The 72089-nt window shown below is 45.3% G+C and overlaps 1 protein-coding gene across 3 annotated transcripts; it reads right to left on the bottom strand.

The window, feature by feature from the left end:
• Positions 1–5203: 5203 nt before the first annotated feature.
• Positions 5204–29063, bottom strand: Slc25a30 (solute carrier family 25 member 30). 3 transcript variants are annotated; one of them, XM_041673684.1, is made up of 10 exons: positions 28940–29063; positions 21037–21167; positions 19437–19584; positions 18568–18662; positions 16693–16778; positions 13218–13313; positions 12516–12640; positions 10294–10432; positions 8676–8756; positions 5204–7903 (listed from the first exon to the last, which is right to left on the bottom strand). In XM_041673684.1, exons 2-10 carry the CDS (start codon positions 21098–21100, stop codon positions 7862–7864), a joined length of 876 nt encoding a protein of 291 aa, XP_041529618.1. In that variant the 5' UTR covers positions 21101–21167; positions 28940–29063; the 3' UTR covers positions 5204–7861. The 3 variants fall into 3 exon arrangements, with proteins under 3 accessions (XP_041529618.1, XP_041529627.1, XP_041529637.1); XM_041673693.1 differs by having other exon boundaries at positions 28866–29000; XM_041673703.1 differs by lacking the exons at positions 21037–21167; positions 28940–29063 and having other exon boundaries at positions 18568–18697; positions 19437–19524.
• Positions 29064–72089: the final 43026 nt, after the last annotated feature.

The raw sequence follows: 72089 nt of genomic DNA on the forward strand, positions 1-72089 counted from the left end.
AAATTCGTTCTTTAGGTCTTTACTATTGACATGATGCTTCTTATGAAATTCTGAGGCCTGCAACACACTTCCAATCAATAATTAATCAATCTCAGCATTCCCTTGGGCTAGAGGACCAGGCAGACCTGTATGGGACCGGATGTGTGTTATGTACATCGGACAAAGCCTATTCCTGATTATGTCTTGTACCTGGATAAACAATGAAGTCAACTCTGTGTCATCTAGTATAAATTCAGCGGTTTCAATATACAAGATAACTCTTTCTGCATATTGTGAATCTGTAACTATATTAAGAGGTTCTTTAAAATCCCTTAGCACCATAAGAATGGCATATAATTCTGCCTTCTGGACAGAATTATAAGGGCTTTGTTCCACCTTACTCAATTCATCTGACTTGTAACCTGCTTTCCCTGATTTATTTGCATCAGTATAGAACGTACGGCCTCCAGTTATTGGAGCATCACGTACAATTCTAGGAAGAATCCAAGAAGTTCTTTCTATAAGGTTAAGTCTACCACTTTTGGGATAGTTGCTATTAATTTCTCCCAAAAAATTAGCACAAGCTCTTTGCCACAGTTCATTGTCTTCCCATAACTTTTTTATTTCTTCAGTAGTAAAAGGCACCATAATTTCTGCTGGGTCTATACCTGCTAGTTGATGAAGTCTCAGCTTACCTTTTATAATGAATTCAGAGACTTTTTCCACATACGTTTTTAATTTTTTACTTGGTTTATTAGGTATAAATATCCACTCTAAAATAATATCTTCCCTCTGCATTAGAACTCCGGTAGGAGAAATTCTGGAAGGCAATATGACTAGGATGCAGCTAAGATTTGGGTTCACCCTATCCACATGTGCCTCCTGTAATTTTTCCTCAATCATTGTCAGTTCCTTTTCTGCTTCAGCTGTCAGTTTTCTTGGACTATTCAAATCTTTATCACCATCTAAGGTTTTGTTTAAATGAACTATTAGATCAGGTGTTATCCCAACAGCTGGTCGTAGACTGGAAATGTCTCCTAACAATCTTTGGAAGTCATTAAGAGTCTTTAACCGGTCTCTCCTAATTTGTGCCTTTTGCATTTTAATTTTCTCTAACCCTATTCTGTAATCTAGGTAATTAATAGAATTTCCTCTTTGAATCTTTTCAGGGGCAATTTGTAATCCCCACCTAGGAAAGACTTCACTTCTTCAAACATCCTTTCTAAAGTATCTTTATTTGAATCAGATAACAAGATGTCATCCATGTAATGATAAATTATGGACTTGGGGAATTGTTTACTAATTATTTCCAATGACTTACTTACAAAATATGGCACAATGTAGGACTATTGAGCATACCCTGTGGGAGGAAAGTCCATTGATATCTCCTATTAGGCTGAGAATTATTATAAGTAGGCACTGTGAAGGCAAATTTTTCTCTATTCTTTTCTTGTAATGGTATAGTGAAAAAACAATCTTTCAAATCAATAACTATACGAGGCCATCCTTTTGGTAACAGAGAAGGCAAAGGAATTCCAGATTGTAGTGGACCCATAGGTTGAATTACTTTGTTGACAGCTCTTAGATCTGTCACCATTCTCCATTTACCAGATTTCTTTTTTACAACAAACACAGGAGAATTCCAAGGGCTGGTTGATTCTTCAATATGGTGAGCATCTAGTTGCTCTTGCACCAGCTGTTCCAATGCCTGTAGTTTATCTTCAGCTAGAGGCCACTGTTTGATCCATATTTGCTTCTCAGTTAGCCATTTTAAAGGTAGGGCTGTTGGTACCTCTAAAGGTTTGGTATTTGCTGTATGTTCTTGTACAGCCTGAATGGCTGGTGACCTTTTTCCATAATACCTCATCATATCCTTCCCAGAATTATGAGTTCCTTGAAGTACAGGAATGTTAATCTGGGTATTCCATTGCTGTAGCAGGTCACGGCCCCATAAATTTATGGCAATATTGGCTATATATGGCCTTAGTCTTCTTATTTGCCCTTCGGGCCCTATGCATTCAACCCACCTTGCGCTTTGTTTTACATGAGATAGGGTTCCAATTCCCAGGAACTGAACATCTACCTCTTGAAGAGGCCAATTCGGATGCCAAGATTCTGGGGTAATGATACTTACATCCGCACCTGTGTCTAATAAGCCTTCAATAAAAGTGCCATTTATACAGTAGCTTTGGTCTTTGATCATTAATAGAAGTCTGCCAAAATATACGTTTACTCTGTCCTACTGGGTTTTTTGACTCATCCTCCACACGTATTTCATCATTTAGACCAGTATTACTTTTTACAGCAGAAATTGGAGCTTTTAATTTTCTTGGTGAGGCACGTTCTCCACTGTGACTGGGAATGACTGGGCCACTGTTGGCTTGGGGGCCTGCGAGAGGCCCCTCAAGGAGTTTCCCAACAGTATCGGGTTGCTTTGTTTGTCTGTTGTTGACCAGCATTCGTTGGACCAATGTCGGCCTTTACCGCATCTCCTACATATACCTGAAGGCCTAGGTCTCCTATTTTTGTCATTCCCAGAGGAGATAATATTCCTAGAAATTCTGTGCCTGTAATCCCTTTTCAGATGTCCTAATTTATCACAATTAAAACACCTGGCAGTTTGATGTCTCCTCATTGCTGTGGAAATCGCTCCTCCTACCCAAGGTTCATCGTTATAGCTAAATGTCTCAACATTCATCGTATGCTGAATCCATTCATCCATAGGTGCTGATCTAGACTTTAAAGGCCCAATTAACTTTTTGCATTCTATGTTTGCATTCTCAAAAGCTAGAGATTCAAGAAGTATTCGTCTAGCTTCTGGGTCTGTTACCCCTATGTCCAGAGCCTTAATTAATCTTTGCAAAAAGTCAATAAAGGGTTCTCTCGGTCCCTGCCTAATTCTAGTATATGATTCAACCCTTTTTGCTGGATCTTGTATCCTATTCCAAGCATTTAAAGCTGCTTGGTGACATAGACACAGTACTTCATCATCATAAAGAGCTTGGACCTGTGGATCAGCATATTCTCCTGCACCAAGAATTTGATCTTGGGAAACCTTGACACCTTTTGCTCTTCCTTGCTGTTCCATATGTTTGGATTCTTCTCTGAAATAAATTCCAAACATCAAGGAAGGTCCATTATCTAAAACTGCAGACACTAACTGATGGAAATCATGGGGGGTAGCTCTAGCATTAGAAGCCCAAGTCCTTATCATTTCCTTTACGTATGCAGAGTGCAAGCCAAAATTAACAATAGCTTGCTTAATTTCTTTCAGATCATTCATTGTTATTGGCGTCCATTTAGCTTCTCTGACTCCCTTTGAGCCTTTAGAAGTTGACGCTTTGTCAGAATTAAGTATAGGGTATGCCGCTAAAACCTTGGGTAAGCCAGTTCTAATAGCTGGTGTTGGCATTGTATCCTGTCCTTGTGCCTTATTATTCTGTTCACCAGCTCCAATCATTTCTTCAATCATTTCAAGTCTTTTTATTATTGTCTTTATTATTGTCTCTTTTGAATCCTGAATCTCCTGACCTGCATGAGTTTCTAGTAAAGATTGTATGGTTCTTAGGAGTGCCATGATCTTCCTAAATGATAGAATATTCAAAAGAATACTGAAACCTAGTAACCAGTAAATTAAGTTATCCCCATAGTCATATAAACCTTGCATGATATAACCCATTGTATTGGTAACCAGAACAGTAAAATTCGCGTTGGAAACGAAAACTGCCATATTACCTATTATCCAGCAGGTGGCGCTGTTGCCAAGTCACGACGAAAACAGAGTCCTGTTTCAGAGTCCACCTAGTGTTTGTTAAAAACTGGAAAATGCAAGTTGCTCAACAAAGTAAATGTAATTAAATCAATTCCAGAGACGGAACCAGAAACCCAGAATCCAGGGGTAGAGAAGAGCAACCTGGAAGCCGCTTATGCCTCCACGTGACAGAGTCACCCTGAGGGGTTGCAGCTTTCAGCAAGCACGTGCTCTGGTTCGTGCCGCTTAAGAGCTGTGCTTGCAAGGGAGATTTAAAAAAGACTCAGAAAAGAACAAACCACGCGGCAGAAACTACGCGGGCCTGTGGAGTTTAAATCCACGTGGGGAGGCCAAGGCCGCAGCTGCAAGGCACAGGCGGCGGCTGAGGAAGGGAGGGCTCCCGCCAAGCCGAACTCACGGCCGGCAGCCGAGTGGGGAAAGGAGAGGTCCTAAAACCAAACGTTGGGTGCCAACTGAAGGCGTAAGTCATAAACAATGCCACACCAGTTTGGAATTATGATTAATAGGGTGGTATTTATTTAAAGGGGAAAAAACTTACAGATCACCGTCAGCCCTCTGCGCAACCAGGAAGGGAGTCTAGTCGCCTGCAGAGCAGGAAGTGAAGAGAGAGAGGAGAGGGAAGTGGCCGCTTTTTTAAAGGGAGAGAGACCACGCCCCAATGGGCTGGTATCTCAGCGGCTATAGGCTGGAGGAGCGGGAGGACCTCCCGCAACGTGTGTGTGTGTGTGTGTGTGTGTGATGTATACTGTACAACACCAAGAGTGAACCCTAAGATGATGATAAGCTATGGGCACGGGTAACACAGGGTACCAGTGCAGGTTCATCAGCTGTAATAAGTGCACCGCTCTGGTGCAGGATGCAGATGATGCATGGTGGAGGGGAAGTACAGGAACATGAGTACTAGCTTTCCTGTCAAACCAAATGTTCTAAGAAATATATCCATTGACTAGCAAAGCTCCCCTCTCTCACCCAGTTCTTAATGAACCATTGTATGTAGCTCAAATGTTAAGAAAATGGACATCTGCAAAATCCTTTCAAGCAACCAAAAAGCTGACCAACCAAATCTATACTTAGTTTTGTTGTTTGCTGTGAAACAAGTGTCCCTGTCTGGTCCAGCCAACCAAGCTCCTGCTTCTAGCAGCACCTAGCACTGGATGCAGGACCAGCGGGTTGTGACTGGCGTTGCGAATGTTGAGCCCACCTTACCAAGCCAGCCTCGCGACCAAGTTCACTCCCCTCAGCTAACCTAGAGTACTTCACAAAATGATGGGGGGGGGGTTGCCATCTCACAAATACAAGTAAGTTGATCTGATAACTTTTCCATGCAGAGAGAAGTACCCATGGCTGCTTTCACAAACACAGTTCCTCCCCCAGCCTTCTGGACCCTCTGCAGCTTGTCTTTGTCTAAAGGTGTCTATGTTTCTGAAATAACCATGAGCCATCGTATTGTTATATATTATTTCAGTTTATTAAATAATAAAACAAGGTTTATGCCACACAATCCAACCATGTATAAAGAGCTTGAAATAGAAAAGCTTGTGGAAAATGTATATTCTTTACATAACACATACTATTTACAGCAGATGAATAAATACAGAGAACGGGAACCATGTTTACATTCCAGATCACAGCATCAATAACAACACAATTTCCTTCAACTTAGTTACAAAAACTCGAAATAGTTTTCATCATACTTAAGCAAACTGCCAAGCGGAAGTGTTACGGCCACATCCATATCACCAAGTGCTTTAAGTTGTCTCTGGGTGAGGGGCATCAACAACTGTGTTAACTCCAGGGGGATAGGAAAAGCAGGTGACAACCCTGTCATATAAGGCACTTAATTTAGTAAGTTGACACCACCCTTGTCTTAAAATACTGCAATTCTGCCTAAAAACACGCTGAAGTTTACAGTGTAGCTTAAGTTTCTTTTCATCTGCCGGGCGGTGGTGGCACACGCCTTTAATCCCAGCACTCGGGAGGCCGAGGCAGGCGGATCTCTGTGAGTTCGAGGCCAGCCTGGTCTACAAGAGCTAGTTCCAGGACAGGAACCAAAAGCTACAGAGAAACCCTGTCTCGAGAAATCCAAAAAAAAAAAAAAAAGTTTCTTTTCATCTAGGTACAGACACATACATAATTTGAATAAACTGATAATGCTATCTGACATTTACTCTTTACATGATCTTCAAAATGGACCTGTTACTACTTTTTTTTTTTTTTTTGCTTTTTCCGCCAGTCGGTGGGGGTACACGCCTTTAATTCCAGCCCTTGAGAGGCAGAGGCAGACGAATCTCTATGAGTGAACAGTTCGGTCTTAAAAAAAAAAAAAAAAAAAAAGAGTTTTCCAGGACAGCTAGGGCTGTTTCGAAAAAACAAAAATAAACAAAAAGTGGTTTGAGAAAAATGCAGTCCTTCCAACTCAAAGCCTCTGTGGAGTCTATCACTGAAGGGAAGGTTCAGGTCAGAAGGGAAACAGCTCTAATACAGAGTGGGAGCCTGGCCAGCAGCAGCGTGGGTCCTCCACTGCCATCTAGTGGCGTGCTAGGGAGTTGTGACCTTTCTTCATCTTTAAGCCATCTGCTCTCTGTGACCATTTCGTCTTAGCTTTTACTTTTAGAAATCAAACCCAGCTTCGCTGTTTTCAAATGAAAACATTAATAAAGAAGCCAAGGTGAAAATGTATGAGAGAAAAAAGCACTCAACCCTCAGGGGAAGGAAACCCTCACGCTTCTGCCTCGAGAAGAGATGAGGAATACACCTGGCATCGGCCCGGCTTAGAGTCCCAGTTAGCACTGGGACTTCCACAGGGTACACCTAAAGGGACTGGGCTCCCTTCTAGAAACAGAAAGCTCTTGGCTCTTAGAGACATCTTCTGCTTTAAAAGTATAAGAGGTTTTTATCAGTCTCAGAAGAAATAAAAATAGGTACCCGGGCGTTATGTACCTGTTACCGGAAAGGAGATAAAGTCATCAGTTTGGGTTGGGGCGGGGCTCGTGTGCGGCAGATACCCAGAATGCACTAGGTTTGAACCCCAACGTCACAAAAATTAAAGGGGATGAAAGAAAATAAATCATTTGTTTTTAATTTCAAGGAAGTTAACTAGGAAATCTCAGAGAAAGGTTTTGAAACAAACCCGCCCTGAGCTAAAGGAAAGGCTAGAAGTCTGGAGGCATCCCTCTTCCGGTCACTAGCAACTAAAATCCTCACCTGCAATGCTACTCAACAAGGCCTTCCGTCAGGAGAACCCCATGGTACCTCAACTGTTTACGTAAACACACTCCCGTTTCACGTGGCAGTCTCGGTACTTTTCCCTTTATCTGACACCGACTTCACAAAGCATGATTAGCTCCATGTGATCAACATGGAAAAAACAAACTTTGCTAAAAATCATAGGGCAAATGGCTAACATTACCTGACAAAGGTCGAGCCTTCGGAGGCTTAACTTCACTTACTGCGAGTGAAGGAGTCTGCCCGATCACAAACTATAAAGCAGTGAATGTTTTAAAAATCTACTTCCTGCACTGACAAGCTCAGTGCACCGCACAGGTTGAGACCTTAAAAGTCCAAATGTAAAATCTCTTCAGCTCACTAAACTAAAGCTCTCAACGGTCGAGGAATAATACTAGCCAAGGTGTGAGGGGGGAGGGGGAACGGGGGACAACGACAACACTCAATCACTCCGGAGCCTTCTCAGAACAAGAACAGGACCCCACCCTCCTGGGCCTCCATCACTCCGGAGCGTTCCCACAGCTGAAGTCCAGAAGCAGCAAGGCGGCTCTCCCAGAGGAAAACTGCACACGGTCCTGATTTTCCCTGCAAGTTTTCTACAGAAAGAAACGTGTATTCTGTACATTATCTCTGGTGTCAAAGGGCACTTCCACAGTAAAAACCATTACACACGACAACGTGTTACGGTTTAGTCTCTGAACACGGATGAAAAAGCGCCTGGTGCCAACGCATGACAATCTGAGGAACCCGGTCTTCACCATCCTAGTGCTCTCTCATCCTAGAAGCTGTGATGAGCTGTGCGGGGAGAAGCAGCCAAAAGCACAGGAGGTTCTACCATCGCCGAAGCTGGCTTTTCAGGAGAATGTCTCGCGTAGCACAGACTGGTCACATGTCCAGTTTCTTCAGCTGCTCGTATGTCAAAAAGAACTATGGTTATGGGTTAAGGATGCCAAGAAAATGTCATGTTACCAAGTCCGACACATAGAGCAGACAGACAACTTGGCTTCTCTGCTGGTAAGCATCTGCAGACAGCTTGCCCAAGGACGCCATCCCACTTGAGTTCCATGCCCAGTCTCAGGCTGCCTCCCCAGGTGTTGCCCAAGGGCAACTCAGGACAGAGAGCAGAGCTGAGACCTACAAACCCCTCAGCCTCAGGCTCCTCAGGAATGATACCCACTCTCATCAGCAAAGACCTCACTGGGCAGAGTACAACAGAGCCCCAGGAAGCTCTTCTCTGGCATTTCTCCATCAACAAAGAAAGGGGATGCCAACCCCAGCACCCCTACGTCGAACTCTTTCCATGTCTGCTGACCTGCCCCTCCTGACCTGACACCTGGCTGTCACTTCCAGAGCTAAGTCCCGCCCATGTTCGGTCAGTGACCTACAGTAAACACGCTTACACGCTGATGGCACCCACATCCTTCCCCAGGAGAGCAGGAGACATAGCAATCACATCACTCTGGAATTGCAGATGACTGTGAGTCACCGCGTGGTTGCTGGGACTTGAACTCAGGTCCTCTGGAAGAAATGCCCATGCTCTCAACCACACAACCTTCTCTCCAGTCCAGAGTGGCTATTTCTTAGAATCAGAGGAACTCAAAAGGACAAGAACTTACTTCTACATTTTAGTTTGTAAACAAAACAAATAATATTCTTTGGTTATAGCCTTTTTTAGATCGACCACAACAAAAAAGGATACAATGATATTCCAAGGACCAAGGCGCAACCAATTTGGCCAAAAACCTTTATATAGAGCCAAAAAACCTTCATTCTTCCATGTCTATTAAAAAGAAAACAAAAAAGTATTAACTTCCCATTCTCCAATTATGTCAAATGCATCAATAATGTGTCAAACTGATATACTTTTTAGTCGAATTAAATCCCAAAGTTGAGGATGCCACCCCCACCCCCAACCTAAATGGTGGAAATAACTGAATCCCACAGTTGTCCTGACTGAGCCTGGGAAACCAAGCCTGCCAAAGTGGTCTTTCCCCTCAGTTGTGGCAAAGAGCAGCAGCCCACCCTGCTGCTCAGGGCACCACCCTGCTCTGCCCGCACAGCCCACTATAAGGTTGGGAGTGCCGATGTACAACCAGCTTGTGTGTTGTGCCCCTAAAGGCCATGTGTCACACAGGAGCTGCAGTTCCTAATGGAATGACCTGCTGGCTGCTGGAGGCAAGGGATTCAGAAGATGGGGAGATGCAGCCATTGGTACCTATTCCAATCTAGATGCAAGAATATAGAGAAACCAAATGCCTGAGCGGACTCAACAGGCTTTGGGTGGTGCCATTTACAAATGACAATTTTCATTTGTTTGCTTTTTGAGACAGAGTAAACAGACACAAAATAAACATAATTTTTAAAAAATGTAAAGCAGGGCTGGAGAGATGGCTCAGTGGTTAAGAGCACTGGCAGCTCTTCCACAGGTCTGTGTGTTCAATTCCCAGTAACCACATGGTGGCTCACAGCCATCTATAATGGGATCTGATGCCCTCTTCTGGCCTGCAGGTATGCATGCAGCATACACACACACACACACACACACACACACACACACAGATATAACAGACACACACACACACACACACACACATATATATATAGTTTACATATATATAAACTATTTTAAAAATGTAAAGCAATCCTTGAAGACTAAGAAGTATTAGCATTATGCTGAGACCTGGAGCAAGCGTCCCTAAGCTTTGGCTGCTGGTGACCTGGTGGGGAAGCTGAACACTTTCCTCTGCTAGAACCAGTACTCTAAGCTGCGGTCAGATTGATGCACTCCTGTGAGTAACATATGGACAGGATACTTACTCCAGTTGGACCCAAGAGGGAAGAGGTCCACTCTGGAAAGGGAGAGTTTTGTAACCACAGAAAATATTACTATTTTAGCAACCTTCCTAGCAGGGGAAAAGTATGTGGAAAATGAACTTTAATTTATAAAATTTCATATAGCTCTTGGACTTTCAACCCTAGTGTGGTTGAAACCATGGCAACCAAAAATGTCCTGTCATACCAGGCATGGTGGCACATGCCTTTTATAACAGCAGAGGCAGGTGGATCTCGGTCTACACAGCAAATTCCATGCCAGCCAGGGCTGCATAGCTAAGACCCTGTCTTAAAAATTTTTTTAAAAAGTATATGTTATATGTATTATATGCCTCCCCAAGGGCTCTATGGCCTCGCCCATCATCATAACTTAGTGACTGCAATGTGTGTGTGTGTATGTGTGTGAGTGTGTGTGTATGTGTGTGAGTGTGTGTGTGTGTGTGTGTGCGTGTAGCTCACAATCCTGCACAGACACTCATTCTCACCTGCAATAGGCAATCCACGGTACCTTTGTAGCCAGAGCACCCGCCATCAAGAAGGACCCTCTGATTCATCATGCGGGTCCTCACAACATCAACAGGGTTGGAGGCCAGAGCCCCCACCAGACCACAGGTGAAGCTTGACCTACGGAGAAAATAGTATTGGAAACGACAAGAACTCCCACGCAGCTACAGCTACACAGGTGGGAAACAAGACAGCTTCCTCCCAAATGACCTTCAAGTAAATACAGAGCTACCTGAGCGGGACCAAGAATGAGGTCCATGGGACTGGAGATGGCTCATCCAATAGGAGCACTTGTTCTCACAGAGGACCCAGGTTCAGATCCCAGCACCCACATGGTGACGCACAGCCACCCGTAACTCCAGTTCCAGGGTCCTGATGCCCTGAGCTGTGCAGGCACCAAGCACATGCATAGTGAATACACACACACCACACCCCCACACACAGGTAAAACACTCATACATGTAAAAACAAGTCTAAAAATAAATAAAGCACAAGGGGATACCTCACTGCGTATCCCCCACGGGGTCTTAAGTTCTAGCAGACTGTCATTCTCACTAGACTACCATAGGCCACACTGAGTATCGTTGCTAAACTGGGTTGTATCTAGCCAACACCTGTCTGTGTATATAAGTAACTATACCCTAATTTATTTAACTTACTGAGTTGCAGAAAGCATAAAACAGAATGGCTACACTCTCACTTCCTTGCTAAACTCCGTGGAGATCATCTACAGGCCATCTCCTCTTCTCTGGCCTAAACACTCCTGCGCACACCGCAGATGCGGCTCTCGGAACCACTTTTCACTGTGAGTGCTACTCTCTTCCTCAACAGTTTCTTTTCTTTTTTTTTCCTCTGTGCAACAGCCCTGGCTATCCTGGAACTCACTCTGTAGACCAGGCTGGCCTTAAACTCACAGAGATCCTCCTGCCTCTGCCTCCCAAGTGCTGGGATTAAAGGCACAGCCCGGCTCCTGAACATTTCTTCTGTTCAAACTAAACACCACCGAACTGAACTCTGCTGCAGTTTTATTTTATCAGTATCCGTCAGCTCAGGTTTCCACCTCAGCGTTCCTCATTTGCTGACTCGCTCATTCTCTGTTGTGGAGGTTGTTTTGTTCACACTAAAGTTTGCCCATATTTGCAGCATACAAACTCTGCCCACTAGTTGTAGATAGTGCTCCCCCTAGTGGTGAAACACAGCACACTGGCCACACTTGCCTAAATGTCCCCGTCGAGACCAAGTCACTGAGCCCAACGATGGATTAAATGGTCTATGCTGTATATGTATAAACGTGATAACCTGTAGTTATTAAAAACAAGTGAAGGTCAGAGAGACGGCTCAGCAGTTAAGAGGGTATAGTGTTCCTATAGAATCCAAGTTAGATTCCCAGCACCCATATCTGATGTTAACGTCTGCCTGGAACTCCAGTTCTGGGGCTCTGACATCATCCCTCTGACCTCGGCAGGCCTTTGCACCGTGTGCACCGACACAAACATGAACAATCAGAAATAGCTAAAGCTGTAAGAACAGACATGGGAAATATATTTGGGATGTGTTGTCACGCTTTTAAAAGCAGTGTAATACAAACATTACTTTCCTTGTTTGTAAACTACATGTGATGTTTGTGTGCAAACACACTGTTTGCATACACACAGGTACATATCTGTTAACAATAGCTACCTATGTGAAGGCATAAAGACTTTTATCTGGTCGTGTTTGACTTCTGTATTACGATTTTTCAAATAAGAAAGTATAAGCCGGGTGATGGTGGCACACTCCTTTAATCCCAGCACTAGGGAGGCAGAGGTAGGCGGATCTCTGTGAGTTCGAGACCAGCCTGGTATACAGAGCTAGTTCCAGGACAGGCTCCAAAGCCACAGAGAAACCCTGTCTCGAAAAACCAAAAAAAAAAAAAAAAAAAAAAAAAAAAAGTATAATACTATTAAATACTTTCTCTAAAACTTCCATAAATTTATACAAAAATTTCACCCTAAGGTAATGCATACCTAAAATATTAATCTTTATTTTTTTCAAGACAGCATTTCTCTTTGTAGCCCTGGCTGTCCCTGGAACTCACTTTGTAGACCAGGCTGGCCTCAAACTCACAGAGATCCACCTGCCTCTGCCTCCCTAGTGCTGAGATTAAAGGCAAGCGCCAAGACTGCCCAGTTAAAATATTAAATTTTAAAATCCATACACATACAGAAAATGCGTAGAGACGGTGTCTCCCATCAGGCCTGAGAGAATCAGGTGCTTCTTGGTAATGTCATAGACTGGAAGTTCCACACCAACAACAATGGCAGCCCTCTGCGCTGTGAGGGACACGCCCTGGGTAGAAACATGAATAGGAACATGATTTCCACATCCCTCCAGGGAAGGCCAGGGTACGGAGCTCTATCCCACCCATTACTAGTTCTGTCATCAGGTAGGAGAGGGGAGTAACAGAGTTAAGAAGCACCAAGTGGGAACTCAAGAGTCGATTCCTGGCCAGACCGTGGCTTGGACAAACCATCCTCAAAGCCTCCAGTTCCTGCCATGCTGAAGGATCAGACCCATGCTCTACATCGGCACTTGCCTGACCACAGACTTCACCTAAGCCATGAAACTGTGTAGGTCCCCCACCCAGTGGGAAGGGGACCCAGGGACATCAAAGAACCAAAACAATGAAAAGCAAACATCAAATAAACAAAAAGAGCTCGGCTTTCACAAATCCCCCGTGTGCACTATCTAAGGGGCAGCTGGAAACCACAACGCACTCCTCACGTTCCCATTTTAACAGTAAGAAGGAAGGCGTCCTCAAATGGAGAAAGTGGCGTTCCTCTTACTCCATGACGACACTCAGATTAAAACAGTGAGGAGGGGACATGAAAAGCCAGCTGTGACTTCTTCGGCGCTCCAGGCTCACCTTCCACAGTCCTCTTGTCCCTTCCTGCTGGTAGATGTTAATGAAGTTGCCTATCATTCCTCCTTGAACAGCGCTGTTCTGGGCTTGCATTCGGATCTACAGATCATCAGAAGATGTAACATGAGAAGGAGACTGGCCTGTTCTCCACCCCTCACCACCAGAGACCTAAGAAAACCTCCCATCAGGTGCTTAATGGTGCTTGGGGAAAACCAGCATAAATATGACTGTGATGCTCCCTTCAGATGCCCTCGGCACCCATGGCACAGGTCCCTGTGATGCTCCCTTCAGATGCCCTCGGCACCCATGGCATAGGTCCCTGTGATGCTCCCTTCAGATACCCTCGGGACCCATGGCACAGGTCCCTGTGATGCTCCCTTCAGATACCCTCGGCACCCATGGCACAGGTCCCTGTGATGTTCCCTTCACACACCCTCGGCACCCATGGCACAGGTCCCTGTGATGCTCCCTTCAGATACCCTCAGCATCCATGGCACAGGTCCCTGTGATGCTCCCTTCAGATACCCTCGGCACCCATGGCACCCATGGCATAGGTCCCTGTGATGCTCTCTTCAGATGCCCTGGGCAGACCCATGGCACAGGTCCCTGTGATGCTCCCTTCAAATACCCTTGGCACCCATGGCACAGGTCCCTGTGATGCTCCCTTCACACACCCTGGGAAGACCCATGGCATAGGTTGGCCCTTAGCAACTCCAGCGCTAAAAAGGACTAAGCAGCATCACAGTGTATTATCCAGCATTTTAAGTCTTGGGTCTTTTCTGTTTCTCTCTCTCTCTCTCTCTCTCTCTCTCTCTCTCTCTCTCTCTCTCTCGGTTGTTGTCTTTTGGGAGTGTAGCCTATTTCTGTCTATGAGTTAGTAAGAAGGAAAAACAGAGGATTTTTTTTTTTCTGACGCAGGATTTCTCTGCATAATCCTGGCTGCCCTGGAGCTCGCTTTGTAGACCACTCTGGCTTCAAACTCATAGTTGCACTAGCGGGATTAAAGGTGTGTGCCACCACAGCCAGCTAGAGAAAGTGATGTTAATATTTAAAGTTTACTATAACCAGTGAGAGTCACCCAGTGCACTCGGCTGCAGTAAACTGCAGCAAGCCTAGTTCTTAAATTGCTCCAAGCCACAATTATTTCCAAATTGTCAAAGGTATGCAAATAAGCCATCAACAGGATGCTGTTACACTTTCATACACTGGAACTTCCACAGTTCACAGAGCCTAGGAGAGCCACGTGACTGACTGAGACTCTACAGTTATGTGGAATGTTCAATGGAGTCTTTTGTCTTAGGAGTAAAGAGAAGGGCTGGGGAGGTGGCTCAGTGGTTAAGAGCACTGACTGCTCTTCCAGAGGACCCAAGTTCAATTCCTAGCACCCATATGGTAGTTCAACTGTCTGTAACTCCAGTCCCAGGGATGGGTACCAGGCATCCAAGTGGTATACAGACATACATACAAGCAAAACACCCATACCCATTAAATAAATCAGAGAGAAAAACAGAATGAAGGAATTCTCATTAAAAAAAAATCAATATCTTACATTTGTTGAGGGAACAAATATATTGACACTAACTTCAAATGGAACTGTTACTGCCTCACTAACTTGGCTGACTTGGGGAAACTAACCAAAATACAGACACAACCTTCCCGATTTAAGAAATTAATAGGAGCCAGTGCACACTTGCACTGAGAGGCAAAGGCAGGTGGATCTCTGTGAGTTCAAGGTCAGCCTGGTCTACAGAGTGAGTTCCAGGACAGTTAGGACTGTCCCACAGAGAAACTCCATCTCAAAAAAACAAAAGAAATTAATAGGAGAACTGGGCAGTGGTGGCACATGCCTTTAATCCCAGCACTCGGGAGGCAGAGGCAGGTGGATCTATCTCTGTGAGTTGGAGGCTAGTTTTGGTCTACAGAAAGGACAAGCCAGGGCTACACAGAGAAACCCTGGAAAAGGAATAAAGAAATTAATAGGAGTATGGACTGCATGCTACCCCTTGCCTTTATAGCAGGCATGAAGCATTGTGTGCCCAACATGTCATAGTTTGATGCCTGTCAGCACCTATCAGAGTGAAGGTTCCAGAAGGCAGGGTCCTCCCCTAGTCATTCGAGATGCTATCACACAGTCCAAAGCATAGAATCTTGTTAAATAAGGGAATGGAGAGGGGAGCTCCAGACGGCATTCATGTGGGATTTTTTTTTAATTACTCATCATCCCTTTGCCTTAATCCCTTAATAGATTAGTGTCTATTCAGTGTGTCCTCAATAGTTCATGAACGTGTTGCTTCTAACTGTTATAGGTGACATATTTCCATTTGTATTTCCTGGCATAAAGGTAGTAGGAAAGAAAACATATTCAGAAATATTAATGAGGGGGCCGGAGAGACAGCTCAATGGCAGAGAGCACTGGGCTTTTGCAGAGGACTTGGGTTCAGTTCCCAGCACCTACATGATGGCTCACAACCATTTGTAGCTCCAGTTCTAGAGGATATGATGCCCTCTTCTGGCCTCTGCAGATGCTGCACACATGGTACACAGTCATGCATGCAGATAGAACACCCACACAAATAAAATAATAAATAAATACATTTTTAAAAAATATTAACATGAAGCCTAGATTTATGCAATTTTGTGTAGCTACTGCATTATTCAATGAACCAACAAAATAGAGGAGATTTTCTGTAAAAAGCAAAATCAAATATATATAAACAAAAGGTTTCTTACTGCTTAATCACCAAAATTTTTATCTTTAAAATGAACTCTAGGGCTGGAGAGATGGCTCAGAGGTTAAGAGTACTGGCTGCTCTTCCAGAGGTCCTGAGTTCAATTCCCAGCAACCACATGGTGGCTCACAACCATCTGTAGTGAGATCTGGCTCCCTCCTCTGGTGTGTGGGCATACATCAAGACAGAATGTTGTATACATAATAAATAAATAAATCTAAAAAAAAAAATTTAAATGAACTCTATACAATAGTAAGCTCATCTGTATCAGTGGAAATCCACTTAGTAGCTTTTTAAAAGTTTGAAATTTAAGACTCATAGTGTAGTGGTTTGAAGAAAGAAAATGGCCCCTACAGGGTCACAGAGAGTGGTACTATTAGGAGGTGTGGCTTAGCTGGAAGAAATGTGTTACCGGGGCAGGCTTTGGGAGTTCTCAGAAGCTCAAGCCAGGCCTAGGGTCTCAGTCTCTTCCTGCTCCCTGCGGATCCATACGTAGAATTCTCAGCTTCTTCTCCAGCATGCCACCATGCTTCCTGTCGTGATGAATGGACTACACCTCTGAACTATAAGCCAGCCCCAGTTAAATGTTTCCCTTTATAAGAGTTGCCATGGTCATGATGTCTGTTCACAGCAATAAAATCCTAGCTAAGACACACAGTTTGCTATATTTGTGGAGTCTCATCTGAATGCTGTCCCCAGTTCCAAAAAAAAAATGTGGACCGTGCCTCTCTGATGCAGCCAGCACTTACTTTCAAAACGTCAGTTGGGTTAGCAATAGCTGAGGATATGACTCCAGACAGAATTCCACACACAACATTGATCAGCAGGGTTTCATCTATAAATAAAGACACAGTGGTTGGCTTTTTGTCCGTAGAGTTTTTCCTGTAAATGACTCCAATATAAATTAATCCATTACACTCTACCTGCTCATCTGAACATAAATGTATGCTGTGTGAATCAAGCAGTTAATCTTAAATAATTATCTGCTATTCCTCTGTTTTTCCAAATGGATGTGTAGTGCAACTGCCTTGTATATTCACGCTGATCCCACAGACACGCGCTGATCCCAGAGACACATGCTTATCCCAGAGACACACACTAATCCCACAGACACACGCTGATCCCAGGAACACACGCTGATCCCACAGACACACGCTGATCCCAGAGACACACGCTGATCCCACAGACACACACTGATCCCAGAGACACATGCTGATCCCACAGACGCACGCTGATCCCAGAGACACACGCTGATCCCAGAGACATGCGCTGATCCCACAGACACACGCTGATCCCTGAGACACGCGCTGATCCCAGAGACACATGCTGATCCCAGAGACACATGCTGATCCCACAGACGCGCGCTGATACTAGAGACACACGCTGATCCCAGAGACACGCGCTGATCCCAGAGACACGCGCTGATCCCAGAGACACGCGCTGATCCCAGAGACACACGCTGATCCCACAGACACGCGCTGATCCCACAGACACGTGCTCATCCCACAGACGCGCGCTAATCCCAGAGACACACGCTGATCCCACAGACAAGCGCTCATCCCACAGACACGTGCTCATCCCACAGACGCGCGCTGATCCCAGAGACACATGCTGATCCCAGAGACACGCACTGATCCCACAGACACGCGCTGATCCCAGAGACACGAGCTGATCCCACAGACACGCGCTGATCCCAGAGACACGCACTGATCCCACAGACGCACGCTGATCCCACAGACACGCGCTGATCCCAGAGACACGCGCTGATCCCACAGATACACACTGATCCCAGAGACACACGCTGATCCCACAGACACACGCTGATCCCACAGACACACACTGATCCCACAGACACACGCTGATCCCACAGACACACGCTGATCCCACAGACACACACTGATCCCACAGACACACGCTGATCCCACAGACACACGCTGATCCCACAGACACACACTGATCCCACAGACACACACTGATCCCAGAGACACACACTGATCCCACAGACACACACTGATCCCAGAGACACACGCTGATCCCACAGACACACGCTGCTATCACAGCTCTTAGAGTAAGACAACACACGCATTTAGTGCCTTCCTGAAAATAGGGTGATAATTCAATTTCAGAAAATTTCCCGTTGGCAAGTGGAAATGGTATGGCATGTAGCTCAGCATTTGAACATCAAGACAAATGACTGCTCCCACCCCTAGCTGAGAAGCTCCTGACAACTGAGGACTTCTGGGGTAGGGAGAGGGCTGTTTTCCTTTAAGAGAACAGATGGTCTTTGTTAGGTTGACCACACCCCAGTGGATGGTCTCACACCCATGAGTACACGGCAGCACAAATTAGTCTCTGGGTCATAAAGAAATGACCATGATGTTGGGAGAGGGTAAGGAGGTGGGGTGGGTCTGGGAGGAGGCTATTTCAAACACAAGTGATGAAAACACTTGTACAAAGGTTCTTTCTCTCCGCTCAGGTCGAGCACAGTTTGCTTACTCTTTGTACCCAGTCTTTTCCTTAGGGGTCGAAAATGAACCAAATAATTAAAAACCTGTTCCAAAATGTCTGGACTAAAGCAACTACGAACCCCCTGACTGTCCCCAGGAAAACAGGCTGCCACCCACCTTCTGGGCGTTCCACAACTAATCGCTTCAAGCTCTGGTAAGTGCCAATCTTGATGGTGCCATAGGAAGCCTGGCGCAGCATCGCAGGGGCAATCCTGTCCCATTGGCATGCAGGCAGACAAAAGCCAACCTACACGTCAGAAAATCTCAGAAAGACTCAAGCGCAAAGACATAATCTACAGCTAAAATGTCTTAGGTGTCTCTATGTAGTCTTCCCTTGCTGGAGCTCAATAGGTAGACCAGGCTAGCCTTAAACTCACCCGCCTCTGCGTCCCGAGTGCTGGGATTAAAGTCATGTGCCACCACAACCAGCTGAAAATGGATTTCTTAACGTAGAAAAGGTAACAAAACACAAGTGGCTCTTGAAATCAGAGGTGATTTTGAGGTCCCTGAATGGAAGCTTGAGACCCCACACTTACCTTTGATGAAAATGCAAATATGGAGCTAATATGCCCACTCAAATTAAAATATGTAGTCACCCCCTTCTCAGTACAAAGAACCCAGGAAGACAGGTACACGGTCAGGATTTTTCCCCTCTCTCTCTAAGTTGTTCCCAATACAATATCAAGTTCAAGCCAGAATCAGTGAACGCAAGCCAAATTTTTCCATCCTAAACAACAACCTCCCATCCTCTGGGCAACCAGCTGTGTTATATTCATCCCAAGGCCACCCTCTGGGAGGTCCTCCAGATCCTCCCTTCTTCCTCCCACGACTTCATGCTCATCCATACAAAGGATTCCTAAATCCACCAATACAGCTCTGTAGCATTTCCAGCTGCTGTGTTCAGACCAAATGAGCAAGGAGAGGGCCCTGTATCCACTAGAAAGGGCCCACATTAAACACACACACACACACGAAAGTGGACTCACCCAGAATACAGCGCCTTCAGCCCTTCTTCTCGACCTATCCTCATCAGCGCATGCAACATCCCGCGATACCTGATTTCTCGGAAGTTGGCATCGTTTGTCTGTCCTTGGATCTGGAGCCGGGTCTTAGTTAAATCAATTGGAAATGTGCCTGAAAGTGTTAAAGAAAAGAGTTGGCGATTTAGCTCAGTGGTAGAGTGCTTGCCTAGCAACCCACAGCCCTGGGTTTGGTCCTCAGCTGGGGGGGGGGGGTAATGAAAAATAAAAAATATCGCCCTGAAAAAAAGTAACATTAAGAAATGTCAGGGCTGGGGAAATAGACCACTTGCAAAGACACTTGCTATATAAGCATAGAGACCTGAATTGGTTCCCAGCCTCCACATTACAAAAAGGTGATGTGAAGACAGGGGCTTGCTTGCTGGCCAGGCAGCCTAGCCTACTTAGCAAGTTCCAGGGCAGTGAGAGACGAAAGAAAGAAAGAAAAAGAGAAAGAGAGAGAGAGAGAGAGAGAGAGAGAGAGAGAGAGATGTTTTTGTTCTGAGACAAGGTCTCGCGTTGCCCATCTTGGCTTCCAACTTGCTCTGTAGCTGAAGCTGACCTTGAGCTGAAGCTGACCTTGAGCTCCTGATCATCTTGCCCTCACCTCCCAAAATGCCAGGGTTACAGGTGTGTGCTCCCAAACTCAGTTAAACATCTACTTTTATATAAAGCTGAGGAGGCTGTGCTGCTATAAAACAGATAAACAAAATCATTTACCCAAAGAGGAAACCCACTTACAACTCCAAATAACTGTGTTTTTTATGTATGAAAAAGCTAAGATTGGGTTTGATGACTGAATAGAGGTTTATAGAAGTCGATGGGATTTTCACTTAGCAAGAAGAGTTTATAGTTTAAAATGAAGCCTGATGAGGCAGGTAAGGATACTTGCCACCCGACCTGACCATTTATCCACATATACAGAATCCATCCTCACACAGCAACCCTGGCTCAGAAAGTCCAGGCTAACTCACTCAGGGAGAAGACTCAGTCTCTCAAACCCTTCCGTTCATTTGCAGAATGTGGGTAATCAGGCACCTCGCACGTCAATCGAGTCAGGGACATGTCCAAGCCAGCACAAGACACTTGGGAGCCAAGTTGTCAACAGGTGCTTGACAGAGCATGGACACAGGAGCAATGCAGTCAGAACCCAACTGATGACGTCAGAGCGGAATGCGGGCCATGCAAAAGCTAGAAAGTGCCGGAGCACAGTCAATCTGCTCTGGTTCAGAGAAGTCCCTGGAAAGTGCCAAACTTCTCTGCAGCCAAATGGGTTAATAATGGCAACGTGGAGGAAAGGGCACGGTAACAGGGTCAATCACTCCAAATGGGAGGAGTCTTGAAACTATCTGGTCAACTTTCTCCCTCTCGCACTTTAAAACCCAAACTGCTAATAAGTAGCCAAAGACCAATCTGTCTAAAAACATATTCTGAGAACACCTGTCTCCAGACTGAGGTTATTATTTCATGAGCCTGCATTCTGTATTTGAATGCCAAGCACACCACACACCAAACATGACAGCCATCACACCCCATCAGGCAAGGCTTCAGCGCCCAGGCTCCTTACCGCATTCCGCTGTGATGGAGGCCAGCCCTCCATACACAAAGGGCTTCCAGTTGAGGGCTGACATTCTCCCCGTCTGGTTCCTTGGAGTTACTCAAACATTGCCTCCCACAGGTCTTCCTCCAGGTTTTGTCCTGAATACAAAAGGGAAAAAGGTTCAAAACCAAAATTCTCAGTCACTGTTCTCTTGCTGTGCAGAGACGCCCTGACCACTGCGACTCTTACAAAGGAAAACATTTAATTGAGGTGCTTGCTTGCAGGTTCAGAGGTTTAGTACAGTATCATCACGGTGGGGAGCATGGTAGAGCAGTAGCTGAGAGCTACATCCTGATTTACAGGCTAAGACAGAAAGACTGGGTGTGGCATGGGCTTTTGAAACCTCAAGGCCTACCCCCAGAGACACAATTTCTCCAACCAGGCTATACCTCCTAATCTTTCTAATCCTATCAAACAGTTCCACTCCCTGGTGAGGAAGCCTTCAAACACAGGAGAGCCATTCTTATTCAGACCACCACACATAACTTCCCACAGGCAGCTTCTGCTTCAAACTCTATCCAAGGGTTTTATTCAGAGAGCTCCAAAACACCCCCTTCAACAAGTGAGACAAACTTTGCCCGCGCCCAAGACCCTGCATGGTTTGAATGAAAATGGCCCCATAGGTTCACAGGGAGTGGCACTATTAGGTGTGGCCTTGTTGAAGGAAGTGTGTCACTGGGGTGGGGTGTCAGTAGGTTTCAAATGCTCACACCAGGCCTAGTGGGGCTTTCTCTTACTGCTGCCTGCTGATCCACAGGTCTATCTGAATGGCACCATGCTGATATGTGTGTGCCGTGATGATAACACACCTCTGAAACTGTAAGCCAGTCCCAATTAGATATCTTCCTTTATAAGAGTGGCTGTGGCCATGGTGTCTCATCACAGCAATAAAACCCAAAGACAGGTCGTAAATGAGCAATCTCTACTCTTACTTCTCAGGGGCCCTGAGCCTACATCTGCCAGGCTCACACCCTGATGCGTGTGTGCACTTCAGCACAGCTCAGAAGAGGCTGCCTTCTTATTTTACCTTAGACCCCTAATTCCTCATGCAATAACATTTGCTACTCATTTGCCACTGTCTTAGTGAGTCCCTAAAGGGAAACATTATATTTCCCTCGGGAATATCAAAATTAGAAACCAATATAAACCTAGATCAAATGAAAATCCCTCACCATGAACAAAATCCTCTTGAAGTGTGTACTCGGTAAATGCCCGCTCACTCCCTCCAGACTGTGTTACAAGCACAGAGGCATGAAGGAAAACAGAGGCAGACCTCAGTCAGAAGTACACCTTTGGTTCCTATGCTAAGTATTTTCTGCACCAACACCACCATCACCAGAGCAGCCAGCCCAACAAATAGTACAGCACAGTCTTACTTATATTTACTTTTGGACTATTTCATACACACACACACACACACACACACACACACACACACGTAATGTATTGTGATCACATATATTATCCTCTGTCCTCCCTTTATCCTCTGAATCCTTTCTTCCCACCTAGTTTCCCAGTGGCTACACCATTGAGAGAAAATGACACCCCCTCCTCCACCAGTTAATAGACACTAGTTCTTCAGGAAGGGAAGGGGCTTCAATATCTCCTCCTCAGTGCATGATGGGAAGTTGAGAATCTACTGTATCCATAAAGGCTAGATGTTTATGGCTGCAACAGCAAAGTCATATCTGGATGGCTGTGTTCTGTGATATCCTTCATCATCTGGCCCAGAGCTTACTGGTCCAGCCAGGGAGGCTGGCCATCGAGTCCCAAGATTCCACCTGTCTTCACTTCCCAAGCACGGGCCCTGCAGGCATGCATCACCCCACCTGCCTTTTCACACAGGTCTGGGACGCAAACTGGGACTCTTGGCAAGCACTTTGCCAACTGAGCTGTCTCCACAGCCCTCCCCACTGTAAAGCAAGCATCTTTGAAATGAACTGAAGGCCCTTACTCTAGTCGCCAAAACTCTCGCTATCCCAAAATAGACCCCTGCCCAGCTTCTCCATGACTGGGGGGGAAGTGATGCTATACATCCATCAGGCACCTGTGTAGAACACGGGCTTCCATAGAAGTTCAGCTTTGGGTGCAGACCAAGCATCGTGTCATTCCTGTAAACCAGTGAGTCAAAGAAAAGATGGCCTCAGGGGACCCTGTGTTTACATTCTGTTATAATAGCTCTTTTTCAATATGACAATATAGTCGAGTCTTCATTCACCTAATTTACGAGTCTTTTTCTACAGTTAAATGTGTAAACATGGATCTTTGTGGATGGGTATATTTGCACACCCCGGTGCACAACAGCCTCCAAAGAGCCAGCAAAAGTTTATGGTAAAGAGATACTTAGTTTTAATTTTTAACTATACTACCATCATCCATACCCTCACGCTGTGCCGCAAATTAACTGCCTAGTTTTCTGTTGCTATTTTTGAGCCATAATTAGTTCTATAAGTTTTAATATTAAGTATTTTTTTTCTTCCCTTGGTTTTGGCTTTGGCTCGTTTTGTTTTTGAGGCAGTCGCCTATGCCAAGCAGACCTTGAACTTACTAAGCAGATAAAGATGGCTCTGAACGTCTGATCCTCCTGCTTCCTGGAATTGTAAGTATGCATCACTACACCTGGCTTTATGCAGTGCTGCAGATCAAACCCAGGTTCCTGCATGGTAGGTGTGATGGCTAATCCTAGCTGTCACCCTCACCCAGTAGGAAGAGGAAACCTCTACTGGGAATTGGCCTGTGGGTATGCCTGTGCAGCATTCTGACTAACTGATGCAGGATGGTCCAGCCTACTGTGAGAAGCACCACCTCTAGGGAGGTGGGCCTGAGCTACGTAAGAAAGGTAGCAAGCTGAATGTGAGCGAGAAGCAGGCCAGCAGCAGTGTTCCTCTGATTTCCGCCTTTACGTCCCTTGATGGTAGAGGGTAACCAGTCAGAAGAAATAACCCCTTTCCTCCGTGTTTATCTCATAGCAACATAAAAGAAACTAGCACGGTAACTGGTACCAGGAATGGGGTGTTACTGTGACTTACTCTACCATGGTTTTGGGGGGAAGACTATAGAAGTGTTGGAACTTGGGACTGTTGAATGCTCAGATTTTAAGGAGTGGGTGCTGTGAGAGCTTTAGAAGATAATGTAGACAATGAAGGCCTGGCTTGGGTCATTTCAGAGGGAAGCAAAGACTCTATTAGGGTCACTCGTGTGATATTTTGGATTAGGAATCTGGTTGCTGATCAGCCAAGGCTAAAGCAGCTTGATTACCGAGAGAGACCAGCCCTGCTGAAGTGAAACCTTCTGTGCTTTACTGGGACAACAGATGCTGGTCCTCTGGGGCTGAAGAATCAGCTGTGATTAGTAAGAGATCAGCCTCACGGATGTGAAATATTCAAGGAATTATTTCTCTAGGGTCAACACACAAGCTGCGGTCTGGGAAGGCCAAGGCTGCTTCTCAAGCTGCCGGTGGGAACTTGACAATATCTAAGGGTCACCCACATGGTACGGGCTTTGAAAGCAAGCATGTGAGGCAAGATCGAAGGGACTAGAGAGCAGCTGAAGCTAAGCAACGTCCAAGAGAGGCCACTGGTGAAGGTCTAATCTCATTTTCAGTGGACGCTGGGATACTGGAGATATCAGGCCTCTGGAGTTTCTGCCAAGGTCAATGGCAGGTGTGGAGTTGAGCTGGCCTGCGTCTACAAGGCGAGCTCTGTGAGCTGCAGAAGGCGCAGCTGGGGAAGTGGGGCTGCCCAGGCTGTTAGGAACATGAATGAATGCCAGATACTGGACACTGAGCTCCACAATCTAGATTCTGGGTTTGCCTTGATCTGACTGTAACTATGCCCCAGTTCTCTCTTGGAATAAGAAAGTAAATAACCTAGTTTTTGTTGTACAGGAGCCCACAGTTAAGGGACTTTGAACTTTTAAAGAGATAGGGAACTTTGAAAGTGTTACAATTTTTTTAAAGATTGTGGTGCTTAAAAGAATAAAGATGGCTTTACTTAGGAAGAGCCAGAAAACCTCAGGGAGGTGGACATGCATCCAAGTAAGGCCCTTCTGGAGGCTGGCATCTGTCAACGGGTGTGTTCTAGGCAAACCTCCAGAGGTTTGGTTATCTTGGGCTGTAATCTGTACTCACTAAACTAACCCATGTATGTCTGAGCTCTCATAGGCAGGCTCTCCCCACGCATGTTCTTTAACTTTCCTGTGAGGAACGGCTTTTCAGTGAGCCCCAATTCTATATGGCGAAGATCAAGATGGAGATGGGTGTGTCTGGTGAGTTTCTCAACTTGAGAACTAGGAAAGGGATTACCAGTCCGCAGACAGCCAGAGTCGAGTGGTGGCTGGAGATCACTTCCCGTCATACCCTTGTGTCTGACTGTCCTCTCGAAATCTGAATGAAAGCCAGTGACCAGTTCTCTCTGCTGCACTATAAACACAACGCAGGTCAGACGTCATGATGGTGTATCTGACGTCAGGCATGGTTATACCTACACTTTCCACACGAAGGACGTGCGTCAGTTCTCACGACCCGTGAGACAAACTTCACAATTAAAGCAACAAGGCTCGGAAAAGCAGAGCAAGTCTTTATTCATGGCAGGGCACCCAAGCAAGTGTCTCGCTGAAGGACTGCACGGCCTTTCGTCTTCAGACCACTCTGCATCCACACAGTATCTTCTGGCTGTAAAATACGTATGCGCGTGCACGAGTGTGTGTGTGTGTGTGTGTGTGTGTGTGTGTGTGTGTGTTGAAGACTGGAGGATGTATCTTGGTGACACAGCACTTGTCTAGCATGTAGAAGGCTCAGGGTGTGTGAATGAAAATCTCTATGCAAAGGAACCTCAAAGGTTCTCCCTGAACTTAGGATGCTCACCACCTCCCATTCCAATATTATCATATCATGCTTTATGTTAACTGCCATTTCTCTTCACCTGACTTTATTTATATAAGTATAAAGAGAGATCATTAAAACATAGTACTTGGAAAAGCACTAAAACTTCACAGGAAATAAAACAAATAGGATGATATGAAATTAAAAGACTTCTTTTCATAAAAAATGAAAAGAGCTTACAGAATCAGAGGGGAAAATCTTCGCCAACCACCTATGAGACAGGGGACTGAAAAGAAACTGCAAAAATAGCCGGGCGGTGGTGGCGCACGCCTTTAATCCCAGCACTCGGGAGGCAGAGGCAGGCGGATCTCTGTGAGTTCGAGACCAGCCTGGTCTACAAGAGCTAGTGCCAGGACAGGCTCCAAAGCTACAGAGAAACCCTGTCTCGAAAAACTAAAAAAAAAAAAAAAAAAAAAAAAAAAAAAGAAACTGCAAAAATTAAAAACCAAATTCAACCAATACTAAACTGGACACCGGGTTCAAAAGAATTACAAAAGACCAAGAGACACTTAAACAAGCATTCAACATCTTAGTCATCAGGTATTAAAACTGCTTTGAGATGGGTCCCTTTAATTCCAGCACTCTGGGGGCAGAGGCAGGTAGGTGGTTCTTTGTGAGTTGAAGGCCAGCCTGGTCTACATAGTTCCAGGACAGCCTGAACTACCTAGTGAGAACCTGTCTTAAAGAAACAGAACAAAAACAAAAGCAAACTAAAACCGCTTTGAGGTCCCATCTCAGACAGAATGGCTGCCTTCAAGAGAACAAATGAGGACAGCAAGATGGCTTAGTAGGTGAAAGCCCTTATCATGGAGCCTGAGAACCTGAGCTCAGTCCTGGAGAGCTACAGCAGACCTGAATTCTAAGTTATTGTCCGACTCTGCACCTGCACTATAGGTTCTCTCACACGAGAGGCCATGTGCGCACACACACACCACACACACACACCACACACACACACACCACACACAGCACACGCACACATTAACTTTAAAAAGACAACAAATGCTAGCGAGCATGTATCTAAAGGGCAAATCTCACTCCCTGCTGGTAGAAATGTAAATCTGTCTAGCCACTATGGAATTCAGTATGGGTCTATACCCAAATGACTCCAAATTAACATAACACAGAGATACATGCACATTCGTGGCCATTGCTACTCTGTTACAATAGCCAGAAAATAGAACCAATCTAGAAGTCCATTAGATGACTTGGATATAGATGTGGCCCATGCCTGACACGAGGTGCACACCTTTAGTCCCAAGCCCTTGGGAGGCAGAGGCAGATGGATTTCTGAGTTCAAGGCCAGCTTGGTCAAGTTCTAAGCCAGATAAAGCTATACAGTGAGAACCTATCTTAAACATAACAAAAATAAGTGGAAAAGAAAAGAAAAAGGAAACAAAAAAGAGTGATCCACATATACCTTGGAATTTTACGCACACAATAGAAAATATATAATCATGCCATTTGCAGGAAATACATACAATTGGAAATCACTATATTAAACAAAATCCAAGACCCAGAAAGACAAATATTGCAAGTTCTATAATTGTATGTGTATTTGTTTGTGTGTACATGTGTGTGTATACAGTTCATGATACTAGAAAGAAGATCATGAGAGGGGAGGAAGAGACCCTAAGGGAAACAAGAAATAGTGTGAAGGAGTATGGGAAACAAGAAAGCAAAAGGGCTCTAGCTAGGGAAGAAAGGGAGTCAGAGAGAGGGAGTGGGGGGCAGCTGAATGAATGAGAGCAATGACGTCATCGAGAAACTCACTGCTTTGTATGCTCATTTTTTAAAAGTTGATACTTGCTGCTTCCCAAGTTTCTCTTATATAATTATAAATCATTTTCATTTTGGTGTGTCCTTTCAGTCTACAGCCTTATAGTGTAATCACATACTCTACCCTTTCCTGTTCTCATAAATCTCTCCCGTTACTGTCTTTTCTTAAGCAATTCCTGTTCCCTATTCTCACAGCGAGGAACTGAGAGAAAGGCTCAACGGTTAAGAGTACTGGCTGCTCTTCCAGAGGACCAGGGATCAATTCCCAGCATCCATATCAAAACACCTGCTCAAAACTCCAGTTCCAAAGATCTGATGCCCTCTGGCTTCCTGCACACATGTGGTGCACATAAGCTCGCACACAAACACATAAATAAAAATAAATAAATCTTTTTAACAACAACAAAAAAAGCTCACAAAGAAAAACAAATCCAGCACAGACATATGGAATATGGGGTTTTAAGAACACTTTAGAAACCGGTACCAATTCACATGAGTTTAACTGAGCCCGTGTTTACAAGTTGGCAGCGCCAATGCCAAGATCAAAATTCATGCCTTTACACTACGCATCTGCGAATGTAGAATCTGCAAGGACGTTCCAGCATTATTGTGCTATTCTTTGGCAAGAAGAATCCTGACTATTGCGAGTGTTTAGCCTGAAATTACACCCAAAAAGACTTTAAAACGCATTAACACGTTTTAATAACTTCTCGAGCAATTCATTTGACAGGTTCTTGCGAACCCGGGAAGCAACCCTGGCTTGTTCCACAAGCAACTACGTGTGTGTGCCTTAAAGGAGATGGAACTGTTTATTATCCATCTATTTAGCAACGCTGAACATCGAACCCGGGACCTGAGTAAAGAACTCAACCACTGGGTTACATCGCCAGTCCTCCACCAGCAATTCAATGGGTGGTGAGCCCTTTCCCGGTACTGAACTCACGGGTGCTGAGGCTGCACCGTCTCAGCCCACCGGATGGGAGGAAGTGTCGCAGCCAAGGGTGCAACCGCTGAGCCTCCCGGACACCTCCCTCGGCCATCCCAGGCGGCCCCCGCAGAACCACCAGAACCCAAGAGCGAGCCCCGGCCCGAAAGCCTCGTGACCACCGAGCGCAGCCCGCGTACGCCAACGCACTTCAGCCCGGTGCAAACCCGCGACAGTGGTTCTCCGGCTAGGTCGTCTAGGCAGCAGCGTGGCCGGGAACTCACCCAGCGGCGGAGCTTCTCCTTCCACTCCTCCAAGCCGGTGCAGCCGCCTGGGAGCAACGCGGGGCGGGAGCAGAAGAAAAGGCCGCTGAGCTGCGGGCGCGGCCCAAGCCAGGGTGAGGCTCCTCCTACATCTCGCCGGGCACGCCCATATCGCGTTCTCATTGGGCACTGACGACACCGGCCCCTCAAGGCCACGCCCCCGCCTGCCGTCGCCCCTGTCCAGGAAGAGCGATCTCCGCAGAAGCTAGGCTGGGAATCTCAGGCTCTTACTAAGGGAGACCACTCGCTACCACCTTACAGCCTGCGGTCTGTGTAAGAGAAAACAGGAAGTCACAGAGCCAAAGAACTCTTCTCCAGAGACGTTTCTCTGTGTCTCCTGGAGCCTCCGCCGTCGCAAAGACATCGTCTTACACTTACTATTTCTACCCTTGAACTTTATAATTTGAGACGTGAACTGAGAACCCTTTACGCAGAGTCACCAAAACGCTAGCATTTGGCAACACTTGCGTTCTTTCTGACTGTCTATTCCTCCCACACCAAACTCTTGAAAAGTTGCCACTTATCACATACAAGGAACGAAACTGAACACGTTTTCGGTCATATCCCATATACTACCACGTTTATATCTCCTTTGCTGTCTCAAAAGGTCGTAGACACGTGCACACATTAAATTCAGGAGCTACTGAAAATTAGCCCAATGCGTTTGAATTAACCTCTCCTAAACGTCTTAGTGAGCTGTGCTCTAACTTTTCTAAATTCTTCTTAACTTTGGCATATTTGCGGTCCACACCAATTGTCTTGTCATGTTCTGGATTCACGGGATTATTTTTCTCATGATTACAGTCAGAAACATTTAGAACAAAGGCAGGTACTCCCATCACTTCCGGACATGCACACGGCCGGCCAGTTTGACATAATTGTCCACCAGGCCAAGATGCAAAGAGCCACCACTTGCTCAAGGCTCCTCTCTCCTCAACAAAGCCAGTGGAGATAAATACCACCCAGGATAAGCTGAAACCTGGTGACTATTTTCTCCCCAACAATACCCTACCCAATGGATACAGCACACACTGATGAATTCTTCCCACACCAGTAATAACTGTATTACTTTGCAATTCTAACACCCTTTTTCTGTATTTTCTGGCTGGTATTCATGTCTACAGAGCAAGCACCTGCCTCTGCCTTCTCTAATCCTTCCTTTTCCAACCGTCCTCCTCTTTGCTATGAGTCGTGCGGTATGAGGACTAGATTTGTTCTTGATTCAACTGCCAAAACCAGATACCAGTACAATTCTGGTACTCGGATTGCCACCTCTGGCCGTTGGGAGCCCCCTCACGTTGTTCCTGTGTTCTGGGGATGTTTTATCTTCCAGCGCTTCTTGCTCCCTAGTACAAAGCCCACCCATCAGTTCTCACATCATCTCCCTTTCTATTGCACTCGGAGACTGTAACGTCATAAAGTCCTTTTACATTGTCCTTTTCCCTTTTTATAGTGTATCATGTGACATAAAACAGTATAGTTGGGTTCTCTTTAGAAAGTGAGCCAACAGGGGGCTGGAGAGATGGCTCAGCGGTTAAGAGCACTGACTGCTCTTCCAGAGGACCCGGGTTCGATTCCCAGCACCCACATGGCAGCTCACAACTGTCTGAAAATGCAGTTCCATGAGATCTGACACCTTCACACCAACAAACATAATAAAGTTAAGTAAATAAATAAAAAAAAGTTTAAAAAAAAAAAGAAAGTGAGCCAACATAATGAATGTATATTAAAAGGGAATCTATTCAACCACCTTGTGGTCTGGGTAGTCCGAAAGTGGCTGTCTTAACTACAGAAAGTCCACCAGCCTGAATGCCTCAGCAGTCCCAATAGAACACCAAAGGCCTGGAAGACTTCTATAGACATGGTCTTAAGTCCATGTTGGAAAGCTAATGAAGCTGGGCTCTGGTGCCAGCAAAGGCGCTTAGAAGCAGAGGCAGAAGCACTCACCAGCAAGAGGCTAAGGCAAGCAGGCAAAATGTTTTTCCCTTGGGGCTCCTTGTATCCGGACTGATGCTGAAATGTGTTTCTCACCTTCAGGGTAAGTCTTCCCACTTCAGTATCCCTACCCAGGAACATTCCTCACAGGCACCCTAATCTAGAGAATGCTTCATGGGTGTCCCAGCAGGCTTGATTCTAGATCTGTCAAGGCGACAACCAGTGTTAACCTCACAAACAATGTGCCTTCTAACCACAGATTTTAAGATTTATTTATTTGTACAGATGCCAAAAGAGTATACCAGATCTCAATACAGATGGTCGTGAGCCACCATGTGGTTGTTGGGAATTGAACTCAGGACCTCTGGAAGATCAGCTAATGCTCTTAACCTCTGAGCCATCTCTCCAGCCCCACCAAAGATATTTATTTTGTTTTTAGATTTGTTTTTTCAATTTATGTGTGTGAGTTTTTTGTTTATGTGTGTCTGTGCACCACATGGATACCTGGTGTCCATGAAGATCATCAAGAGGACAAAAGATCCTCTAGAACTGGAGCACAGACATTTGTGAGCTGCTGTGTGGATGCTGGGAACTAAACCCAGGTCAGTCTATTAACCTGGCAATACACAGGTTAATAGAAATGGGTTAAATTAATATATAAGAGTTAGCAAATAAGAAGCTAGAGCTAATGAGCCAAGCAGTGATTTAATTAATACAGTTTCTGTGTGATTATTTTGGTTCTGGGCAGCCGGGACAAATAAGCGGCCTCCTTACTACAGTTCTGGCTTCCCCGTTCCTCTGTGTTTTTTCTCTAACCATAGTGAATTCTCTCATTCTACCAGCATTAATACATTTATCGATTTGTTATATTTCTTAATTTATACAAAATAGTTGATTCCGCATCAAGAGTAGAATTTAACGGGCTGGTGGCACGTAGGCTGTGAATGAATTCATCAAAGACTGAAGGCAGAAATGAAGTTCATTAAAACATACTTCAGAGAAGCCACTGAGGATGAGATGGTGGGGGAACTTCCTCCACAGAGGTTTTCTAGGCAGCTGATCCTAGAGACGGGAAGTTGTCTGCAGGTGACCAGGTGGTGAATCGGTGTCCTAGGGCAGGGGAATAGTTGCAATAGAGGCTTACCACGGTTTGCAGTAACCTGACCTTGAAGTTGCATTGGTCTTGCCTGAATCAGCTGGCCATACTCACCAGTCCTAACCGGCATCCTCAGTTTGCAGCTAAGGCTTGCTATGATTAACTCTTTCGGCCTGGATAACAGTCCTGCTTGGAGGCAGCAGTGACCTTGTCCCAAGTTCAGCCTGCTCTGTGGCAAAACAGCCTCCTTCTGAAGCTGGAATTGCCTCCTCTGTCTCAGAATGAACACAACCGAGACACACGGTAGCACCACCTGCCACAAAGTCCCTAGGTTTGAGACTTCTTATTTTAGTCTTTATAATCCTGAAACTATGATCCAATTAATGTACAGTGCTCCAAAGTTCCTGAATTAATATACTTGTCTCCTAAAACTTCTTTACATTCATTTATGGTGTGTGTGTGTGTGTGTGTGTGTGTGTGTTTGTATGCATGCGTGAGTGTATGTGTGTGTGTTTGTATGCATGCGTGAGTGTATGTGTGTGTCTGTGTGTGCATGCGTGAGTGTATGTGTGTGTGTTTGTGTATGCATGCGTGAGTGTATGTGTGTGTGTATGCATGCGTGAGTGTATGTGTGTGTCTGTGTGTGTACATGCGTGAGTGTATGTGTGTGTGTTTGTGTATGCATGCGTGAGTGTATGTGTGTGTGTGTATGCATGCGTGAGTGTATGTGTGTGTCTGTGTGTGTGTGCATGCGTGAGTGTATGTGTGTGTGTTTGTATGCATGCGTGAGTGTATGTGTGTGTGTGCATGCGTGAGTGTATGTGTGTGTGTGTGTATGCATGCATGAGTGTATGTGTGTGTCTATGTGTGTGTGCATGCGTGAGTGTGTGTGTGTGTGTGCATGCGTGAGTGCATGCGTGTGTCTGTGTGTGTGTCTGTGTGTGTGTGCACGCACGTGTGTCACAGGAAACCTTAAAGAGTCAATTATCCCCTCCCATCAGGGCACCTAGGGCTTCAACTTAGGTCATCAGGCTTGGTGGCAAGTGCCTTTACCTGCTGAACCACATAGCAGGCCCCAATGTGCTTTTCAGTATGTTTAAGGGCATCTGTTCACTTGTTTGTTTTTAACTATTTTATGTGTATGTGTGCGCACCACATTTGTGCGGTACCCAAGCAAACCAGAAAAGGGCTTCTGGAACTAGAGTTACAGATAGTTGTGAGAGAAACCATGTAGCCCTGCCAGAGACAGACACCAGCTGGAATCTTGCTGGTAAGCCACAGCCACATGGCGATACACAGATTACTAGCAATGGATTTAAACTAAGATGTAAGAGTTAGCCAATAAGAAGTTAGAGTTTATGGGCCAAGCAGTGTTTTAAATAATATAGTTTCTGTGTGGTCATTTTGGTTCTGGGTGGCCGGAACAAACAAGTAGTCCCTCCTTGCTACACACTCCTAATCCCTAAAATGGGGTGAGGCAGGAGACTGCATCCAAGCTGCTATCAGAAGTCATTGTGCCAGCCATATTCCTACTACACCATGAGCTCCGTGGGGGAGACTCAACAGAGCATCTGCTGGGGTCTGCTCCTGATAAATAAAATCACACTGGAAAAGCCCACCCGGGAAAGGGAAATCCTGGATGCAGCCTTTTTCAAATGGTCCCTTCCTCCCCCACTGGCAATATCTCACCTGAGCCCTGTTGACAGTACACCCGCTCCCTCCAGCAGATGCTCGCAGAGCAAACAAGTAGGGCCAGAGTGCCAGGGTTCTCCAGTCAAGTCTCGTGAGCTGTACCTGGAAATCTAGTCTACTAGCATTTGTTACTATCTGCATGAATTTGTTGTTTATTGGTTGCCAGGGGCACAATGCCACAGACCGAGAAAGTTGTAAGAAAGGAAATTTCTTTCCGCGTATAGTTCTGGAGCTATGAAGTGGAAGGGCCGTGTCTTGTGATGGCCTCCGTGAAGTTGTGAAATTCCCAGAACACAAAAGCTGCCCCTAAGTTACCGTTTCCACGAGGCTGGTCGACCAGCTGGAATTTCTGTGGTTGCAGAGAACTTTGGAACGTCGCAACTCCAAAGTTAAATTATCTTGAGCCATCTTTAAATAGCCATTCAGGGCCCACCTCTGTGTTGACCTAACATTCCTCCTTGTGACTAAGAAGTAAATCGTTCTGGAATGTGCAAATGAACCGCTCCCCCCACCACTTGCCTCCACCAACCCAAAGGCCAGCTGACAACTACAGCCGAGATTTCCAGACTTTGCTGTAGAAACTGCCTGCCAGATAGTTCCACCAATGTATTTTAATGTTTCACGCGGACATGTACGTGTGCATATTCGTGAATGCACACAAACTTGTGTGTGCATGCGCATGTGTGTGAACGTGTGTGGAGGCTCGAGACAACCTCAGATGTCATTGTTGGGGATGCTGTCCACGTCCTTTGAGACGAGATCTCTCATTGGCCTGAAGCTCACTGATAAAACCAGGCTCGGCTGGCCGGCCAGCAGGCCCCAGGAATCCTCCTGTCTCTGCTTTCTCAGTGCTGGGATTATCAGCAGGTGCCGCTGTGACCAACATTTTTTATGTGAGTTCCGGAGACTGAACTCACTTCTCATGATTCCAAAGCCAACACCTTACCAACAGAACTATCTCCCAGCCCTGAACAGTGTACGTTTTAAGTGTCTTGACTTTTTTTACTTTCTTTGTTCTCTGACTATAAAAACTCAGTGGAACTGTTACCATGTTGGAACTTGGTATTTATTATAACCTGAACCTGTGTGTCCCAGGCCATGGTTACTTCTATGTGGCTCCAAAGAAACACAGCCTCCCATGCCCTTTGAAGTGAGAGCTGTGCTTTTCCCACGGACTCCTTGCTGACAGAGCTTGGAGGCTGCACAGGCCATCACGTGACAAGACACAGGGAGGGGAGAATGGGTGTATTTTGTTTTTCCTCCCTTTTCTTATGGAGCCACCAGGATTTGATTGCCTGGCCCTTCCCCTTGACCTTATCTAGAACATAAGGTCCCTGCAGACCTATCAGATACAATTCCTCTATTGTATCTGGACACAGAGTGTACCCCATGTCCTTGGCCTAGTGTCTGGACTGTGTGTCCCCACCCCTCGCCCCCACTTCACACTTTTTTTAAAAAAAATCTAATCACATTCAAAATACCCACTACTAAATCTCAGTCAGTTTCTATTCTCTCTTCAGGGAGAGGATTAGACTACAACACATGGGCCTTGAGAGTATACTCCAACCTGACCCAAACCATAACACATAATCTTTTTGTTTGTTTGGTTGGTTGGTTGGTTGGTTTGGTTTTTGAGATGTGGTTTCTCTGTGCAGCTTTGGAGTCTGTCCTTGAACTTGCTCTGTAGACCAGGCTACCCTCGAACTCACAGAGATCTGCCTGTCTCTGTCTTCTGAGTGCTGAGATTAAAGACATGAGCCAAAACTGTCTGACATGTAATCTTTTTATTTGTTTGAGACAGGGTCCCTATTATGTAACTCTGGCTGTCCTGGAACTCATTATGTAGACCAGGCTGGCCTTGAACTCACAGAGATTCACCTGCTTCTGCCTTCCAAATGTTGGGATCACCATCACACCGAGCTAAAATATATAATCTTACTTAGATATTACATAATTAAGGGGTCAGCCCACCATAATTTAGGAGCCAAATGCAGTTGTCTGTTATTGCACAGAGTTAAGAATAGTTTTTAGACTGGAAGTGGTACATACTATTCCAGAATTGCCTCCTGGACTCAAATAATACTGTGTTTGCAATGGATTCCTTTACTGCAAGTGTTTGCAGTTCCCTGACCCAGCCTTCAACAAACATCCCTCTCAAGGTTCCTGTCTGGTCTCTGCCCTTCATTGGTTACAGCCTTCTTAGACCATTGGGGCACAGTATTAGAGGGGATAACCCAGCTTTGTGACAGTCAGTGGAAGCAAGCTAAGTATCCTGAGACCTCCAGGAAGTCTGCTGGCGTCTTCCAGGAAAGACCAGTAACCCGATTCTCTTCATGATATCATTGCAGTTAATATATTTAAATTCTATTTATATTTCCATTTAAAATCGTAAGTACAAAATCAGTTACACATTTCAAATAGTAACATATCAGTTCTCTAAAGGGTTTAATTTCTATCTTTGCTACCGTATGTTACATGAATCCCAAGCCCACGCAGACTGGCTTACATTGGATGGTTAATACTAAAAATATTAGTTCTGAGTTTACTTTAGCTCATCATCTCTATATTTAGTTCTAAACCTTTCTGGGATTATACAATTATATAACTAACAACAGGTTTGCCAGCTGAGATCCACTGAGTAATTGGATGGCTGGAGAAATGGAGACATAGATGAGACTGTTGCCTTCCAGAGATGTACTGGACAGGACATGGTGGACACAATACTGTGTGTCCCTTTTCTATAGCAGAGCTGTACCTGACAGAGCAGCGGGAACCTAGAAGCCTGTAACTTGGAGGATGGTTTCTCTGCCTCCATCCCTGGGTATCCCCTTCCCGCTTACCCAATTTGTTGGGGTGTTGTTTTAACTTTGAGAAAGAAAGAAAGATGCATAGACAGAGAAAGAGACAGAGACAGAGAGGCAGAGACAGAGAGCACAAAGAGAAACTTCATATTTAAAGGACTAAAGATAAAAGTTGCTCCAACAGGCAGATAGTAGAACTCACTGGCCAGTTTACCCAATTTGTGAGCCAAGTTGGCAAGAACTAGTCCCAAGACCTCACTTGAGTGCACGATACTGGAAGACACGATTTCACTGTACCAGTGAGAGGTAACAGTCTCTGCCTTTGTGGACTATAGGACACTGAAGGCTCCAGCAGAGCCAACGCCCTCTGCTGGCTTTCATAGGCACTGCATGCACATGATACACAGGCATACATGCAGGCAAGACACACATACACAAAAATACTTTTAAAAGACTATTACTCAGCTAAATGTGTCATCTCTGATTTTCTGGGTTGCCTTAGTGTAAGTAATGCCAGCAGCAAGTCATAAGCTTTGTCCATCTGGAACAAAGTTTAGAACAAATTGCAGCTGCAAGCCAGTGGGATAAAGGGTTTTTTTCCATGCTGAATCAGAGACAGCATGCTGCCGAGAGGCAGGAGCGTGAACTGAACTGAGCCATCACTCTGGGACATAATCTCAGGTGTTTTATGCATCTGAGCTCAGGAATGTAAGGGAGGTCAGAGTTCTGGGCTGTGGCTTCGAAAAAACTCCCTGCAAGGTTCAAGCCCTTTTGTGGGATAGTCAGGGGCAGCATAACCAGAGCTGAATGCTGGTTTAGCAATGGAAGATTGAAGGGCTAGAGGACCCTGTGTGAGCCACATCCTCACGTCTTGGAACTTGCTCTAGGAGGGTAGTCAGAATTTTCTGTTAAGCCAAGGCTCCCGGAAACTGTTTCTCATAAAATGGCAACACCTGTCCTGCCTGCTTCGTGAGATTGTGGCTGGGGTCCACTGGAATGACTCAATGAAGGGACCAGGGAAGTGAAGGACTTCGCAAATAAAAGTTGCTAAGAAGTGAGGGGTGATGGTGCATATCTGTATCCACAGCACTGAGAAAGCAGACGAGCTGTAAACTCCACGTCAGCCTGAGCTAGGTGTATAACCTGTCTTTTGTTTGCTTGGTTTGGTTTCTGCATTTTTTTTTTTTGAGACAGGGTCTCTCTATGTAGTTCTGACTGTCTTGGAACTCTCTTTGAAGACCAGGCTGGCCTCAGACTCACAGAAATCAGTCTGCCCTGCTTCCCAAGTATGGGAAAACCACAACCAACCAAAATGCAGAGTTGTGGAGCCCAGTTGTAAAGTATCCTTTGGGTAATAACACCCCCACATGTAAGGCTCAGGGAACACTATGGAAGAGGAGGCAGAAAGAGCCTGAGGACCAGGGAGTTTGCTGTGAGACTGTGTCTCCTAGTAACACCAGAAGCTGTACCCATGAGGTCTCAGCAACATGACTGTCCAAATGTGAGTTAACAAGGATGGTATCAATGGACATGCCAATGGATGGGGGAAATCCCGTAAGGCCTCCACCCTACACCAAGAACTCTAGGCCAACTGAGGAAAATTGGGAGCTGGAGACATGATCTTCCCCAAGGAAGAGCACACCAAATAGTTGTCCAGCGCCAAATGATCAGCCCTAAAAACATACATACAAGTAGCAGTATACTGACTCAACAGGTTATATTTAGCAGTGTGTGTGTGTGTGTGTGTGTGTGTGTGTGTGTGTGTATTAAAGCAATAACAATTGGGGGGGGAAAGAACATGAATTTGAAGGAGGGTGGGGAGGTACGTGGGAGAGTAGTGAGGGAGGAAAGGGAAGGAGAAATGTAATTATAATCTCAAAAATAAAAAAAGAAAACAGAGAGAGAGAGAGAGAGAGAGAGAGAGAGAGAGAGAACGTTGTCACAGTTGAATCACAGTGGTCCTAGAGCTGTAACTGGAAAATTCCTTCCCCAGCTGGTTTCCTATAGAGCGTATCTACGGTCCTGTTGGTCCCAACACCTCCAGTGACCTGGGCTGACTCTGGCTTGCTTTTCGGTGAATGTAACTGTTATCTAAGCTGCCATAAAATGGTTAAACAATGAAAGCTCCAGCTTGGCTCTGGCACTCTGCTTAGACCCGATCTTGACTACATAGTTCCAGGATAGAAGAGGAGGAAGAACGGGAAAAACAAAACACAATAAAAAGAACCTCAGCAAACTCAACTCAAACTGTCCCACTACAAGTCCAAACGTGTAGGAAGGTTCTTACCCAGTTGTATTTTACTCAGAAAGACGTGCTTCTCTTAAAGCCATAAAGAAGGCCAGTTCTACAAACCTGTGGTTCCAGGGATCAGCCTGGCACATAATGTATTCCATTATAAAACAGAGTAACCCCCGCCGTTCGCCGGCATTTGCTCAGTGAGAGGTGCTGGTTGCACAACAGGAATGCACCAAATGCCACCCAAGCGTGTATTTCAAAACGGTTAAAGTTTCAGCCAGGCATGGTATATAAATGTGTAATCTCAGAGCTGCGAAACTGAGGCAGGAAGATTTATAGTTTGAGGACAATCTCAGCTAAAAATCAAGATCTTATCTCGAAGAAGAAGGAGGAGGAGGAGGAGGAGAAGGAGAAGGAGAAGGAGAAGGAGAAGAAGAAGAAGAAGAAGAAGTTGTTGTTGTTGATATTAGTGGCTTGGAGAGATAGCTCAGCAGTTAAGAGCATTGGCTACTCTTTCAGAGGACCTGGGTTCAATTTCCAGCACCCACATGGCAACTCACAACCATCTGTAACTCCAGCCACAGGGGTTCAACACCCACTTCTGACCTCTGCAGGCATCAAGTACACACATGGTACACAGACACACATGCAGGAAAATCACACAATAAGTAAAAATTTCAAAGTGAATTTTATTGTATAAGAGTTTCACTTCCATTTTTATTTTTAAACTAATATTTGTTTATTTATTGTGGCATAGTCTCACTCTGTAGTGCAGGCAGCCCTCAAACTCATGACAATCCTCCTACCTCAGCTTCCTGAATGCTGGGGTTACAGGCATGCATGTACCACAACGCTTGGCATCAACTCATTGGAGACAATTAGAGCAATGAAAATGTGGGATTTGTTGGTGCAGTGTTTTTTTTTTTTTTTCGAGACAAGGTTTCTCTGTGGCTTTGGAGCCTGTCCTGGAACTAGCTCTGTAGACCAGGCTGGTCTCGAACTCACAGAGATCCGCCTGCCTCTGCCTCCCGAGTGCTGGGATTAAAGGCGTGCGCCACCACCGCCCGGCCTGGTGCAGTGTTTTTATTTGTTCTGGTTTCTGGCACTCTGGAAAGCTGAGGACTTTAATATTAAGGAATAAAGTTGGAAAGATGAACAACTCTTTTTTAAATAAGTGTTTTAATTTTTATTTCTTTTTATGGTGTTTTGCCTGCATGCAACCTCGACGGGTTGGAGCTAAGGGGCCCCACAAAGACACACTGTACAACAGAGTTCGCGTAGGAGGTTTATTGGGGGGGAGGTGCAATAGTGGCCTCTGAGGAAAAGCAGAAAGAAAGTGGGGCGGGGGGAGAAGGGCTTGCCTTTTATAAGGGGGTATAGCGCATGCGCGTAGGGAGTGCTTTACTTCATGGCTGCAGCAGCTACAGGGTCACATCTTGGCTGCTACTGACGACGCATCCTGCTGGGTCCCTGAGAGCAGGCCAGTGTAAATGCTTGAATACTAACACTGTGTCTGTGTAAGAGTGTTGGATCCCCTGAAACTGTATTGACAGACAGTTGTGAGCTGCCATGCGGGTGCTCAGAATTGCACGTGGGCCGTCTGGAAGAGCAGCCAGTGCTCTTAGCGGCTGAGCCATCTCGCCAGCCCTAAATGTTTCTCTGTAAATAGTGAAGCAGCTCAGCTAAAACTAACTGATGGGCAGATGGCTGACACACAGGTGCCCAGTGGGCGGATGGGCAGATGGCTGACACACAGGTACCCAGTGGGCAGATGGGCAGATGGCTGACACACAGGTACCCAGTGGGCAGATGGCTGACACACAGGTACCCAGTGGGCAGATGGGCAGATGGCTGACACACAGGTGCCCAGTGGGCAGATGGCTGACACACAGGTACCCAGGGTTTGCTCACCTTGGCTTCATTTCCTCCTCTGGAAAACCTCAGGAAACCTGTGTCACCACAGGTCCCCTCTAATAGTGACCAAGAATGTTCAGACCTGACCTCCCAGACCAATCACCTAAAGTGACCAAGGAAGCCACTAATGGGGAGCTGAGGGTGGCCCTGCCTGGGAGGGGTACTTCCCTAGAGAGCAAAGAAGGTCCCCAGAGACGACTAGGCATTGGGTATAAGACCCAGAGAGAAAGTCTGCTAAAAGCAGTAATGATCAAGAGGCCAAACACTGAGTCACCATGGTGGAGTAGGTGCCTGAGGTTGACTGATTCTGAAGGGCTTGTCAACAACAAGAGGATAATGTCACCTGAGCTGTCATTGGAGTCACGGCATGGCGCCACAGAACACCCCAAAATCTACCTCGTACGGCAGGGCCGTGTGACCAAAGACAATGCCCTGTCTCCTGTATTTCACTTTGTAGCCTTACAAACTGGCCTTTCCTAGTAGAGATAATTTGAGGGGGACCTCCTAAGACCCAGAAGAATCTAATTTACATATAAATGTCACTAAAGGAAACAACCAATGAGCTGTTCCCTGGTTTCCTGGAACGGATTGGGGAGGCTCCTCGAATGTTATGTATGGCTAAACCAATTTATTCCGAACCTTTCCCTGCGAGGCCGGTCTCCATCAGAGAACAGGCAACACTCGGTGCTTCTCTCCCCGCCCCTCTGTAGCTGAGCGTGGCCAAGGGACAAGTTGTATAAAATGATACAAGAGTAAACTTGTGGGACATCAGAGGGAGGGTGTGGGCCTTCAGGATTGGGGAGTGTGTGGGAAAGGTTTGACACCCCCAGTCGGCCTTCAGGATTTGTGGTTTCCGTGTCCTTGGCTTCAGTTTCTGCGGATTCAGCCGCTCATGTATCAAAACAGTCGTGGTTTCTGAAAGGCTCCAGAAAGCTTGCTTTGCTGCGTGCTGAGTGCTATGCTAAAGTCAGACAATGAAGGGATGTGCTCCTTTCTGTTGCCTCCTCCACTTACCGAGCTTTGCAGATATGTTGTTTTTCCTACTGATGATACTGTTGACGTAAAACTAATAAAATAATCGCACAAATGTATCACTTCCCTAAGTTTTACTAGCAACAAAGCCCACGCTATTCATTCCACCTCAGGAGTCGCTGCCCATGCCAACTATTTCCTATATACTTGAAACTAAAAAAAAAAAAAAATTATTCCCTCCACAAGAGAGAAACCATGCCTGGTACTGGAAACCTAGACAACTGATCAGCGCTAATGAAGCCATAGTTCTTGAAGGAGAACCCATAGCCATTAATTTCCTAAACCAGCATCATCCCTAAGAACAGTCTACAAACATTTGTCCTTGTACCCACAGATAAGTGTAGTCTTCACCTCTCATCAAGGAAATGTCTCTTACAACCACCACTGAAAACCACAACCAATCAAAATGCAGAATTGTGGGAGGCAGAGGCAGGCGGATCTCTGTGAGTTCGAGACCAGCCTGGTCTACAAGAGCTAGTGCCAGGACAGGCTCCAAAGCCACAGAGAAACCCTGTCTCGAAAAACAAAACAAAAAACAAAAAAAAAAAACAAAATGCAGAATTGTGAAGACCAATCCCTTGGGCTACATCTATAAAACACTCCTGCACCTAAGGACCAGGGAGCACTGAGGAAGAGGGGCTGTAAAGATTCTAAGAGTCAGAGGACCAGAGAGTTTGCTCTGAGCTTGTGTCTCCTAGTAACATCAGAAACCACACCCATGAGGTCTCACCAAGATGAACAACAGTTCGCCCAAACGTGAACTGAACAAGGAAGGCACCAATGGGCAGGCCAAACCGGGTGAAGAAAAGCCCAGAAGGCCTCCACCCTACACAAAACTACAGGCAACTGAAGAAAAACTGGGAACAGAAGTGGTCTTCCTCAAGGAAGAGCACCCCAATTGATTGTCCAGTGCCAAATGGTCAGCCCTGAATCTATGCAAGAAACATTATATGGACTCATCAAGTTATATTTGGGAATATATAGGTCTGTGCAAATATATGCATGCGATAACAATTAATTTTAAAAGCCATTGAAGGAGGGTGGGGAGGGGCCTCTGAGAGGGGCCTATGGGAGAGGCCTATGGAAGGGACCTATGGAAGGGGCCAGTGGGAGGGTTTAGAGGGAGGAAAGAGAAGGGAGAAATGTTGTAGTTAAATTACAATCTTAATTTGCCATATGGTGGTTGTTATTCTTGTTTCTGCCTTTCTTGTCTGCGGGGTTAGAGAGTGGAGACATTACGCAAGACACACGGCCGTGCGGGGTTAGGAAGGAGACACGAACACGCTGCGGTCCCACGTGGGTGCACTTTAATGGGGGAGGGGTAACAACAAGTAAGGTACGGGTATGCAGAGACGAAAGGAGAGAGGGGGAGAGAGAGGGGGCTCGTGGCGACCCCCGCTTTTAACGGGGAATGCAAGGGCATCTGGGAGAAATGCTCTGTGCCTTTGCGGCTTCCAGTCCAGGGGGATGCTGGGAGCTGTAGTCTGCAAAAGGAACAACAGTGGTGATGCACGCCTTTAATCCCAGCACTCAGAGGCAGAGGCAGACAGATCTCTGTGAGTTTGAGGCCAGCCTGGTCTACAAAGTAAGTTCCAGGACAGCCAGAGCTGTTACACAGAGAAACCCTGTCTTGGGGGGAAAAAAAAATTACAATCCTAAATATATACAAAAACGAAAAATAAATACTACAATTACATCTTTGAAAAAAAATCACTTTAAGTTTGATGAGGAGCAGCAGGAGGCCTGCCTTTGCCTATGTCAATGCCCAAGCCCCGGAGACAGGCCTGGAAGGGAGAGATTTCTGTTGGAATGCACCTCCTCTCCGACTCAAGCGCTGTGGTGTACATACTTCATGCAGTAAGAGTGTGAGGACCAGAGTCACGCACACCGTGAATTGTGAGGCTTGGATGGTCACAGAATCAGTACATCCCACATGGGACTGTCGGGGATGATTGACAGCCATAGATGTGGATCAGAGAGACACGACACTAGGTGAAATGATCAGGTACAGGAAGACCAATTGCATGAGGCATTGAAAATCACCAAACTTGCAAAAGCTGGGACAGAGGCTGCCGTGGGTGGGGCTGCGGGGCTGTGTAAAGTTACGGTGCTGCTGTATACTAGTGCCTCTCCTGTTGGTACTTAGGAAGCTGAAGCAGGAGGATTACCATGAATCTGGGACCAGATCAGGGCTAAAAAGTGAGGCCCAAGCTAGTCTGGGCTGTAATGTTGAGACTCCATCTCAAAAAAAAAAAAAAAAAAAAAAAAAAAGAAAAGAAAAGAAAACAAACAAAAAGTCTGAGGCTGTGAATTTAGCTCAGTTGGCAGAATGAGTACCTGACTTGCAGGCCTGAGGCCTGTGTTCCCAGCCTGGGACTGCACAAATCAGTTCTGTGGTACATGCCCAAAACCCTAGCCCTTGGGTCAGGACTGGGGGTCCAGGTCAGCCTGGGCTACATAGACCCAAACTAACAAAGAGCTCCTACTTAGCCAGCCAAGTAGCCTGAGCTCTGAGCGGGTCAGACCCTCAGCCCACACTGGTGACCAGCGACCTCCTCAAGCTGCAGAACTCAGGCTCTGTTCCTGCTGGAGCTGCCAACAGCCTGTGGTGGGCGTCCTTTCCTCCCCCCACCCCCACCCCAGCTCAAGGTCATTGCTCACTTGGTGGCTCACACCACCTAGACAGCAGTCCTCTTGGAGGAGATAAATTCCAGACTCGTTCTTCAAACACCAAGCACACAGAGGTATTGCATTGACAGAGGCCTCTGTACAACCAGAAGCTCCCTGTGCTGAGTTTGGATTTTCCAACAGGCTGGGAAAGATCCTGCAGAGACCTGTGTATACCCACATACCACTGCCCTTTCATGTGATCACGTGATCACCTAAGAGACAAGACCTGGACTGGGGCATATTGAACAGGTCATGTTTATTTCTCAAGCATAAAAAAAAGTCTGTGGAAAAAATAAACAGGATGACCTTTTCCCCAAATACATTACCTTTAACCAGAGTTCACTGAAAGATAAAGCCAACAAGAACAGGTGTGTGCTCCCTGTCTCTTCCTATGTGCCCTGAGCCACCTGCCTCTGGCAGCATCTTCCAGGCACCAGGACCTGAAGTCCAAATGAGCCTCTTCTCTTCATAAGTGCAACAGACCAAAAGATAAAGAGGATTTGACAAACTGATCTGTACATGGTGTTCATTTTTTGTTGTTGTTTTTTGCTTTGATTTTTGTGTTTTGATTGTTCTAGACATGTTTCTCTGTGTAACAGTCCTGGCTGTCCTGGAACTTGCTCTGTAGACCAAGCTGGCCTTGAACTCAGAGATCTGCTTGCCTTAAAGGTGGTGGTGCACGCCTTTAATCCCAGCACTCGGGAGGCAGAGGCAGGAGGATCTCTGTGAGTTCGAGACCAGCCTGGTCTACAAGAGCTAGTTCCAGGACAGGCTCCAAAACCACAGAGAAACCCTGTCTCGAAAAACCAAAAAAAAAAGGGGGGGGGCTTAAAGGCTTGCACTATCACTGCCTTTACACTAAAAAGAAAAAAAACTGCTGTGAGGGATGAGCAAAACTGCTGATGTTATAAGGCAAGACATACCAAAAGCTCAGTAGGACCTCTGAGTCCACAGAGGTGCCTGGGAGTGTGAGCCATGTTGGCGTGAGCCCTGTGGGGTCCCTCTGCATAACCGAAAGGGGCCTGGAATCAGCTTCCATGTGGCTTTCAGCTTTCCCTAATGGTGCCCCAAGCTTGCCCCAGACCTTTATCCCAGGCATCCGGCCAGGCTCCAGCACAGCAGAGACCTTATCTAACCAGAAAGTGAAAGCTACTGTCCTTCCTTTGGAGAGTTCAGAACTGCTTCGTTGAAAAGTAAAGCTTTTCACAGAGCGTGGGGGTGCACACCTCATACCTATCATCATGGTGCTTAGGAAACAGAGGCAGGAGGATCACTGTGAGTGTGAGGCAAGCCTGGGATACATGGAAAATGCCAGGTTAGCCTGGGCTTCAGGGTGCATCAAAACCAGACAAGCAATGATGATGATAAAGTTTCTTAGCAATTTCCTTTCTCATTTGCTGTTTAAAAGCTACAGATCTAGGGGTTGGGGGGTGGTGGAGCTCAGTAGGAGAGCACTTGACTGCCATTCACGAAGCTCTGGGTCCAATCCCTACTATCACCATTTTTTTTTTTAATATGGAAGAGGACCTGTTTGGAAGAGATTCAAATAAGTGATTTGCCCACAGTCCCGTACATCTGGGAGCTCAGTGCCTTGTCCACACCATCGTTTCTCCCTTTTCTTCTGTCCTTTCTTTACTTTTATAAGGTCAGATCAAGCCTCTTCCCCAAGGAAGCCTCCCTAAATGGTTTGCACACTAAGAAATGCTGGTAAAACTAAGGTCAACCTTAGACCATGCCTGCAATGAGTTAGCAAATCTGACCATATTTGTTAGCGTAACTATTATTGTGATGAACATTATGACCCAAAGCAACCTGGAGAGGAAAGGGCTTATTTATTTTTTTAAAAGATTTATTTACTTTATGTATATGAGTGCTCTATCTTCACATATGCCTGCAGGCCAGAAGAGGGCATTAGATCCAAATATAGCCACCATGTGGTTGCAGGAATTGAACACAGGACCTCTGGAAGAGCAGCTGGTGCTCCTAACCACTGAGCCATCTCTCCAGGCCAGGACAGGGTGTATTTCACTCACAGTTCCATATAATAGTTCATCATCAAAATCAGTGAGGGCAGGAACTCACTCAGGACAGGAACCTGGAGGCAGGAGTTAATGCAGAGGCCATGGAGGGGTGCTGCTTGCTGGCTTGCTTCTCATGGCTTGCTCAGCCTGCTTTCCTATAGAACTCAGCTCAGGCATAGCACTACTCATGCTTAAGTTCCTGTCCTGACCTCCTTTGATGATGAACTGTGATGTGGAAACATAAGCCAAACAATCCCGTTCCTCCCCAACTTGCTTTGATCCTGGTGTTTTCTCACAACCATAGCAATCCTAATTAAGACACCCACCAATCACTAATTAAGAAATATCCTACAGCCAGGAAGCATCTTCTCAATTGAGGTCCCTCTTTTCAGATAGCTCTAGCTTGTGCCAAGTTGACGTAAAGCTAGCCAGCACCCTGACTTCATAAAAGGTTCAGTTGATGGTGTCATCTCAGGGGTTAATATCACCAACGATCAACCTACCTGACTGTTCATCCCATCCCCAGGTCCTTGATATCAGGTCTCATGCTTCAGAACCGCAGCATCAATAGCACAGTAATGTTTGCTTAATCAACAAGGTGGAATTTCGCCAATGGCTTTCTTCTGGATCCAGCCTGTTTATCCTCTGATCTTAAACACAACCTTCTACAAAAACTCTTCCGCTCTAGAAAAAACCCAGAACAGTGAGGACAAGACAACCAGTTCCAGAAAAGGGTAGTTAAATTGAAGGCAGGTTCCCTTGGGAAACAGTCTGAGTAAGTGAAGAAAACAGCTTGAGAATTCGGTGGGAGCAAAGCAGTCCTGGGGCTATGTGACTTCTGACTGTAAACTACCTCGGAAGGAGCTGGCCATTGGAAGGTGACCTTGACAGAAGCAGTCAGCAAAGTCTAAGGCACTGAAGTAGTGGAATTTGCCTCAGAAAATAGTTCTAAAATTTGTCCAAGGGTTTAGAAAAACAAAGCGAGACCATGCAATTTTGAAGGGCTGTTGTCAGCGGTACTTAAACACTTCCTTAAGCTGAATATTACAGCAACGAGGACTTCACAGGCTAGTTTTAATCTTTGTTGGCTACTTCAGAATTAACGCTGGCTGGGATCCTTTCTGTCTCACATCTGAACAAATCAGATCTACTTGTCATGAATACCTCTGGATGGGGATATAGCTCACTGCTAGAGCCCTCAGCAAGTATCCATAAGGCCCTGGGTTCTATCCTTAGTACTACCCCACTCCCAAATGCAGTTAACTCATGTGGCAATTAGTATTGTTATCAGTTATAAAATTATGTGTAGTATATTCAGCTTAAAATGTAGTTCAGCAAGCCGGGCGATGGTGGCGCACGCCTTTAATCCCAGCACTCGGGAGGCAGAGACAGGCAGATCTCTGTGAGTTCGAGACCAGCCTGGTCTACAGAGCTAGTTCCAGGACAGGCTCCAAAGCCACAGAGAAACCCTGTCTCGAAAAACCAAAAAAAAAAAAAAATGTAGTTCAGCAATCATGTAACATGAGGACCAGTTTGTTGGGGTTTCTGTCCCGCCCAGTACCCCACAACCGGCAAGCCCCAAAGAAAAATTACACAGAGATCTCCATAAGTTATAAAACTGATTGTCCCATTATCTCAGGCTTCTTGTTAACTCTTGTAGCTTATATTAACCCATTGTTCTTATCTACATTAGACACATGGCTTGGTACCTTTCTCAGCTGGGTAGACTACAACTTGCTTCTTCCGTGGTCTGGGCAGGACTGGAGTAAGAGCTTCCTTCTTCCCAGAATACTCCTGTTCTCATCACCCCACCTCTACTTCCTGTCTGGTTGACCCGCCTATGCTTCCTGCCTGGCCAACCAGCATTTATTTAAACATGATTGACAGAATACAGACAATTCTCCTGCACCACAATCACACACACACACACACACACACACACACACATATACACACATATCTACATACCTATATGCTACATATGTTATCTATTTTCTTCTGTTTAGTCTTTTAGACAGTTTGCCATACAGCCACATGCCTGAAATTCTTCCAGGAGGCTGAGGCAGAAAGATTGCCTAGAGTCTGAGGCTAACCTAATTTACAGTATGCAGCTCAGATTGGTCTAAAACTTAGGGTAATCCTTCTGCCTCAGCTTCCCAGTTGCTGGTATTACAGGTATAAGCCACTATGCCCAGTCTTTTCCATACTGTCAGTTGAACATAAATAAAAAAGCATTCTGGATTTCCAAATGTGAGACTCCTATGAGGTTGTTTAGTGTGAATGAGTTTCTTCAACTACAGGACCCAATTCAGTTTTCAAAACATGACAAGAAGGGGTGACATCGAAGGGCCTGACTCCAACCGTTACCCTACCTTTCCATTCAAAGGGCCAGAGGACTCAAACATACCTTGAATTGTGTTCAAGATCATCAACATTAAGAGGAGCTGGGAAGAGATGGCTCTGTGGTTAAGAGCACTGGTTGTTCTTGCAGAAAACCCAGATTCAATTGCCAACACACACATGGTAGCTCTACCTTCTGTTCCAGGGGATCTGGAACTGCTCTCTTCTTGGGCACCAGGCATGCACATGGTGCACAGACATGTGTATAGACGAAATACACATATGCATAAATAAATAAAAAATATCATTATTAGGTTTTTCAAGACAGGGTTTCTCTATGTAGCGTTGGCTGTCCTGGAACTCTCTCTTGAGACCAGGCTGGTCTCAAACTCACATAGATAGGCCTGCCTCTGCCTCCTGAGTGCTGGGATTAAAGCTGTGCGCCACCACTGCCAGTCTAAATGAAAAATTTAAAAGGCAATTGAGAACAGAGACTAGCTGGGGGATGGAGAGATGACTCAGTGGTTAAGAACACCAGCTGCTCTTGCAGAGGACTTGGGTTCAATTTCTAGCACCTACATGGTAGCTCACAACTGTCTGTAACTCCTGTTACAGGGGATCTGACACTCTCATACAGACATAAATGCTGACAAAACACCAATACACATAAAATAGAAATAAGCAAATTATATTTTAAGAAAATAACAGCACTTCCACAAGAACATTCCAGACTCTCTGGGTATATGGATGCCAGAGACTAAGCTGGAGCTTCCACAGAACATTCTAGACTTTTTGGGTCTATGGATGCCAGGGACTGAGGCAGAGCTTCCACCAGAAGAGTAGGTATAGTAGATGTAACTATGAATATATCAAAGTCCTTGTCCATTTGAGTTTTACCTCATGATTAGGAGGAGGCAGATGATATATAAGAATACAGTAAATGCTGCTAAATGAGACATATACAACAAAACTTTCCAGGTGGTGGTGATGCACTACTTTAATCCCAGCACTCAGAAGACAGAGGCAGGAGACTATCTGTGAGTTCAAGGCCAAGTTCCAGGACAACCAGAACTAAATAGAGAAGCCCTATCTCAGAAAGAAAGGAAAGAACACAAGGTTGGATGTGTGGTGCATAGCTGTAGGCCCAGCTACCGAGGAGATGGAAACCCATCACCTGAGCCCAGGAGTTCAGCAAGGAAGAAAAAAAAATGGCAGAGTGAAAGGGAGAAAGGAGGGTGTGGAGATAAGCTGGACTGGGTGATGGGGAGGGTGCTATGAGAGTTCCTTCAGCTCCTTCAGCCAATAGCCTTTAAGACACCAGCCACCTGGGCAAGGTCTTGTATACTATAAATGCAGCTGTAAAGCGTGCACTCAGGCTCTTGCTTCCATCTCTCACTTCTGGCTGCTAGACTCTGTACCTGTTCTCCATTCTTGCAGAGGACTGTGATCTAGGGCAGTGATCTGTGAGTCTCCCCTAAATAAACAACACTTTATATACTTAATTCTGAACTAGTGCAGAATTATTTTGTATCATCTGGCACCTGAAGGTAGTCAAAGAACATGCATGGGAACCAATACGTATGAGCAATCTAAAAGAAATAAAACTAGTAATAGTTTCTTATGGGCTACATTCACCATTTGTCAGGGAAATGATGAAAGCATGGGCTTCAAGCACTAAGGCTACTCCACACGATTGGCTTTAATTAATCTCAGCTGCTTTGGAAGTGTTATTGGAGAGAAGAGGCAAAAATTTTAGAGCAACAGGGGAAAGCAAAAGGATTTGAGACTTCCCAAGATCAAATTATTGGTGAGGGTCATTACTCTGATCCTCAGGAACAGGCTCGCTATGACGAGCACACCTTCTCCCTATGTAGCACATAGCTTTAACTGCTTGGGATGGGGCAGGAACCAAGAAAGAGAATTGAGTCATATATTAGGGTTAAACAGGGCCAGAGAGAACCCTTTAGTGACTTCTTACAAAGATTTGCGAAGGCTGTACAACTAGGAGTGATAGACCCTGAAGCTAGGTGTGTACTAATTAAATCCTTGGATTTTGAAAATGTCAACTTAGAATGTAAGAAGATCCTTGGGCCTTTAAATGTTAGATCAGCACCCATAGATGAATGGATCTTACATACAATGAATGTTGAAACATTTGACTTTAGTACTGAAGCTTGGGTAAAAGTGATTTCCAATGGTATGAAGAGACATCAAAATGACAAATGTTTAATTGTGGAAGAATAAGACATCTAAGAAGGGGCTGTAGACAAAAAATTCCTAGGAATAATGTATCCTCTAGGAATGGCAAGAATAGGAGGACTCAGCCTTCTGGTGTATGTGGGAGGCATGGTAAAGGCTGACATTGGACTAATAAATGTAGATCGATAAGAGACATACAAGGCAACATGATATCATTGGGAATCTCTTTGGGGGGTCTCTTACAGGCCCTGATGTCAAACAAGGCCCAGTCATTCCCAGTCACTGTGGAGAACATGTCTCACCAGGAAAATTAAACAATCCCATGCCTACAGTAAAAAACCATACTGTTCTAAATGATGGAATAGACCTGGAGGATGAGTCAAAAACTCCAGTAGGAAATAAGAAATGTATATTTTGGCAGACTTCTATAAATGATCAAAGACTTTGGTCTAAGAGTGAGCATAAATGACATTGTAATTGAGGGATTACTAGACACAGGTGTGGATGTGACTATTACTTCAGAATCTTGGTATTTAGATTGGCCGCCTCGAGAGGCATATATTCAAGTCCTAGGAATTGGAACCCTATCTCAAGTGAAACAAAGCACAATGTGGGCTGAATGCATAGGACTAGAAGGACAGAAAGGAAGGCTAAGGCCATATGTAACTAATATTGCAGTGAATTTTTTTTAATATTTATTTATTATGTATACAATATTCTGTGTGTATGCCTGCAGGCCAGGAGAGGGCACCAGACCTCACTACAGATGGTTGTGAGCCACCGTGTGGTTGCTGGGAATTGAACTCAGGACCTTTGGAAGAGCAGGCCGTGCTCTTAACCTCTGAGCCATCTCTCCAGCCCTATTGCAGTGAATTTATGGGGCCATGACCTATTGCAGCAATGGAATACCCAGGATAACATTCCTGCAGTCCCAAAAACTCATGTTTCTGGGAAGGATATTATAAGGTATTATAAACAAAGGTCACCAGCCATTCAGGCTGTACAAGAACACAAAGCAACTAGCAAGCCTTCAGAGGTACTAACAGCTTTGCCTTTAAAATGGTTAACTGAGAAACTCATATGGGTTAAGCAGTGACCTTTAACAGAAGACAAACTGCAGGCTTTAGAACAGCTGGTACAGGAGCAACTAGATACTCACCATATTGAAGAATCAACCAGCCCTTGAAATTCTTCTGCATTTGCTGTTAAAAAGAAATCTGGAAAATGGGGAATGGTGACAGATCTAAGAGCTGTCAACAAGGTTATCCAACCTATGGGCCCTCTACAACCTGAAATTCCGCTGCCTTCTCTATTACCAAAAGGATGGCCTCTTGTAGTTATTGATTTAAAGAATTGTTTCTTCACTATACCTTTACAAGAAAAGGGTAGAGAAAAATTTGCCTTCACAGTGCTTATGTAAAATAATTCTCAGCCTACTAGGAGAAACCAATGGACCATCTTTCCACAGGGAATGCCACCCTGTGCCATTACTTTGTAAGTCAACCATTGGAAAACAAGCAATTTCCTAAGTCTATAATTTACTATTACATGGATAACATTTTGTTATCTGACTCAAATGCAGATAATTTAGAAAGAATGTTTGAAGAAGTAAAGAAAATTTTGCCTAAAAGGGGATTACAAATTGCTCCTGAAAAAATTCAAGGAGGAGATTCTGTCAATTACCTAGGTTACAAAATAGGGTTACAGAAAATTAGAACACAAAAGGCACAAATTAGGAAAGATTGATTGTGGACTCTTAATGTCTTCCAAAGATTGTTAGGAGATATTTCCAGTCTATGTCTGGCTGTTGGGATAACACTTGATCTAATAGTTCATTTAAGCAAAACCCTAGATGGTTACAAAGACTTTAATAGTCCTAGGGAATTGGCAGCTAAAGCAGAAAAAGAATTGATGGTAGTTGAAGAGAAATTACAGGAGGCACATGTAGATAGAGTGGATCCAAATCTCAATTGTATTCTAGTCACATTGTCTTCTAGAATTTTCCCTACAAGAATTTTAATGCAAAAGGAAGATATTATCTTAGAATGGATCTTTTTACCACATAAACCAAGTAAAAAATTAAAAATGTAAGTGTAAAAAGTCTCTGAATTAATTATAAAAGGAAAATTGAGACTTTGTCAACTAGCAGGTATAGACCCAGCAGACTTTTACTGCTGATGAAATAAAAGAATTATGGGAATACAATAAACCATGGCAAAGAGCTTGTGCTAATTTTTTAGTAGAAATTAATAGCAATTATCCCAAAAGTGATAGACTTTAACCTTATAAAGAGAACTACATGGATTCTTTCCAGAATTATATGAGACACACCAATAACTAGAGCCCATGCATTTTATACTGATGCAAATAAATCAGAAAAGGCAGGTTAAAAATCAGAAGAATTAAGTAAGGTGGAACAAAGCCCTTATAATTGTGTCCAGAAGGCAGAATTATATGCTATTCTCATGGTACAAAGGATTTTAAAGAACCTCTCAATATAGTTACCGATTCACAATATGCAGAAAGAATTGTCTTGCATATTGAAATTGCTGAATTTATACCAAATGATACAGAATTGACTTCATTATTCATACAGGTTCAAGATATTATCAGGAATAGGCTTTGTCCCATATATATAACACATATCTGTTCCCATATGGGTCTGCCAGGTCTTCTAGCACAAGGTAATGCAGAAATTAATCAATTATTAATTGGAAGTATGCTGAAGGCCTCAGAATTTCATAAGAAACATCTTGTCAATAGCAAAGGTTTAAAGAAAGACTTTTCTATTACATGGCAACAAGCTAAGGAAATTATAAAGAGATATCCTGCTTACTCTTTCTATAACCAAATACTGCTACCTGAAGGGACTAACCCAAAGGGTACTCAAAGGGATAAAATACGACAGATGGATGTGTTCTATTTTGCAGAATTTAGAAAATTAAAATATGTACACAACACCATTGACACTTATTCAGGTTTTTGATGGGCAACTGACAAGTTCAGAAAATACTGATTTAGTAATCACACATTTATTAGAATACAGCCATCATGGGTATACCTGCACAAATAAAGACAGATAATGGTCCAGCATATGTCTTTAAGAAAATGAAACAGTTTTTTGCTTATTATAATATAAAGCTTATTACGGGTATACCAAACAATCCTACAGCTCAGGCAGTTATAAAAAGATCAAATCGAACTATAAAGGATATGCTAAACAAACAGGAAGGGATGGAAAACACCCCCAGAAATAGATTGCATAATGCTTTATTAACCTTGAATTTTCTTAACACTAATGAGAAAAAAATAACAGCAGAGAGACATTGGATAATAGGAAAAAACTTCTGAATTAAATCAGCCAGTGTATTTCAAGGATGTGCTGATCTCACAATGGAAACCAGATGTGCTACATTGAGGAAAGGGTTTTACTCTTGTTTCCATAAGTGAAGTAAAGCTATCAAATGATACCATCAAAATTAAAGCTTTGGTTTGAAAAAGAGAAATTTAAAAGAGTCAAGATACCTTAAACATCTAGATGCCTAAAGATTAAAAGATAACTATCTAGAAAGCATCACCAAGCAAAGAGAAATCTGACTTATGATGCTGAATTATCTGTATGGTAAAATTTGATTATCTGGACATGTATACATTTCTACTTAAAAATAAGAGCTGGCTTTGGAGTTGGACAGTGGCTATCCTTCTCTAAATACAAACATGTTGTTAAAAAAAATTCAGAATTTCTGTTGTTAGAAATAATCTTAAAATGAGCCTCTCTGCTGACACAAATAATTCCAATCAGACCAAATTAGACCAAATAAAAAATGTCCATGTTTAATAAATGTAGAGCTTCTGAGTGGCTGAGAACATGGCAAGGGAGAAAAAGAGATGGGGATGGGGGGAGGGCAGGGGGACCAGCAAAAGCTGAAAACCACGTGTTCTTTTTTTCAGTGGCAGCCTAAATAGGCTGTGGGAGTGGTTCTGACCCTCCCTGGAGAGGAGTCAGGGCTTGGTAGGCATTTCTGAAGGTGGAGTCTGGACCAAGGCAACTCCCAGGGTAAGGGGGCTTGAGATGGAGCTTCCTGAACCCCACTTCACCCCAGTCCCTGCCACCGGGCCTCCTGTAACACCCCAGCCCCTGCCACCAGGCCTCCTGCAGCACCCAGTCCCTGCCACCAGGCCTGCTGTAGAGCCTCTGTTAATGGGCTATCAAAGGAACCCTCAGCCAGGAGACATTAGAAGTTCACTGGTCATCCTGAAATGCTGATTTGCTTCAGAATGTGCATATGATATTTGAATACCCTAAGTCAATGTTCTAATACAACAAATAGGATGGGCAAGAGCCCCAGAGTCGCAACTTTTTGGTTGGTTGGTTTGTTTGTTTTTGGAGACAGGTTTGCAGATGAGATCTAACTGAGAGCTTCTTCCTATGAAAGCTGCTTTGTCTAATAAAAGCAAATTACTTTAATCAGCAAAGCTCAGTCTCTTCATCTCTAAAGTGGGAAGAATGGTACCCAGGAGCTGAGTCGGTGCTGGCAGGCACACAATGAGCGATCACGGCTGATGAACAGGCATGAACATCGCAGGCAGAGCTGTGCGATTCTGGGGATTCCTTGTGGTTTCCCAAGCATGTTCCTTCACACACCCTTCACACTGTCACCGGGCTTGGAATATTCCTTCCCTACCAGAACTTTCCAACCAGCTAGGATGCCACACTGATGCAACCATTTCATACCCTCCCCCAGAAGAAAACTCGCTGCCTCTCTGTATCATCTCCACGAGTCTACAGAGCAGGTTAACTTGTGCCGGGGTCCAAGGGGGACCTCTCTTCTGCCACCCTATGAGTCATCGTTATCACCACTGCAATGAAAGTCAGTCATCAAGGAAAAGGCATAGCAAATGTATTTGCTTATAGTTTCATATGATGTGGGATAGCCAAGGCACACCATCCCATGGTATATTTAGGGGATGAAGCATGAACAACCCTGGATAAATGTACCTGGGTAAAAAAAAAAAAACACAACCTCTGACCTAATAATAACAAACCTGCTGGGAACCATGGCAAGACCAAGTGTTTAAATTCTTTTCCACCTCTGTGCGACACCTTCCTGAGGAGAAGACAGGGCCTATTCTGAAATGGGGAAGAACAGTGTCATGTGACATATAGTCAAAAAGGTAGGTAAGACATTTTTCTTTATGGACAGCTTGGGGAAAGTTAGAGCAATGTTTTTATGTTTAAAAAATGATTTTGGTTTGTTTGACCTGTTCTGGGGTAATAATTTAGCCTCAGTGGCTTTCTTGGTGGTAGAATGAGGAAGAAGAAATAGGAGGAGCCGGGCGGTGGTGGCGCACGCCTTTAATCCCAGCACTCGGGAGGCAGAGGCAGGAGGATCTCTGTGAGTTCGAGACCAGCCTGGTCTACAAGAGCTAGTTCCAGGACAGGCTCCAAAACCACAGAGAAACCCTGTCTCGAAAAACCAAAAAAAAAAAAAAAAAAAAAAGAAAGAAATAGGAGGAGCCGGACTGGGACCTGCAGGCTCAGGAGGTGCCCAAGTGCTGCGAGAGACTTCACCTGCACTCTCGGGAAGTCCTATGGGTGCAATGTGGATTTCCCGTTCCTGACCCTAACTCTGGCACTTCCCTGTGACTGAGATGCTGCCCTGTCAGACTTAGTTTTCAGGCTAAAGCTGGTTTGGCTTCTGGTTTAAAAGTGCTGTTCTGCGCTGTTCTTCCCAGGTTTATGTCCTGTGGGGTTCGATCCAGGGCTCTGGGTTCCTACTGATAGACCCTGTTCTGTGTTTAGACATATATAAGTTTATATATTAATATTTCATATATATTATATATAAGCATCTGTTTCTGCTAACGCCCAGTTGCATATATATATACATGTATGTGTGTACATAGTACATATATATGTGTGTGTGCGTATATGTGTGGGCATGTATGTGTATATATGTGTATGTGTGTACATATATAGGTATATACACATATATATATATATATATATATATATATATATATATAAACTCTCCCAGTTCTGCAGGGAGCAGGTGACTTTCCATCCAAAGTGACAACACTGAGGAACACACATTTTCGCCCCTCCCTTGTGTATTTTCTGTCCCATCTTCTGTTGCTTTTACAGGATAATTTCTATCCAAGGTCGCTGCAGCCTGTTGTCTTACTGGAATGTGATATTCTGTAACCTAGGATTTTGTGCAACTCCCAGCTGGGTTTATTCCAATGGCTGGGTGAGGCTTCAGTTTTTGATTCCGCTCTGGGAAAGACAACAGATTTGTGGAAGAGCCTGAAAGCAGACTTGAGACTTAAGAGATCCGTTGCTGGCCAGCCCCAATTCCCACGAGTTGGGGAAAAGCCGTTGTTTTTAATTCCCACTTAATATGAAAACATTTTAAAAATGCTTCTTGGGGCTGGAGAGATGACTCAGCAGTTAAGAGCACTGGCTGCTCTTCCAGAGGACCCATTACCCACAGGATAATACACAGCTATCTGTAATTCCAGTCCCAGGGAATCCAGCACCCTCTTCTGGCCTCCACTGGTGCCAGACAGACATGTGGTACTCAGACATGCATTCAGACTTTCCTTAGCAGTTCGATACTGGTTTATCAATTTGTGTATTCCAAGTTCACTCTGGGGTGGGGAGAGACAAAGTCTTTCTACACAGCCCTGGCTGTCCTGGAACTCACTATGCAGACCAGGCTGGCCTCAGACTCATAGAGATCCACTTGTCTGTGCCTCCCCAGGGCTAGGATTAAAGGTGTGTGCCACTATGCCTGGCCCAAGTTAACGCGTACCCTAACCTAGAGGAGAAATACAAGGTTCATACTGGTAGACCTTTCTTGAGAAACTTCAAGAAATGCTTAAGTTCGGATACCCAGAGGATTGATGAAGAGTGAAAGGGGTGATACAGAGAGAAATACCACAAGTCTCAAAAATGGCTGACCACCTGGGCAGAAGGACAAGGCTGACTTGCTTTTGTCAACCATTGTTGTACCCTCTCCTAAAACACATACACACAGAGAAACACACACACATGCATACACATGCACACACACACACAGATACACTCACATAGATACATGCGCACACACGAGTGCACACACAGAGACACACAAACACACAGAGAGATACACACTCACATAGATACATGCACACACAGATACACACATGCACACTCAGGTAAAGTTCTGCTGGTTGGCATGTTGTTCTGTAAAGATGTTCATTTGGGGACAGTCAGGTGGCTCAAGGGGTAAAGTGCTTGCCACATACGCATGAGTGCCTGAGTTCAAACACCCAGCTGGACAGGGCAGGGTGCATCTATAACCCCGGTGCTGGGAAGTAGGGGAAGGGTCCCTGGATTCACTGGCCAACCAGTCCAGCCAATTGGTGAGCTCCAGGTGCAATGAGACACACTCTCCCAAACAAATAAGGTGGAGGAGCCGGAGAGACAGCTCAGTGGATGAGAGCAGTCACTTTTCAGCATCCACAACCATCTCTAACTCCAACTCCAGGGTATCCAGTTATGCCCTCTTCCCATCCCCATGGGCAGCAGGCACACACATGGTGCACATACATGCAGGAAAACAATAATATGCATGAAATAAAAAGAGGAAGCAAGCCAGGAAGGCTTCTGACATCCACATACACACACACAAGCAGAGGGAGAGAAAGAGAGAGAGAGAGAGAGAGAGAGAGAGAGAGATCTGCTGCTTGCTCCCTCAGATTCCTGGCTCTCTGAATAAGGCACGACTTAAAGGTTCAGTCTCTGTGTCTGCTCCTTGGCCTTTGGAGTGACAGCCCAAGATTCATATTCCAGTTAAAATTCCAGAGGGAGAAAATGAGAGTTAAAAACTAGACCCAGTTTTCCTGGAACCACCAGTGTGACCCAGAACACATGGCTTCCCTTTTCTGAGCAGACAACATAACAACACAGAGACCTTTAGCCTCCTGACCCATTCCACCTGCCTCCCTAGGTTGTGATGAAGACCAAACCGGTCCATGTGTGGGAAGGCTTTATGGAATCTGACAGTGTGTTTCTGTTGTGACTCCCTGAAGTTCAAAGACCTAACTGTGATCTCAGTATTTGGCTCACAGTAGGGGCTTATGCAAGCACATGAACAGAAGGAGCAGATTTGTCCAGATTCTCTAGTAGGCGGTGTCCAGTCTATTGCTGTGATGAAACACCATGACCAAAACAACTTGGGGAAGAAAGGCTTTGTTTGGCTTACACTTCCACATCGTACTCCATCACTGAAGGACATCACAAAAGGGACTCAAACGGGCCAGGAACCTGGAGACAGGAGCTGATGCAGAGGACATGGAAGGGTGCTGCTTTCTGGTTTGCTCTCCATGGTTTGCCCAGCCTGCTTTCTTATAGAACCCAGGACCACCAGCCCGAGGATGGCACCACCCACAATGTGCTGTGCCCTCTCCCGTCAATCACTAATTAAGAAATGCCCTACAGGCTTGCCTACAGCCCCATCTTATGAAAGCATTTTCTTAACTGAGGTTCCCTCCTCTCAGATGACTTTAGCGTTTGTCCAGTTGACATAAAACCAGCCAGCACAGGGCTTCTGTAAGGACTTGGATGAAAGGAGCAGACTGGGCCAGATGTCCTTCCAGGCAGTGTCCAGGGAGGTGTGTGAGAGCAAGGGTCAGCAACTGAGTCCCGAAAGGAAGACAGTCTTCTCTTTCCAGACTTGAAGTCAAAGACATTTATTCCCCCAAACAAAATATAATCTTAATTTACGTGTGTCACTGAATATCTGCTCAGGACACTTCCCTGGTCCTGAGGAAGTCTTTTAAGGGGAAACGTTGGCTCAAATATGACTGAAAAGCCCTATTAATGTCATTTAATATACAGAAGGAAGAGGCACTAGGTATGAACTAGAGATAGCCCTTTACACAAAACGAAACTGGGCTCTAACTTCACAGGAACTACAAACCTGAGAACTCAGATAGTTCCCTGCTGAGCTGGGGGGCTGATGAGAGGAGGTGGATGGGGGAAGACCAGGGAAGAGCAGAACTGGGCAGAATGGAAAGTCCTAGGTGGGCACTGGGGTGGAACCGGAACAGTGACAGATCTAGGGTCAGGGACGGATGCAGGAACACAAGGGAGAGACCGTGGTTCAGTCGGCCTTGCCCCAGCAGCCAGCGCACAAAACCAGTGACATCACATCCAGCAATAGGGATGCACATCTGTTCTCCAAAACTTTCCATCACTGCTCCAGAGTCCCATCTGCCCTGGTGACATTTTCCCACGGGAAGGGACAATAGCTCCTATGTCAGCGTGAGGTCAGGATAGAGCTGGACAAGCAGGCTTGGCCAGTCCAGTCTGTGGTCCTCCCTTCAGACACCTCCTCTTCCATTGGTCCGGGACTTGATTTCTGCTCCACCTGCCCAGCACCTACCCAGGTCGGGCCTCTCCCTCAATCCTGGCAGCACCCGCCTCTGCCCAGCTCTAACCTCACGTGGCCTTTTGATGACGTGAGTGCACCTTACTGTAGCACCCCTGATCCCCTAATCCTTAGGACCCACTGAGTAACCCTGGTTTTTTCTGTGTGTTTGCTTGCTTGTTTTTCGAGGCAGGGTTTCTCTGTGTAGTCTTGGCTGTCCTAGAACTCACTCTGTATACCAGGCTGGTCTTGGACTCAGAGACATCCACCTGCCACTGCCTCCTGAGTGCTGAGAGTAAAGGCGTGTCATGCACCACCACACCCGCCTTGAATAACCCTTTTAATAAGGTGAAACGCTTACAGGAACAGGTGGAGCGTTCCAGGCAATTTAACAATGCCATCAATCACTATCACTCTAAATATTTTCCTTATCTGCTGGGTAAGATGGTGATGATGACTCCAAAGGAGAACAGGAATCATTCTTCTCACCCTCTCCCGGCTAAGAAAGTCATTTTCTTTTCCTCTAGGTTACAAAAACAAGATCTAAAAGCATTCACCACCAAAACTTTCAAAGTCTGTAGTTTATGCTTGCAAGACCCTCGATCCAGCTTCGCGCAACTAAGTCTCTCAATCTTCCTGAACTCAAAATCCTTTAGTTAAGAAATATGGGGGAGGGGAACTAGAAAGATGGCCCGGCGGTTAGGAGTACTGGCTGCTCTTCTAGAGGACCCAGGTTTGAGTTCCAGCATCACGCACACACACACACACACACACACACACACACACACACACAGAATGTTGCTGTTTGCTTTTTTTTTTTTTTTTAAGGAACTACTCTGGGCTCAATAGATACTGTAAGAACCCTTCAATTAGAAGCTCCCACTGTTCATGCCTGCCTCCTGGAAGAACAGCGGTGTAAGCAGAGATAGAAGAACCGCACCCTGCGCCAACTTCTAACATTGCCAGTTCGCAGATCACGAGATGGGACGGTGTTCCGCTCCACTGGAACGGAGAGAACTCTCTAATAAGCACACCTGCCTTTGATTGAGTAGATGATCCTTCAACCCTCGCTGTCAACAGCCCCATACCCTTCCAGCCTTGAAGCGAACTTGGACAGAAGACACGACCCCCACCGTCTTTATCACCTGCGTTTTGCAAGTGGGGGGGGGGGGCGGGGACACACGGAAAGGTCACACAGCTAAGTAACGGGCTGGGAGTGGAACCCAATGCATCTCATTCTCAGCAGTTGTCAGCTGAGTCCGCCCAGAAATTCCTGCCAATGAGTCCCAGACCTCTTAATTTGCAGGAGCACCAGCAAAAGATGGCTCAGGGACCGCCCGATTCCTGTGGGGACAGCCAGAAACTTTGACAGTGCCGGCCAGAGATTCGTCTTCCCCCCCCCCCTCAAAACCTCTCCAGATTCTTCTTTCTTCGCGTTCTGCTGGGCTTTTCCATCCAGCAGTTAGAAAGCATCCAGCAGTTGTGCTCACTCTACCTACCTTCAGTTTTGAGGACTGCATTCGGCGTTCCCAGCCCCACCCTGCACTACGCCTGTGCCTACGGCAGCCCGCGGTTCAGCATCTCCCTCTACTGGACACACCGCGGAACTGCAAGCTCAGCTCTCTACTCTGCGACTAGTACCTCCAAAGTGCCAGGATTAAAGGGAATGCCACCATGCCCAGTGCTGGGAAGTGCTTTGCCACTGACTCTCATGTACCAGGCTTTTTGAAAAAATCTTTTAGATTTGTGTGTTTAGTATATGAGTGTTTTGCCTGCATGTATGTGTACCATGTGTACCCAAAGAGGTGAGGAGAGAGTGTTGGATCCATCCCCTGGAGCTGGAGTTGATTACCAAACACCTTGTGGGTGCTGGGAATGAAACCCAAGTACTCTGTAAAAGCAAGTGCTCTTAACCATTAAGCCATCTCTTCAATCAGTCTCGTGTACCAGGTTTTAGAGGGCTCTGCTTGCCCAGATACAAAGATCAAAACACACAACACACTAAGGTAGAAATCTTGACATTTGCCTCTGATAGCTTAAGCCAGGAATCTTAAGCCAAGGAGTTTTGACAGCAGGATGTGTCTAGTAGAGAAAACCACAGGGATCTCTGAGAAATTAAAAACTAAATTGTATATTGAAGGGCTGGAGAGATGGCTCAGAGGTTAAGAGCACCGACTGCTCTTCCAGAGGTCCTGAGTTCAATTCCGAGCAACCACATGGTGGCTTACAACCATCTGTAATGAGGTCTGGTGCCCTCTTCTGGTTTGCAGGCATACACACAGACAGAATATTGTATACATAATAAATAAACAAATATTTTTTTAAAAAATTGTATATTGAACCTACTGAACTCCATAAACCAATTGTATATGTTTCTGTCTCTGTGTGTGCGTGTGTGTGCACATGTTTATCCGCATGAATTTCTTTTTATTAAAGTCTATGAGGAACATAGCAATGGGATAGGTGTTAAATTTCTCTCTCTCTCTCTCTCTCTCTCTCTCTCTCTCTCTCTCTCTGAGAGAGAGTTTCTCTGTAGCTTTGGAGCCTGTCCTGGAACTAGTTCTTGTAGACCAGGAATGACCTCGAACTTACAGAGAGACCTGCCTGCCTCTGCCTCCCTCCCGAGTACTGAGATTAAAGGCAGGCGTGTGCCACCACCACCCGGCTGGTGTTAAATCTCTTAAATCTTCAAGCTGGGCAGTGGTGGCACATGCCTTTAATCCCAGTACTCAAGAAACAGAGGCAGGTAGATCTCCGTGAGTTCAAGGCCAGCCTAGTCTACAGAATGAATTCTAGGACAGCCAAGGCTACACAGAGAAACTCTGTTTCAAAAAACAACAACAAAAAATCTCTGAGTCTTCTAATCAAAACAGAGTGGAACTATAACAAACCAGACCCTGAGGATTGTTCAACAAAACTCCATGGCCAACTGAATACTAGAAGAGGAAGCCTCTGAGAGCCCCAGATAAGCTGAAAAGGGGGACTAAGAAGCATCCTACTGTCTATGTCCATTTTCTGTTGCCAGAACAAAATGCTTGAATTGAGTACTGTCTTAGTCAATTGGTGATGGAAGTTACAAAATAACCCCACACTAGTTCAGAATTAAGTATAATAAAGGGTTATTTATTTAGGGGAGACTCACGGATCGCTGTCCTAGATCACAGTCCTCTGTACAAATGAAGAACAGGAACTGAGTCTAGCAGCAGGAAGTGAGAGCTGGAAGCAAGAAAGCAAGCACAGGCTTTACAGCTGCATTATAATTTAAGAGACCACGCTCAAGTGGGCTGGCATCTTAAAGATTATTGGCTGAAGGAGCTCCCATAGCACCTCCCCCTTTTGTTTAAGAGAGTTCTAAACCCAATACAAACCTATATACACTAGAAACAGATATCAAGTATAAGATTAGAATTACAACCAGCATAAACAATATTAAGCAAGGAACATATCCAAATGTTTTAATAAACATTCTATCCTAAGGAGTCTAAGTCTTGTATTAGAAATGGCTTGGCTAGATCATAAGAGGATGGTAACTATGATGTGGTTATTTTGGGGTGGGGTCTGAGCAGCTGGGAACAAACAAGCGGCCTTACTACAACAGTCAATTTTTTTTTTTTTTTTGCTTTTTTGAGACAGGGTTTCTCGGTGGTTTTGGAGCCTGTCCTGGAATTAGCTCTTGTAGACCAGGCTGGTCTCGAACTCACAGAGATCTGGCTGCCTCTGCCTCCCAAATGCTGGGATTAAAGGCGTGCGCCACCACCGCCCGGCAACAGTCAATGTTTTTTCCCCCCAAAATAGCCTTGGCTGTCTTGGAATTCACTTCATAGACCAGGCTGGCCTTGAACTCAGAGATCCACCTGCCTCTGCCTCCTGAGCAAAAGGCATGTGCCACCAGGCCTGGCCTTAGCCAGTGTTCTACTTGTGTGAAGAGACACCATGACCATAGCAACTCTTATAAAAGAAACAATTTAACTGGGGCTGGCTTACAGTTTCAGAGGTTTAGTGCTTTGTCATCATAGTGGGAACATGGAGGCATGCAAACATAATGCCAGAGAGGTTGCTGAGAGTTCTACATCAGCCGGCATAAGAGAGAGACACTGGACCTGGCTTGAGTACTTGAAACCCCAAAGAAAGAGGAAACTGACCTCCACAAGTGATCCTTAACCTCCACATGAACCCCATGGCTAGCTCACGCATTTTGCATGCGTGCAAGAAATCAATGTTAGGGGAAAAAATAAGAAGGAGAAGATCCAGATAAGGGGGAGGGAAGCAGAGCCAGGAAATCCAAGAGCAGATGCTGCTGCCATGGAAACAGTGGGAGAGCTGGGAGAACTGGGAGAGGAGCTGTCCTCCAGCCCAGGAAACTCTGCCTTAGTCAATAATGGGGAGAAGGGAGACCTGAGGTTAAACCCACGGCCGCCTAACTGGATGCTATCAAAAAGTTAAAATCAAGGAAGAACCAAAGCCGGACAAGGCAGGCCTCCTAATGGAAAATCCAACCTATCCAAGAGCCAAATCTGAGTCTTCCTGAACTTCTGAATCTAGCAGGAAACCCTTGCCGGAAAACCACACAGTACACAGGGACGCGACCCACACATATCCGGACTGGGGAGAGGCAGGTCATGTGATCTGCATTCTTTCCCTAGGGCATTCGTGGGAAAGAAATGGAGGAGATCTGTAGATTAAAAATTCACAGCCGGGCAGTGGTGCTGCACACCTTTAATTTCAGCCCTCAGCATGCAGAGGCAGGTGGAACTCTGTGAGTTCGAGGCTAGCCTGGTCTACAGAATGAGTTCCAGGACAACCAAGGCTACACAGAGAAATCCTGTCTCGAAAAACCTAAAAAGAAAGCAAAAATAACCAAACAAAAAACCAGGAAGGTAGCCAGGCGGTGGTGGCGCACACCTTTAATCTCAGCACTCGGGAGGCAGAGGCAGGCGGATCTCTGTGAGTTCGAGGCCAGCCTGCTCTACAAGAGCTATTTCCAGGACAGGCTCCAAAGCTACAGAGAAACCCTGTCTCGAAAAACTAAAAAAAAAAAAAAAAAAAAAAAGCCAGGAAGGTAGTGATGGTTAGGGATAGGTTTAAGAAAGGACCAATGACCACAGAGATGACAAGGTGAACAGGTCTCCATCCCACCCTCCCCAGCAGGGCAGGAAGGCAGCAGATAGGTCCTGAAGGCAAAGCAGGCGCTTCCGGTGAAGAGAGGCTTTCGTCGTGGCAAACCCACAACACTTAGAAGCCTCAAAACTAGCTGTGAGGTTTAGTGAGACAAAGATGCCTCAGTGACTGAAGTCCAGTTTTGTCCCTGTGTAGGGTACCACCCATAGCAAGGGTCTATTGTTTGTAACTGAGCTACCCCGAGGCCCTGAGACCAGAACAGGGAAATCATAAGATAGGGAGCCCAAATTTAACCATACATACATACATATACATATACATATATACACATACATAACTCCAGGAGTCGAAGGGTGGGACCCTGACAAGCCCAAAAGTGTAGGTCGGTGGGGATCAGGAACAGAGCGCAAGTGGAAATGAACTTCGCCCTGGGCTGCTGATCTCCCCAGCTGAGAGCAACCCCTGGAGTCAAGTTACTCTCTAGCTTAGACTCTAGAGTCACCTGCCTGCTGTCACTGCTATAGAACTGTTATAGATGAAACTTCGGTGAGCTCCTTGTTATCCACAGCTGCATCTCGCAGCAACGTGAGCTGCGCTTAGAAGCCCCTCTGCCGTCTGTGGTTGCTTTATTTCGTCCTCAAAGCAGCTGGGTGCCTCGACAGCTACTTTTGCCATTGCAGGCACAGAAACTAGGCTAGCTAGAGAGAGCCCTGGGAGAGTGGGAGAGGCAGCCCAGCCACACACTGCAAAGCCAAGTGTGGCCAGCAGAGGCCCCTAGTGAGCAGGGACGAGAGTAGCAAAGACCTCAGCACAGTTTAAGCCTTAGCCTTGGCAAGGACGAGCCTAAAGCTAACTGACTTGCCGCTCCCATGCCAGGACCAGCGGTCCTCAGTTTCTGAAAACATGAAAGTAGCCTCTCTGTTCCTCCTTTCTTCCTCTTTCTTCTTCCTCTTCCTCTGCATCTTCTTTCTTTTTTTTCTCCTCTTCCTTCTCCTCTTTTTTTTTCTTTGTGTGTTCCCATTTTTTTTTCTTTTGGTTATACCTTTAACAATGTCTTCATAGCTCCATGAACCACATCTACAAAATCCCCACGGACTTCCCCAGAGGTTTGTTTCCATGGTGATTCTGAATCCCATTCAATTGACAACCAAGCTTAACCTACACGGGGGCACAGAGGGATGAGCGGGTGCAGAGCAGAGGGCAATGACAAGGTCAAACTAAAATGACCTATTGCGTCCGAAAGTGTCATAATCAAGCCCAATACCTGCTAACTTGGAATAATCAGTGAATTAAATTAGAATGGAGAGTATCTGCCAGACTATGTAAACTGCTGTAGGCATAGCCCACCTAACAGATAAATGTGTATGATGTCACTTCAATGCTCTTCTAGGAGCACAAGGGGGTTCGGGGTGCTTGTGATTACCTGTAGATCTGGGTGCTGGTTGCATGTGCTGTGTCTATGAAAAGTTATAGACTGCCCTTCACACATGTATACCTTCATATGAATATTATACTTCAATGTTTTGTTTTGTTTAGAAAGTTTTTTCTTGTTTTTTGTTTGCTTGGTTTTGTTGTGTTTTTTTTTTTTCGGGACAGTGTTTCTCTGTGTAACAGCCCAGGCCTGTCTGTTCTAGAACTTGCTTTGTAGACCAGACTTGCCACTAACTCACAGAGATCCTCCTGCCTCTGCCTCTAGAGTTCTGGGATTAAAGGTATGTACCACCATTGCCTGTCTTGTTTAGAATGTTTTAATTTGGCCTGGCGTGGGGGCACATACCTTTTAATCCCAGCCCTCAGGAGACAGAGGCAGGTGGATCTCTGAGTTAGAGGTCAACCTGGTCTACAGAGCAAGTTCCAGGACAGGTAGAACTAAGCAGAGAAATCTTTGTCTCAAAAACAAAAACAAAACAAAATAAAAAATAATAACAAGGAAAGTTTTAATTTAAAACTTAAAAAAATCAGCCAGGCAGTGGTGGCGCACTCAGGAGGCAGAGGCAGGCGGATCACTGTGAGTTTGAGGCCATCCTTGTCTACAAAGTGAGTTCCAGAACAGACTCCAAAGCTACACAGAGAAAAACCCTGTCTTGAAAAAACAAAACAAAACAAAAAAACCCCAAAAAACAACAAACAAAACCTTAAAAATTTCCTTTCAGTTTAAAACTTAAAATCAACATCCATTCTGCTCAAATTGACCTTTAGAGCACTACCCCGTGTTGTTAAGGTAAACGGGGCACACGGATGCATCAAACTAGATTTCAGTCCTTTCTGTATATTAATTAAGCATGAAATATAATTAGACCTGACTCAGTGGCTTGCCTGCTCTCAACTGGGTGAGTGCCACCAACACGGTGACTATCCTCTGTGTGCTGGCCTGGAAGGCACTTAGTTCAATCATCCTTGCAGGTTCCATGGCATAGAACTCAAGAGTAGCCATGGCTGCTATCGGCTCCAATATTCCTACAGAATATAAGTCAACCTAGGGCCTGACATGGTGGCGCACACCTTTAATCCTAGCACTTGGGAGGCAGAAGCAGGCGGATCTCTATGAGTTCAAGGCCAGCATGGGCCACAGAGCGAGTTCCAGGATAGCCATGGCCACACAGAGAAACCCTGTCTTCAAAACAAACAAACTAAGAGAGAAAGAGAGAGAGAGAGAGAGAGAGAGAGAGAGAGAGAGGAAGGAGGAGGAGGAGGAGGAGGAGGAGGAGGGGAAGGAAGGAAGGAAGGAAGGAAGGAAGGAAGGAAGGAAATAGTGCTATAGTGCTTTGGAAAAGCCTACCATCTGAAAGGTCTTCTCTTGGTCAAATGCCTTCTAAGAACTCCCTAGCTATGAAGTATTGCTATTCTTTTTTTCCACACCACATTTGTTTCTTCATATGTAAGTAGACCTGTAATTACATATAAATTAATTACATGGATGTCCCACAACCCTGGTGCAGAGGCCTGAGGGCATCTTGTGGTTCTCTCCTGCCATGTGGGATTCTGAGAGCCTTTACCCTCTGAGCTGCATCTCCAGGCCTTGCTGCATTCTGTAACCAGGAAGTGTTTTTGTCACAATGCTTCCAGTACAATGTTCTGGAAAGCCATCCTACTGAAGGAGTGGGCAGTGTTGGCACGGAGAGTGAAGAAGCTGTGGAGATGTAGCCCTGTTGGCGCTTCAGGACCTGTGACTTTCCAAAAGAGTTTTAAAGAGGCAGCTTGCTGCTGATACGTGCTCTTCTGAGGAGAGATTCCTCCACAGGAGAAAGCACTGGGTGTTCCAAAGAGCACGTTCACTCACAGGGATTGGGAGGGAACGTGGGTTCGACTGTTACACACAGGGTACGACTCTGTGAGAGCCGCTTTTTGTCACTGTGGGAAATTACACATACCATAAAACTGACCATTTTAATATACAAGTTAACGCCATCAAGCCCATCACAGCCATTACCACCGCCTGTTTCCGGGGCCTTTTCATTGTCCCTGAGGAATCTGCTTTTTCCTCACGACGACTCTGCACATCACACTGTGCCTCCGCATGTGCCTCCACGGCTAAGACAGACTCGCTAGGTCATGGCTGGTAGGTGACTGAGCTGCACAGACCACGCGATCATGGCCTGACTTTCTCCAGCACTCTAGCGAATGGATATATATCCCCATAACGGCATTTCCTTCCACAGCTACGCCCAGGTCTCAAGGAGTAACTGTGACCACAGGTAGGCGACAGGAAAGAAGTGTCACCACAGATCCTCAACTTCTGCCAGCCAAGATCACAACTAGCAGGCAGCTTCCTGGCCTCCCAGACAGACTAGCCCTGAGAGGGAAATTACTTCCCTCCACTGATGGCATAGGCCACATGCTTACCCTTGCTCCTCTGTGACCATAGCTCCAGGGAAGGGACCAGCAAGTTCTCTCCAGCCCAGAGTAGAACTCCCCGTTTCATTTATTCCAATGCATTCTTTTCCTGTACAGATTTGTGTTTACGTTTAAGTGTGTGTGTGTGTGTGTGTGTGTGTGTTTGTGTGTGTGTGTGTGTGTTGTGAATTTATGTGTACTACACAGGTTTAGGTGCCCAAGGCGGTTGGACTGGAGTGACAGGCAGCTGTGAGTCACATTCTGTGGTGTTGGCAGCTGGACCAGGGTCCTTTGAAAGAGCAACCGGTTCTCTGACCCATCTCTCCAGTCCCCTCCCACCAGGAATCTGACTCAAACCCAAAGGAAAGCTGGGAGATCACCTTTCCTTTTCTTTTCTGTTCTTTTTGTTTGTTGGTGCTAGAAGCTGGACCCAGAGCCTCTTGTGTGCCTCCCATGAGGTCTTCTGTAAGGGACAGTATGTATAGGCCTTCCTTCCTCCGTGGCCCTTTGTCCCCCACATGAGATGAGTTTGCAAGGACAAAGGAGACACCTGTAAGCTATGGCTCAGTCTCTTCTCTCCTTTCTGTGTAGGAAGGTTTGTAGGCTCATCTGCCTCATATGGCGGTTAAGTATTAAATATTAGGAGGGGGCTGGAAAGATGGCTCAGTGGTTAAGAGCACTGACTTAACCACTACCAGAAGACCAGGGTTCAATTCCCAGCACCCACATGGCAGCTCACAACTGTCTGTAACTCCAGTTCCAGGGGAACCAAATCCTCACCCAGACATACATGCAGGCAAAACACCAATGTGTATAATTTTTTTTTAAAAAAAGAAATATTAGGAAACAAAGTGTTGTTATTAGCTGCTGCTGGTGGCATATGCCTTAATCCCAGTACTTGGGAGGCAGAGGTAGGCAGATCTCTGTGAGTTAGAAGCCAGCCTGGTCTACAAAGTGAGTTCCAGGACAGCCAGGGCTATTACACAGAGAAATCCTGTCTTCAAAAACAAAACAAAATAAATATTGGGAAGTCACTTGCCCACGGAGAGGAAGAACCTCAGATCTTTAGCATGCCCCTTGTAATCAACAATGGTGATATCTTAGTCTCTACCTGTGAACTTGCTCTCCTAAATTGTTTTAGAACCAAAATGACATTGAGGGATACAGGAACTACATTCCTCAGAGATCCCAACATGGTCATTGGTTAAGTATCAGCAATTTGAGGTCGCTGTTAAGAAAGCAGTCATTAAGTTTGGCAAGGTAACACATGTCTGAAATGTCAACAGTAGGATATGAAGAGAGGAGGATTGCTGCAAGTCAAGGCCAGTCTGGGCTACACAGGGAGATAGCTATCCATCCTGAACCATCTGAGAATGGTCTACAATTACCCACAGTTTCAGGTTTGAACGAGTAAGCTTTAAGTGTATAGCAAGCTAAAGTAAAAGAATAAGCAACTAGTGATAGAGATGGTGATAGACAGACAGATGATAGATTGGATACAAAGACAGACAGATAGATGATAGATTGGATAGAAAGACAGACAGACAGATGATAGATTAGATATAGAGATAGACAAACAGATAATTATCAAACCAGGCTCTCCGATCATCCAGATACTGGGGAAGCCTTGCTGAGGCAGTCACTGGAGTTCCCCTTAGAGAGTCCAGGTAGAACACAGTGTCCCCTCTTGTGAGGCTTCCAGTAACAGAGCAAACAGCAACAGATAGAGATAAAGCTATCAAATGCTAATATCCGGCAGTTGAGACTGTCGGCGGGAATATGCACTTGAGCCTTCCCTTTGTGGCTGAACGTTTTTTGGTTTTGCTTCTCCACTGCCTGCACTCTTAAATGGCCCGGTAAATAATAACCTTGCAGGAAATAGGTATCTTCCTGCTCTTTTCAAGAACAGGAGGGGGCTGGGGAGATGGCTCAGAGGTTAAGAGCATTGCCTGCTCTTCCAAAGGTCCTGAGTTCAATTCCCAGCAACCACATGGTGGCTCACCACCATCTGTAATGAGGTCTGGTGCCCTCTTCTGGCCTGCAGGCACACATAGACAGAATATTGTAAACATAATAAATAAATAAATGAATGAATTTAAAAAAAAAAAACAGGAAAGGTTTTTGTTTGTTTGGTTTGGTTTTGTTGTTATTTGGTTGGTTGGTTGGTTGGTTGGTTGGTTGGGGTTTTTTTGTTTGTTTTCAAGACTGTCCTGGAACTCACTTTGAAGACCAGGCTGTCCTCAAATTCAGATATCCACCTGCCTCCGCCTTGCATGTGCTGAGGTTAAAGGTGTGCACCACTACCTCCAGGCCCAGAACAAGATGTTTTTACCCCAGATGCTTTGCTATTCTGTCCCATACATGTCACCCAGTCAGGTGGGCAGCTCAAACCTAGAGATGTAGCTTTGTAGGATACTTTGAGACAAACAGGCATGGGTCTGAAATCCAGGTCATTGGAGGTGGAATTTTTTTGTCCCACCAGCCAGCTCTCCAAATAACCATATAGAGACTTATTCATTATAAATGCTCAGCTGGTAGCTTAGGCTTATTACTAATTGACTCTTATATTTAAATTAACCCATATTTTTATCTCTATTTTACCACTTGGCTCAGTACCTTATCTCAGTACTATGTGTTCATATCGTGTTTCCTCTGCATCTCCTAATGACTCCTGAGACTCCTGTGACCCTGCCCTTCCTCCTCCCAGCATCCTCTCTCCCCCAAAATCTTTCTTAGCTATAGGCCATCAGCTCTTTATTAGCCAGTGAGAGTAATACATATTCATTGTGTACAAAAAGGTTGTTCAC

Source organism: Microtus oregoni, unplaced genomic scaffold, assembly GCF_018167655.1.
Source record: "Microtus oregoni isolate MIOR12 unplaced genomic scaffold, Mior012 000001F_ref0000356, whole genome shotgun sequence".
In the NCBI taxonomy this organism is placed as follows: domain Eukaryota; kingdom Metazoa; phylum Chordata; class Mammalia; order Rodentia; family Cricetidae; genus Microtus; species Microtus oregoni.

What these genes read in the sequence shown, in the direction of transcription:
- Slc25a30 (XM_041673684.1), bottom strand. Translation starts at nt 21,100, where the DNA reads ATGTCAGCCCTCAACTGGAAGCCCTTTGTGTATGGAGGGCTGGCCTCC. An exon ending in CTGAAGGCGCTGTATTCTGG is followed by an intron (nt 18,663 to 19,436) that starts GTGAGTCCACTT and finishes CCAATGGGACAG; the next exon opens with GATTGCCCCTGCGATGCTGC. An exon ending in TTGGTCCTTGGAATATCATT is followed by an intron (nt 7,904 to 8,675) that starts GTATCCTTTTTT and finishes CCATAACCATAG; the next exon opens with TTCTTTTTGACATACGAGCA.